At 41.2% G+C, this 72,089-nt stretch overlaps 1 protein-coding gene and 2 long non-coding RNA genes across 5 annotated transcripts; 2 read left to right on the plus strand and 1 right to left on the minus strand.

Annotated features, from left to right (window-relative positions):
* The first annotated feature begins 17,643 nt into the window (after positions 1-17,643).
* Positions 17,644-19,595, plus strand: LOC135171684 (uncharacterized). 2 transcript variants are annotated; one of them, XR_010300587.1, is made up of 4 exons: positions 17,644-17,706; positions 17,889-17,971; positions 18,228-18,348; positions 18,694-19,595. It is a non-coding gene; the product is annotated as an uncharacterized LOC135171684 (long non-coding RNA). The 2 variants fall into 2 exon arrangements; XR_010300586.1 differs by having other exon boundaries at positions 17,661-17,732.
* Positions 19,596-22,350: 2,755 nt separating this feature from the next.
* Positions 22,351-27,393, minus strand: LOC135171685 (uncharacterized). The gene is made up of 5 exons (XM_064138305.1): positions 26,686-27,393; positions 26,544-26,638; positions 26,353-26,501; positions 25,959-26,306; positions 22,351-25,907 (listed from the first exon to the last, which is right to left on the minus strand). The coding sequence occupies exons 1-5, from the start codon at positions 27,391-27,393 to the stop codon at positions 22,351-22,353; spliced, it is 4,857 nt and encodes a 1,618-aa protein (XP_063994375.1).
* A 14,575-nt stretch (positions 27,394-41,968) lies between these two features.
* LOC135171687 (uncharacterized) lies at positions 41,969-44,774 on the plus strand. Of its 2 annotated transcripts, none has more exons than XR_010300588.1 (6): positions 41,969-42,028; positions 42,633-42,697; positions 43,467-43,606; positions 43,789-43,871; positions 44,128-44,248; positions 44,594-44,774. It is a non-coding gene; the product is annotated as an uncharacterized LOC135171687 (long non-coding RNA). The 2 variants fall into 2 exon arrangements; XR_010300589.1 differs by having other exon boundaries at positions 41,991-42,028; positions 42,606-42,697.
* Positions 44,775-72,089: the final 27,315 nt, after the last annotated feature.

A 72,089-nucleotide genomic window follows, 5' to 3' on the forward strand; every position in this document is an offset into this window, starting at 1 on the left:
TTTTTCGTGAGCTGTGGTCGCGAAGAAAACGATGTTGCATCAGTTTCCTTGGTTATTCGACGTGCTGAAACCCAATATGATGCCAGATTTTGTCTAGGTGCAGCCAAAAAAAAGTGATTCCCACGATGTCGTAAAATCGCATATGTATAATCGACTTTTTCTCGAAGACAAATCGTTCACACGCAAACTTCGCGCATTGCACTCGTGCAGTTCGACGAGATGAAGCTATTGCACGCGGTTTCATCGGCCTACCACAATGTGTACTCAAGTTATATGCCATCATATCGGACAGGAATATCAACTTCTATGATTGAGTTTTTCGTGAGCTGTGGTCGCGAAGAAAAGGATGTTGCATTAGTTTTCTTGGTTATTCGACGTGCTGAAACCGAATATGATGCCAGATTTTGTCTAGGCGCAGCCAAAAAAAGTGATTCCCAGGATGTCGTAAAAACGCATATGTATAATCGACTTTTTCTCGAAGACAAATCGTTCACACGTAAACTTCGCGCATTGCACTCGTGTAGTTCGACGAGGAGAAGCTATTGCACGCGGTTTCATCGGCCTACGACAATGTGTACTCAAGTTATATGCCATCATATCGTACACGAATATCAACTTCTATGATTGAGTTTTTCGTGAGCTGTGGTCGCGAAGAAAACGATGTTGCATCAGTTTCCTTGGTTATTCGACGTGCTGAAACCCAATATGATGCCAGATTTTGTCTAGGTGCAGCCAAAAAAAAGTGATTCCCAGGTTGTCGTAAAAACGCATATGTATAATCGACTTTTTCTCGAAGACAAATCGTTCACACGCAAACTTCGCGCATTGCACTCGTGTAGTTCGAGGAGATGAAGCTATTGCACGCGGTTTCATCGGCCTACCACAATGTGTACTCAAGTTATATGCCATCATATCGGACACGAATATCAACTTCTATGATTGAGTTTTTCGTGAGCTGTGGTTGCGAAGAAAAGGATGTTGCATTAGTTTCCTTGGTTATTCGACGTGCTGAAACCGAATATGATGCCAGATTTTGTCTAGGTGCAGCCAAAAAAAAGTGATTCCCAGGATGTCGTAAAAACGCATATGTATAATCGACTTTTTCTCGAAGACAAATCGTTCACACGCAAACTTCGCACATTGCACTCGTGTAGTTCGACGAGACGAAGCTATTGCACGCGGTTTCATCGGCCTACCACAATGTGTACTCAAGTTATATGCCATCATATCGGACACGAATATCAACTTCTATGATTGAGTTTTTCGTGAGCTGTGGTCGCGAAGAAAAGGATGTTGCATCAGTTTCCTTGGTTATTCGACGTGCTGAAACCGAATATGATGCCAGATGTTGTCTAGGTGCAGCCAAAAAAAAGTGATTCCCACGATGTCGTAAAATCGCATATGTATAATCGACTTTTTCTCGAAGACAAATCGTTCACACGCAAACTTCGCGCATTGCACTCGTGCAGTTCGACGAGATGAAGCTATTGCACGCGGTTTCATCGGCCTACCACAATGTGTACTCAAGTTATATGCCATCATATCGGACAGGAATATCAACTTCTATGATTGAGTTTTTCGTGAGCTGTGGTCGCGAAGAAAAGGATGTTGCATTAGTTTTCTTGGTTATTCGACGTGCTGAAACCGAATATGATGCCAGATTTTGTCTAGGCGCAGCCAAAAAAAGTGATTCCCAGGATGTCGTAAAAACGCATATGTATAATCGACTTTTTCTCGAATACAAATCGTTCACACGTAAACTTCGCGCATTGCACTCGTGTAGTTCGACGAGGAGAAGCTATTGCACGCGGTTTCATCGGCCTACGACAATGTGTACTCAAGTTATATGCCATCATATCGGACACGAATATCAACTTCTATGATTGAGTTTTTCGTGAGCTGTGGTCGCGAAGAAAACGATGTTGCATCAGTTTCCTTGGTTATTCGACGTGCTGAAACCGAATATGATGCCAGATTTTGTCTAGGTGCAGCCAAAAAAAAGTGATTCCCACGATGTCGTAAAAACGCATATGTATAATCGACTTTTTCTCGAAGACAAATCGTTCACACGCAAACTTCGCACATTGCAGCGGTGTAGTTCGACGAGACGAAGCTATTGCACGCGGTTTCATCGGCCTACGACAATGTGTACTCAAGTTATATGCCATCATATCGTACACGAATATCAACTTCTATGATTGAGTTTTTCGTGAGCTGTGGTCGCGAAGAAAACGATGTTGCATCAGTTTCCTTGGTTATTCGACGTGCTGAAACCCAATATGATGCCAGATTTTGTCTAGGTGCAGCCAAAAAAAAGTGATTCCCAGGTTGTCGTAAAAACGCATATGTATAATCGACTTTTTCTCGAAGACAAATCGTTCACACGCAAACTTCGCACATTGCACTCGTGTAGTTCGACGAGACGAAGCTATTGCACGCGGTTTCATCGGCCTACCACAATGTGTACTCAAGTTATATGCCATCATATCGGACACGAATATCAACTTCTATGATTGAGTTTTTCGTGAGCTGTGGTCGCGAAGAAAAGGATGTTGCATCAGTTTCCTTGGTTATTCGACGTGCTGAAACCGAATATGATGCCAGATGTTGTCTAGGTGCAGCCAAAAAAAAGTGATTCCCACGATGTCGTAAAATCGCATATGTATAATCGACTTTTTCTCGAAGACAAATCGTTCACACGCAAACTTCGCGCATTGCACTCGTGTAGTTCGACGAGATGAAGCTATTGCACGCGGTTTCATCGGCCTACCACAATGTGTACTCAAGTTATATGCCATCATATCGGACAGGAATATCAACTTCTATGATTGAGTTTTTCGTGAGCTGTGGTCGCGAAGAAAAGGATGTTGCATTAGTTTCCTTGGTTATTCGACGTGCTGAAACCGAATATGATACCAGATTTTGTCTAGGCGCAGCCAAAAAAAGTGATTCCCAGGATGTCGTAAAAACGCATATGTATAATCGACTTTTTCTCGAAGACAAATCGTTCACACGCAAACTTCGCGCATTGCACTCGTGTAGTTCGACGATACGAAGCTATTGCACGCGGTTTCATCGGCCTACGACAATGTGTACTCAAGTTATATGCCAACATATCGGACACGAATATCAACTTCTATGATTGAGTTTTTCGTGAACTGTGGTCGCGAAGAAAACGATGTTGCATCAGTTTCCTTGGTTATTCGACCTGCTGAAACCGAATATGATGCCAGATGTTGTCTAGGTGCAGCCAAAAAAAAGTGATTCCCACGATGTCGTAAAATCGCATATGTATAATCGACTTTTTCTCGAAGACAAATCGTTCACACGCAAACTTCGCGCATTGCACTCGTGTAGTTCGACGAGATGAAGCTATTGCACGCGGTTTCATCGGCCTACCACAATGTGTACTCAAGTTATATGCCATCATATCGGACACGAATATCAACTTCTATGATTGAGTTTTTCGTGAGCTGTGGTTGCGAAGAAAAGGATGTTGCATCAGTTTCCTTGGTTATTCGACGTGCTGAAACCGAATATGATGCCAGATGTTGTCTAGGTGCAGCCAAAAAAAAGTGATTCCCACGATGTCGTAAAATCGCATATGTATAATCGACTTTTTCTCGAAGACAAATCGTTCACACGCAAACTTCGCGCATTGCACTCGTGTAGTTCGACGAGATGAAGCTATTGCACGCGGTTTCATCGGCCTACCACAATGTGTACTCAAGTTATATGCCATCATATCGGACAGGAATATCAACTTCTATGATTGAGTTTTTCGTGAGCTGTGGTCGCGAAGAAAAGGATGTTGCATTAGTTTTCTTGGTTATTCGACGTGCTGAAACCGAATATGATGCCAGATTTTGTCTAGGCGCAGCCAAAAAAAGTGATTCCCACGATGTCGTAAAAACGCATATGTATAATCGACTTTTTCTCGAAGACGAATCGTTGACACGCAAACTTCGCGCATTGCACTCGTGTAGTTCGACGAGACGAAGCTATTGCACGCGGTTTCATCGGCCTACGACAATGTGTACTCAAGTTATATGCCAGCATATCGGACACGAATATCAACTTCTATGATTGAGTTTTTCGTGAGCTGTGGTCGCGAAGAAAAGGATGTTGCATCAGTTTCCTTGGTTATTCGACGTGCTGAAACCGAATATGATGCCAGATTTTGTCTAGGTGCAGCCAAAAAAAAGTGATTCCCACGATGTCGTAAAAACGCATATGTATAATCGACTTTTTCTCGAAGACAAATCGTTCACACGCAAACTTCGCGCATTGCACTCGTGTAGTTCGAGGAGATGAAGCTATTGCACGCGGTTTCATCGGCCGACCACAATGTGTACTCAAGTTATATGCCATCATATCGGACACGAATATCAACTTCTATGATTGAGTTTTTCATGAGCTGTGGTCGCGAAGAAGACGATGTTGCATCAGTTTCCTTGGATATTCGACGTGCTGAAACCGAATATGATGCCAGATGTTGTCTAGGTGCAGCCAAAAAAAAGTGATTCCCACGATGTCGTAAAAACGCATATGTATAATCGACTTTTTCTCGAAGACAAATCGTTCACACGCAAACTTCGCGCATTGCACTCGTGTAGTTCGACGAGATGAAGCTATTGCACGCGGTTTCATCGGCCTACCACAATGTGTACTCAAGTTATATGCCATCATATCGGACAGGAATATCAACTTCTATGATTGAGTTTTTCGTGAGCTGTGGTCGCGAAGAAAAGGATGTTGCATTAGTTTCCTTGGTTATTCGACGTGCTGAAACCGAATATGATACCAGATTTTGTCTAGGCGCAGCCAAAAAAAGTGATTCCCAGGATGTCGTAAAAACGCATATGTATAATCGACTTTTTCTCGAAGACAAATCGTTCACACGCAAACTTCGCGCATTGCACTCGTGTAGTTCGACGATACGAAGCTATTGCACGCGGTTTCATCGGCCTACGACAATGTGTACTCAAGTTATATGCCAACATATCGGACACGAATATCAACTTCTATGATTGAGTTTTTCGTGAACTGTGGTCGCGAAGAAAACGATGTTGCATCAGTTTCCTTGGTTATTCGACCTGCTGAAACCGAATATGATGCCAGATGTTGTCTAGGTGCAGCCAAAAAAAAGTGATTCCCACGATGTCGTAAAATCGCATATGTATAATCGACTTTTTCTCGAAGACAAATCGTTCACACGCAAACTTCGCGCATTGCACTCGTGCAGTTCGACGAGATGAAGCTATTGCACGCGGTTTCATCGGCCTACCACAATGTGTACTCAAGTTATATGCCATCATATCGGACACGAATATCAACTTCTATGATTGAGTTTTTCGTGAGCTGTGGTTGCGAAGAAAAGGATGTTGCATCAGTTTCCTTGGTTATTCGACGTGCTGAAACCGAATATGATGCCAGATGTTGTCTAGGTGCAGCCAAAAAAAAGTGATTCCCACGATGTCGTAAAATCGCATATGTATAATCGACTTTTTCTCGAAGACAAATCGTTCACACGCAAACTTCGCGCATTGCACTCGTGTAGTTCGACGAGATGAAGCTATTGCACGCGGTTTCATCGGCCTACCACAATGTGTACTCAAGTTATATGCCATCATATCGGACAGGAATATCAACTTCTATGATTGAGTTTTTCGTGAGCTGTGGTCGCGAAGAAAAGGATGTTGCATTAGTTTTCTTGGTTATTCGACGTGCTGAAACCGAATATGATGCCAGATTTTGTCTAGGCGCAGCCAAAAAAAGTGATTCCCACGATGTCGTAAAAACGCATATGTATAATCGACTTTTTCTCGAAGACGAATCGTTCACACGCAAACTTCGCGCATTGCACTCGTGTAGTTCGACGAGACGAAGCTATTGCACGCGGTTTCATCGGCCTACGACAATGTGTACTCAAGTTATATGCCAGCATATCGGACACGAATATCAACTTCTATGATTGAGTTTTTCGTGAGCTGTGGTCGCGAAGAAAAGGATGTTGCATCAGTTTCCTTGGTTATTCGACGTGCTGAAACCGAATATGATGCCAGATTTTGTCTAGGTGCAGCCAAAAAAAAGTGATTCCCACGATGTCGTAAAAACGCATATGTATAATCGACTTTTTCTCGAAGACAAATCGTTCACACGCAAACTTCGCGCATTGCACTGGTGTAGTTCGACGATACGAAGCTATTGCACGCGGTTTCATCGGCCTACGACAATGTGTACTCAAGTTATATGCCAACATATCGGACACGAATATCAACTTCTATGATTGAGTTTTTCGTGAGCTGTGGTCGCGAAGAAAACGATGTTGCATCAGTTTCCTTGGTTATTCGACGTGCTGAAACCGAATATGATGCCAGATTTTGTCTAGGTGCAGCCAAAAAAAAGTGATTCCCAGGTTGTCGTAAAAACGCATATGTATAATCGACTTTTTCTCGAAGACAAATCGTTCACACGCAAACTTCGCGCATTGCACTCGTGTAGTTCGACGAGATGAAGCTATTGCACGCGGTTTCATCGGCATACGACAATGTGTACTCAAGTTATATGCCATCATATCGGACACGAATATCAACTTCTATGATTGAGTTTTTCGTGAGCTGTGGTCGCGAAGAAAACGATGTTGCATCAGTTTCCTTGGTTATTCGACGTGCTGAAACCGAATAGGATGCCAGATTTTGTCTAGGTGCAGCCAAAAAAAAGTGAATCCCAGGATGTCGTAAAAACGCATATGTGTAATCGACTTTTTCTCGAAGACCAATCGTTCACACGCAAACTTCGCGCATTGCACTCGTGTAGTTCGACGATACGAAGCTATTGCACGCGGGTTCATCGGCCTACGACAATGTGTACTCAAGTTATATGCCAACATATCGGACACGAATATCAACTTCTATGATTGAGTTTTTCGTGAGCTGTGGTCGCGAAGAAGACGATGGTGCATCAGTTTCCTTGGTTATTCGACGTGCTGAAACCGAATATGATGCCAGATGTTGTCTAGGTGCAGCCAAAAAAAAGTGATTCCCACGATGTCGTAAAATCGCATATGTATAATCGACTTTTTCTCGAAGACAAATCGTTCACACGAAAACTTCGCGCATTGCACTCGTGTAGTTCGACGAGATGAAGCTATTGCACGCGGTTTCATCGGCCTACCACAATGTGTACTCAAGTTATATGCCATCATATCGGACACGAATATCAACTTCTATGATTGAGTTTTTCGTGAGCTGTGGTCTCGAAGAAAAGGATGTTGCATTAGTTTCCTTGGTTATTCGACGTGCTGAAACCGAATATGATGCCAGATTTTGTCTAGGTGCAGCCAAAAAAAAGTGATTCCCACGATGTCGTAAAAACGCATATGTATAATCCACTTTTTCTCGAAAACAAATCGTTCACACGCAAACTTCGCGCATTGCACTCGTGTAGTTCGACGAGACGAAGCTATTGCACGCGGTTTCATCGGCCTACGACAATGTGTACTCAAGTTATATGCCATCATATCGGACACGAATATCAACTTCTATGATTGAGTTTTTCGTGAGCTGTGGTCGCGAAGAAAACGATGTTGCATCAGTTTCCTTGGTTATTCGACGTGCTGAAACCGAATATGATGCCAGATTTTGTCTAGGTGCAGCCAAAAAAAAGTGATTCCCAGGTTGTCGTAAAAACGCATGTGTATAATCGACTTCTTCTCGAAGACAAATAGTTCACACGCAAACTTCGCGCATTGCAGTCGTGTAGTTCGACGATACGAAGCTATTGCACGCGGTTTCATCGGCCTACGACAATGTGTACTCAAGTTATATGCCAACTATCGGACACGAATATCAACTTCTATGATTGAGTTTGTCGTGAGCTGTGGTCGCGAAGAAAACGATGTTGCATCAGTTTCCTTGGTTATTCGACGTGCTGAAACCGAATATGATGCCAGATTTTGTCTAGGTGCAGCCAAAAAAAAGTGATTCCCACGATGTCGTAAAAACGCATATGTATAATCGACTTTTTCTCGAAGACAAATCGTTCACACGCAAACTTCGCGCATTGCACTCGTGTAGTTCGACGGGACGAAGCTATTGCACGCGGTTTCATCGGCCTACGACAATGTGTACTCAAGTTATATGCCATCATATCGGACACGAATATCAACTTCTATGATTGAGTTTTTCGTGAGCTGTGGTCGCGAAGAAAAGGATGTTGCATCAGTTTCCTTGGTTATTCGACGTGCTGAAACCGAATATGATGCCAGATTTTGTCTAGGTGCAGCCAAAAAAAAGTGATTCCCACGATGTCGTAAAAACGCATATGTATAATCGACTTTTTCTCGAAGACAAATCGTTCACACGCAAACTTCGCACATTGCACTCGTGTAGTTCGACGAGACGAAGCTATTGCACGCGGTTTCATCGGCCTACGACAATGTGTACTCAAGTTATATGCCATCATATCGGACACGGATATCAACTTCTATGATTGAGTTTTTCGTGAGCTGTGGTCGCGATGAAAAGGATGTTGCATCAGTTTCCTTGGTTATTCGACGTGCTGAAACCGAATATGATGCCAGATTTTGTCTAGGTGCAGCCAAAAAAAAGTGATTCCCACGATGTCGTAAAAACGCATATGTATAATCGACTTTTTCTCGAAGACAAATCGTTCACACGCAAACTTCGCGCATTGCACTCGTGTAGTTCGACGATACGAAGCTATTGCACGCGGGTTCATCGGCCTACGACAATGTGTACTCAAGTTATATGCCAACATATCGGACACGAATATCAACTTCTATGATTGAGTTTTTCGTGAGCTGTGGTCGCGAAGAAGACGATGGTGCATCAGTTTCCTTGGTTATTCGACGTGCTGAAACCGAATATGATGCCAGATGTTGTCTAGGTGCAGCCAAAAAAAAGTGATTCCCACGATGTCGTAAAATCGCATATGTATAATCGACTTTTTCTCGAAGACAAATCGTTCACACGAAAACTTCGCGCATTGCACTCGTGTAGTTCGACGAGATGAAGCTATTGCACGCGGTTTCATCGGCCTACCACAATGTGTACTCAAGTTATATGCCATCATATCGGACACGAATATCAACTTCTATGATTGAGTTTTTCGTGAGCTGTGGTCTCGAAGAAAAGGATGTTGCATTAGTTTCCTTGGTTATTCGACGTGCTGAAACCGAATATGATGCCAGATTTTGTCTAGGTGCAGCCAAAAAAAAGTGATTCCCACGATGTCGTAAAAACGCATATGTATAATCCACTTTTTCTCGAAAACAAATCGTTCACACGCAAACTTCGCGCATTGCACTCGTGTAGTTCGACGAGACGAAGCTATTGCACGCGGTTTCATCGGCCTACGACAATGTGTACTCAAGTTATATGCCATCATATCGGACACGAATATCAACTTCTATGATTGAGTTTTTCGTGAGCTGTGGTCGCGAAGAAAACGATGTTGCATCAGTTTCCTTGGTTATTCGACGTGCTGAAACCGAATATGATGCCAGATTTTGTCTAGGTGCAGCCAAAAAAAAGTGATTCCCACGATGTCGTAAAAACGCATATGTATAATCGACTTTTTCTCGAAGACAAATCGTTCACACGCAAACTTCGCGCATTGCACTCGTGTAGTTCGACGGGACGAAGCTATTGCACGCGGTTTCATCGGCCTACGACAATGTGTACTCAAGTTATATGCCATCATATCGGACACGAATATCAACTTCTATGATTGAGTTTTTCGTGAGCTGTGGTCGCGAAGAAACGGATGTTGCATCAGTTTCCTTGGTTATTCGACGTGCTGAAACCGAATATGATGCCAGATTTTGTCTAGGTGCAGCCAAAAAAAAGTGATTCCCACGATGTCGTAAAAACGCATATGTATAATCGACTTTTTCTCGAAGACAAATCGTTCACACGCAAACTTCGCACATTGCACTCGTGTAGTTCGACGAGACGAAGCTATTGCACGCGGTTTCATCGGCCTACGACAATGTGTACTCAAGTTATATGCCATCATATCGGACACGGATATCAACTTCTATGATTGAGTTTTTCGTGAGCTGTGGTCGCGATGAAAAGGATGTTGCATCAGTTTCCTTGGTTATTCGACGTGCTGAAACCGAATATGATGCCAGATTTTGTCTAGGTGCAGCCAAAAAAAAGTGATTCCCACGATGTCGTAAAAACGCATATGAATAATCGACTTTTTCTCGAAGACAAATCGTTCACACGCAAACTTCGCGCATTGCACTCGTGTAGTTCGACGAGATGAAGCTATTGCACGCGGTTTCATCGGCATACGACAATGTGTACTCAAGTTATATGCCATCATATCGGACACGAATATCAACTTCTATGATTGAGTTTTTCGTGAGCTGTGGTCGCGAAGAAAACGATGTTGCATCAGTTTCCTTGGTTATTCGACGTGCTGAAACCGAATAGGATGCCAGATTTTGTCTAGGTGCAGCCAAAAAAAAGTGAATCCCAGGATGTCGTAAAAACGCATATGTGTAATCGACTTTTTCTCGAAGACCAATCGTTCACACGCAAACTTCGCGCATTGCACTCGTGTAGTTCGACGATACGAAGCTATTGCACGCGGGTTCATCGGCCTACGACAATGTGTACTCAAGTTATATGCCAACATATCGGACACGAATATCAACTTCTATGATTGAGTTTTTCGTGAGCTGTGGTCGCGAAGAAGACGATGGTGCATCAGTTTCCTTGGTTATTCGACGTGCTGAAACCGAATATGATGCCAGATGTTGTCTAGGTGCAGCCAAAAAAAAGTGATTCCCACGATGTCGTAAAATCGCATATGTATAATCGACTTTTTCTCGAAGACAAATCGTTCACACGAAAACTTCGCGCATTGCACTCGTGTAGTTCGACGAGATGAAGCTATTGCACGCGGTTTCATCGGCCTACCACAATGTGTACTCAAGTTATATGCCATCATATCGGACACGAATATCAACTTCTATGATTGAGTTTTTCGTGAGCTGTGGTCTCGAAGAAAAGGATGTTGCGTTAGTTTCCTTGGTTATTCGACGTGCTGAAACCGAATATGATGCCAGATTTTGTCTAGGTGCAGCCAAAAAAAAAGTGATTCCCAGGATGTCGTAAAAACGCATATGTATAATCGAATTTTTCTCGAAGACAAATCGATCACACGCAAACTTCGCGCATTGCACTCGTGTAGTTCGACGAGACGAAGCTATTGCACGCGGTTTCATCGGCCTACGACAATGTGTACTCAAGTTATATGCCATCATATCGTACACGAATATCAACTTCTATGATTGAGTTTTTCGTGAGCTGTGGTCGCGAAGAAAACGATGTTGCATCAGTTTCCTTGGTTATTCGACGTGCTGAAACCGAATATGATGCCAGATTTTGTCTAGGTGCAGCCAAAAAAAAGTGATTCCCAGGTTGTCGTAAAAACGCATATGTATAATCGACTTTTTCTCGAAGACAAATCGTTCACACGCAAACTTCGCGCATTGCACTCGTGTAGTTCGACGATACGAAGCTATTGCACGCGGTTTCATCGGCCTACGACAATGTGTACTCAAGTTATATGCCAACTATCGGACACGAATATCAACTTCTATGATTGAGTTTTTCGTGAGCTGTGGTCGCGAAGAAAACGATGTTGCATCAGTTTCCTTGGTTATTCGACGTGCTGAAACCGAATATGATGCCAGATTTTGTCTAGGTGCAGCCAAAAAAAAAGTGATTCCCAGGATGTCGTAAAAACGCATATGTATAATCGACTTTTTCTCGAAGACAAATCGTTCACACGCAAACTTCGCGCATTGCACTCGTGTAGTTCGAGGAGATGAAGCTATTGCACGCGGTTTCATCGGCCGACCACAATGTGTACTCAAGTTATATGCCATCATATCGGACACGAATATCAACTTCTATGATTGAGTTTTTCGTGAGCTGTGGTCGCGAAGAAGACGATGTTGCATCAGTTTCCTTGGTTATTCGACGTGCTGAAACCGAATATGATGCCAGATGTTGTCTAGGTGCAGCCAAAAAAAAGTGATTCCCACGATGTCGTAAAAACGCATATGTATAATCGACTTTTTCTCGAAGACAAATCGTTCACACGCAAACTTCGCGCATTGCACTCGTGTAGTTCGACGAGATGAAGCTGTTGCACGCGGTTTCATCGGCCTACCACAATGTGTACTCAAGTTATATGCCATCATATCGGACACGAATATCAACTTCTATGATTGAGTTTGTCGTGAGCTGTGGTCGCGAAGAAAACGATGTTGCATCAGTTTCCTTGGTTATTCGACGTGCTGAAACCGAATATGATGCCAGATTTTGTCTAGGTGCAGCCAAAAAAAAGTGATTCCCACGATGTCGTAAAAACGCATATGTATAATCGACTTTTTCTCGAAGACAAATCGTTCACACGCAAACTTCGCGCATTGCACTCGTGTAGTTCGACGGGACGAAGCTATTGCACGCGGTTTCATCGGCCTACGACAATGTGTACTCAAGTTATATGCCATCATATCGGACACGAATATCAACTTCTATGATTGAGTTTTTCGTGAGCTGTGGTCGCGAAGAAACGGATGTTGCATCAGTTTCCTTGGTTATTCGACGTGCTGAAACCGAATATGATGCCAGATTTTGTCTAGGTGCAGCCAAAAAAAAGTGATTCCCACGATGTCGTAAAAACGCATATGTATAATCGACTTTTTCTCGAAGACAAATCGTTCACACGCAAACTTCGCACATTGCACTCGTGTAGTTCGACGAGACGAAGCTATTGCACGCGGTTTCATCGGCCTACGACAATGTGTACTCAAGTTATATGCCATCATATCGGACACGGATATCAACTTCTATGATTGAGTTTTTCGTGAGCTGTGGTCGCGATGAAAAGGATGTTGCATCAGTTTCCTTGGTTATTCGACGTGCTGAAACCGAATATGATGCCAGATTTTGTCTAGGTGCAGCCAAAAAAAAGTGATTCCCACGATGTCGTAAAAACGCATATGTATAATCGACTTTTTCTCGAAGACAAATCGTTCACACGCAAACTTCGCGCATTGCACTCGTGTAGTTCGACGAGATGAAGCTATTGCACGCGGTTTCATCGGCATACGACAATGTGTACTCAAGTTATATGCCATCATATCGGACACGAATATCAACTTCTATGATTGAGTTTTTCGTGAGCTGTGGTCGCGAAGAAAACGATGTTGCATCAGTTTCCTTGGTTATTCGACGTGCTGAAACCGAATAGGATGCCAGATTTTGTCTAGGTGCAGCCAAAAAAAAGTGAATCCCAGGATGTCGTAAAAACGCATATGTGTAATCGACTTTTTCTCGAAGACCAATCGTTCACACGCAAACTTCGCGCATTGCACTCGTGTAGTTCGACGATACGAAGCTATTGCACGCGGGTTCATCGGCCTACGACAATGTGTACTCAAGTTATATGCCAACATATCGGACACGAATATCAACTTCTATGATTGAGTTTTTCGTGAGCTGTGGTCGCGAAGAAGACGATGGTGCATCAGTTTCCTTGGTTATTCGACGTGCTGAAACCGAATATGATGCCAGATGTTGTCTAGGTGCAGCCAAAAAAAAGTGATTCCCACGATGTCGTAAAATCGCATATGTATAATCGACTTTTTCTCGAAGACAAATCGTTCACACGAAAACTTCGCGCATTGCACTCGTGTAGTTCGACGAGATGAAGCTATTGCACGCGGTTTCATCGGCCTACCACAATGTGTACTCAAGTTATATGCCATCATATCGGACACGAATATCAACTTCTATGATTGAGTTTTTCGTGAGCTGTGGTCTCGAAGAAAAGGATGTTGCATTAGTTTCCTTGGTTATTCGACGTGCTGAAACCGAATATGATGCCAGATTTTGTCTAGGTGCAGCCAAAAAAAAAGTGATTCCCAGGATGTCGTAAAAACGCATATGTATAATCGAATTTTTCTCGAAGACAAATCGATCACACGCAAACTTCGCGCATTGCACTCGTGTAGTTCGACGAGACGAAGCTATTGCACGCGGTTTCATCGGCCTACGACAATGTGTACTCAAGTTATATGCCATCATATCGTACACGAATATCAACTTCTATGATTGAGTTTTTCGTGAGCTGTGGTCGCGAAGAAAACGATGTTGCATCAGTTTCCTTGGTTATTCGACGTGCTGAAACCGAATATGATGCCAGATTTTGTCTAGGTGCAGCCAAAAAAAAGTGATTCCCAGGTTGTCGTAAAAACGCATATGTATAATCGACTTTTTCTCGAAGACAAATCGTTCACACGCAAACTTCGCGCATTGCACTCGTGTAGTTCGACGATACGAAGCTATTGCACGCGGTTTCATCGGCCTACGACAATGTGTACTCAAGTTATATGCCAACTATCGGACACGAATATCAACTTCTATGATTGAGTTTTTCGTGAGCTGTGGTCGCGAAGAAAACGATGTTGCATCAGTTTCCTTGGTTATTCGACGTGCTGAAACCGAATATGATGCCAGATTTTGTCTAGGTGCAGCCAAAAAAAAAGTGATTCCCAGGATGTCGTAAAAACGCATATGTATAATCGACTTTTTCTCGAAGACAAATCGTTCACACGCAAACTTCGCGCATTGCACTCGTGTAGTTCGAGGAGATGAAGCTATTGCACGCGGTTTCATCGGCCGACCACAATGTGTACTCAAGTTATATGCCATCATATCGGACACGAATATCAACTTCTATGATTGAGTTTTTCGTGAGCTGTGGTCGCGAAGAAGACGATGTTGCATCAGTTTCCTTGGTTATTCGACGTGCTGAAACCGAATATAATGCCAGATGTTGTCTAGGTGCAGCCAAAAAAAAGTGATTCCCACGATGTCGTAAAAACGCATATGTATAATCGACTTTTTCTCGAAGACAAATCGTTCACACGCAAACTTCGCGCATTGCACTCGTGTAGTTCGACGAGATGAAGCTGTTGCACGCGGTTTCATCGGCCTACCACAATGTGTACTCAAGTTATATGCCATCATATCGGACACGAATATCAACTTCTATGATTGAGTTTTTCGTGAGCTGTGGGCGCGAAGAAAAGGATGTTGCATTAGTTTCCTTGGTCATTCGACGTGCTGAAACCGAATATGTGTTACGTATTCTCCGGAATTGTCAGAAAATAGGTGAAATTATTTCTTTGATAAGTGGAGAATCTAACTTGATCAATTGGGGCGGTATCTCTAGATCCGTCGGGAAGTCGAAAAAGCGATAATCGTCGAGCGGTAACCGACCATCACAAGACTTGCCGTTACTAGGCTGAAGGTAAGATCTGAAATATCGCGACCATAGGGTTTTATGGTGTTTTTGGAGAATCAATCGACCTCCAGGTTTTAGATGGAAATGTTTTCTTTTGACTTACCTATTTCGTTCGTAGCCGAGGTTCGTTGGGTCGACTTCAGCTTTATCTGTCCTGGAATATAGCCTATTGTCAGCAATAGATGATCGTCTGCTCCCGATGCGATGGTTTTAATTTAGATGCTGCTGATCCGTTGTGGCGAAAAAGATACGATTTAATGATTTGTTTTAAGGATTTCTCACGTCGGATGCAGAGCAAACTGACCATGACTCAATTGCAAGGATATTGCGAAACGTTGCGATAGTTCTCCTGGGATTCCAAATGGCAATAGCCCCATAAGAAGCCATTGGTTATCATTAGAAATCTCGGTAAAACTATCGAAACGCTTTTAACGAATATTTCTGCCTATCAAACCCACGATTAAAATTGCGTTCATTTTAGAAAGGGAAGTCGACAAGTCACTTCACAGAGCCTCAATGCAGGCATTGGAAATTGCCGAGGTTGCAACTCAAATGGAAACACAGATGGACTCTAAATTATTAAGGAAAACAGGTGAGATTTTTCGAACCCCCGGTGTAGGGAAGCGGTTCTCCAAATTACCCACAAACCGTAATAATTTTTATTCTCTTCATCGACAAACCGTTCAACACCATCTACAGCCGGGAGGACTGCAGATAATATTGAAAGAAAGTACGATGAAGATGAATTCGAGATGAGGTCACAATTAGGTTTCACTAAACTTCATTTCACGAAATTGGTGTAACTGAATTTATTTTACAAGTTTTGTGGATTTCTTCGTTACAAAATATTTAATCGGAAACAAATAAAGATATTATGATCAATTCGCGGAGTTCACAGTCAGTTCTCGCTGCACCGCGGAAATCTAATTGAATCGGTATGATTTATTGAATTTTTAATTGTTCAAATACTATGACGATTCTCAACTTCGGATAGAAAAATTGCCAAATTCGTAATGGGATTTTAATAGAGAAATCAGAGAAAGCCTGTTGGCTTATTACTTGTCTTTTTTTGAAATAATTGAATAGACTACTCCGAGGTTGGACGATTAACTGATTATTCCGAGGTCCGACGATTGACTAAACTGTCCGGTGTCTGACGATTAACTGGATTCTCCGGGTCTAACGATTGACTGAACTGTCCGGTGTCTGACGATTAACTGAACTGTCCGGTGTCTGACGATTAACTGACTGTCCGGTGTCTGACGATTAACTAACTGTCCGGTGTCTGACGATTAACTGCTGTAACTCTGCGAGTAATTTGAATTTGCTAACAGTTGTTCCGCCTTGCGCATGCGCGACAGGCCCATTTCTGGCTGCGGAGTATTTTCGCATCACTCGTGTGTGCTTCGCCGAATCGTTACAATATGTGAGGACACTATAATTATTATTCATTTTCCATTACATTAATTCCAGTTTTCCTTTTGATGCAGTGTTACATTTTAATTGTTGAAAACAATAATTAGTTTGTTGATCGTTTTCTTTTTGTATTCTTTTTTTTATACTTTTCTTGATGTGAGATTATTTCATTTGTAATTGTATTGTTTTCATTAACTTTAAATACGGTTCTGGAGTTTCCTATAATTCTTCCTCTTGGAGTGAACTCTGGAATTCGAAAGGTAAGACATAATTTTGGAGGCACTTTCCTCGTTGTCGCGGCTCTTCACCTGCCTCGGCATTGCAGGTTGATTTTTTTTCTAATTATTAAATTGTATTCGTGGGCTCCTTTTTGGTCCCGTTATTTTGTATTATTTGTATTATTTGTCGGGCTACATTCGTCCCGGTAATTGTTCATAGATAATTATTAGATTTAATCAACTAGCCATGTCAAGGTGACAAATACTGTTACGCCCCTCCTATGTTATATCTTATCTCTTTTATTCTTTGATTCGCTTTCTGCGGCCGAATTACAAAATTAGCCATCATCGTATTTATCCTTGTTGCAATTATTTTTGTCCCAGGTCTTAACTGCCTGAGTAAATTCATTTCATTTTATTTATTTATTTATCATTGAAATTTGCTTTGTGTTTGTTTGTTTCTATTCATTTAATTTATTTAATTTATTGAATTATTTTACATTGATTATTGGCATTATTTTGTGTTTTCCTTGAATTTGTATTAATGTATTTGAATTTGAAATTGATTATAGGTGTGTCCACTTGGTAGCGTAACAATCGCAGTGTAGACAGTGAGGTGGTTATCGCTCGCTCAACATTATGCGGACCAGCCATAATAGTATATTTGAATCTGCGAAGACTTGTTTCGACAGGTGGGGTTATGTTACCCATGGTGAGTACTATTTTACATTATTATTGGTAAGTGAAGTTATTTGTTTTCCTTGGGTTTATTTACTTAGGTGTACTTTCCATATTATTGTTATTTTATCATGCTGTTTTCTGTTTAGTGTGTATTTTGAAGATTTGATGTAATGATTAATAATTTTGTTTACTAGTATTCTTTTTTCCTTGCAGGTTATGTTGCATTGCATTCCAGTGGAGGACTTATTCTATTTCAAAAGTGGTATATTCGTTATAATTATATCTAATTCTATTTGGTGAGTTATTTTAGAGTCCTTAGTTTATATTTTTATCATTATTTAATAGTCTAATTTTTACATGTAGTTTACTGGAGCATTGAGAATATTTGCTTCACTAATTTTGCTATTCATCTGTCGTGGAATTCTTGATTATTCGTATATTCGATTCAGTGACATATTTTGGAATCTATTGAAAATATGTTCGATCCTTTTCCATGCTCGTTTAAAGTTTTTGGAATAATTGTGTGATATTCATTTGAATTGTGTTTTGCAGGTTTTCCTGGAAATCTTTGTGGACAGATTAAGGATTATGGAATATGCAAATCGTATAGTGTTCTTTGGAGATGCTGACAATTTTGGAAGTTGGATCTGTATGTTTTGCTATGTTTAATTGTGTAAGTGCATTGCAATATTTCTTATGTGAGTTTATTGAGTTGGAGTATTAATGTGTTGTTTTTCGGATCATTTCATTTCAGTTGCTTTGAATTTCAATATTTGATTGCTACATGTTATTTGTTATTTCTTCCTTGAATAATTTAAGGTTATAATAAATCGATTTTCAAGGGTTGCTAAGGCTCTAATTTATTGATTCTATTTGTTCATTTTAAATGTTATATTGAGATGTAGTGTTTCTTGGAATTGAAGTGTTCAGATAGTTCGAACTCTCTTGAATCTATATATGATAATCAGTGAAATTTATTGTTTTAATTTCCTAAATGTCAGTTTATTTTATTTTGCAGTTCTATGTATGGTGCTCAGGAGCTTCACATGGATGATTGGACAATTTTAGAAAAAGGGCAACGAGTATTTTGGAGTATTTAATCCTGTATTTTTAAAATGTAATTTATCGTCGAGTGAGCTGCACATATTTTTATTCTTTCAATTGTAGTATCGTAAATGCGTTTCTAGTTTAGTTTAGAGTAAGTTTATAGTAGGTTAGGATTAGGACAAATAGCAATTTGTCCATAAGTGCTGGAGTAGTTCGTTTATGATGGGTCCGAGGACTCAAGCATAGACGAGCAATCCAGATATATTGCGGGTCGGAAGACCCAGGTCAGAGACGACCATGGGGACTTCCCCATGAACGTCGCACACGAGGTGGTCACGTCGGCCCATGCCGCTGACGTCAGGGGGAAAAACCTTTCCCGTGCTGACCGTGTTGACCTCGGAGTGGGGGGCGACGTAGGGCACCCTGATAGACCCTTATGAGGAGGGAGAATATCAGAGTGTGGCGAGAGACCTTGAGGAGAAGGTCAGCGGGTAGAATCGAGCAATTCATAGTTAGAGTTCAGAGTTAGAGTTCAGAGTTAGAGTTTAAAGTCAGAGTCGACTTGAGTAGAGTAGGAGTTGAGTAGAGTTAGAATCATAGAATATTAGACGCTACTTTTTAAAGAATTGTAGTATACTTTTTAATAAACTGGAGTGTACCGTTTTCTTGTGAATAAATGTATTAGTGTAGAAGTGTCGTGTTTCAACTGAAAATCCTTTACCGATCCATCCCACACAATTTATCGTTGTTTTTTTTATTGAAATAAAGTTGGTTCATTCGATCATTACTTCTGTTTTGAGTTTCAACAATTAATTTCGGTCTTTTAAGATCATCATTCAATTGAAACGAATTTATCAAGCTGATTAAAACTTTGTAGAAGGATTTTTAAGATTTGGTTACGGAAATTGGTTCTTTTTCTTAGATATTTTGTTTTATTAAACTGTGGAAAATAATTGAAAATTAATACTACTCTGTCATGAACTAGTTTCATGAATCGTATAAATCATTCTTTTGATGATTGTCTCATAATTAAAGAAGAACACGTATGGATACGTGACATGCCCATAGTGGGATTAGTTGCTTTTGTCTGGAATCGACAAAAGCAACTGGAAAATACTATTCCAATTGGTTTTGCTTAATTTTTCTTTAAGATTCATTATATTCGTTTGAAACTTACGTTTTCATTATTTTAATGGATATTACTTGCAAATCTGTTTATTTTCTGTTCTAGTTTTTATTCATCATTTGGTTTGTATTGTGATAATCGAATTTTATCAAGGATCTATGTGTTGTAGCAATTAAAGGATGTTTCTTCCTTTCTATATTGTGTGTATCTGACAAGTACGGTAGCGTTTTCTGAACAAGTGGTAACTATATATATCTACATTTTTATTTTTGAATAAGATTATTAGCATAAAAATTCTTGTTTGATCTTATTTAAAATAGATATTTATTTATTATTTGTATTTATATAATTTTATACGGATCTTTTCATTAAATTGTATGCTGGCGTAAGGTATTAATTGTTTCAAAATCTTACAATAATAAAATTCTGTTTACTTCTTAGAAATATTCTTTTCTAGCGTAAAGAAATTTTCCTATATATATTATGTAGTATCAGTGTGCTTGTTAGGATTTATAGTTTAATTGTTTTCTTAATATTCATTTTTGCTAATATTATCTATTTCATAATTTTTATCTATATTTTATCCTTATAGCCTAAACAGGGGACCCTGCAGCTCGTCAGTTCTGCAGTATTCTATGACTCCAAACCCCAAGTAAGTGTAGTGTTTCTGTTGTAATTATTTCGCTTTCATATAACTTCCACTGTAGTGTTCTGTTTGGTTCGCATTGTGTTATGGATAATGTTTCATTCACTTTAAGGGTTTTCCTTTATTTGTTTTATTTTTTTTTTCGATTGGTTTTTACTTCACACCTACTTGTCGCTGTTGATGCTATACAGGGTGGCGATCAGGTAGGGGCGAACTCTAAACAGGCATGTTTTGGGGGTGATTCTGAGCAGAAAAGTCCTTTTCTACTTTTCGATCGGACTCACCCCTGCAGAGATATGGGGGTGAAAAGAACGGCCAATGGGGCGCGAGCATTGCGCGGCTCTCCGTCCGTGTGCCGCGGGTAAGCAGTGTGCGTGCTTCCCCTTCTCCTCGGGCGGAGAGAGACAGGGGGAAAGATATTTCATGACAATCCTTTCGGGGGGGGGGGGCGCTAGGATGATTAAAAACCGATTATTATTTACCTTAGTATTATTTATTAAAAGACAAGATTCTGAAAACCGCGGGCATCCCCCTTGGCGTTCCAAAGCTAATTGTTTTAATGTTAATTATCTCATTATGCAATAGCCCTACAGTGTTTTGTCAAAAGATCTTTTTTATTGTAAATTTAATTTACAACAAGAAAGGTCTCTTGACAAAATCCTGTAAAAGAGCCTATTATCGGGATAATTAATAATAAACAATCGCGGTCAAATTTCAGAGGGGATAGCTCGCGATTTTCGCGGAATCCGGAGCAATAACCGCGTTATCTTGATTATCACGTAAACAAATGGATTTACGGCCTTTTGTCACAAGACATTTTTTGCAGAGAATAAAATTATCTACAATAAATGTCTCCTGGTGGAATCCCGTAAATCCATTTGTTTATGTAATAATTGGATTGGAATTTTAAACAACAATCCGCGATTAATTATCAAACTAAGACATCTACGCGATTTTTCGATAAGATCATTAATATGTAATATTGGATTTCTCGGAAAAAAATGGGGAGCAATCGGGAATGCAATTTTACACATTAATTATCTTATCGAAAAATCGCGTAGATGTCTTAGTTTGATAATTAATCTCGGATTGTTGTTTAAATTTCAAATCCAATTATTACATAAACAAATGGATTTACGGGATTCCACCAGTAGACATTTATTGTAGAAAATTTTATTCTCTGCAAAAAATGTCTTGTGACAAAAGGCCGTAAATCCATTTGTTTACGTGATAATCAAGATAACGCGGTTATTGCTCCGGATTCCGCGAAAATCGCGAGCTATCCCCTCTGAAATTTGACCGCGATTGTTTATTATTAATTATCTCGATAATAGGCTCTTTTACAGGATTTTGTCAAGAGACCTTTCTTGTTGTAAATTAAATTTACAATAAAAAAGATCTGTTTAGTTGAGGAACGTTGTTTTGGGTGGTCGGGCGTCGGAAAAATTGGGATTGGTGTAGCAAGATGCAATTGAAGACACACGACACTAAGTTGTAAAAACTTCGTGGTTTTATTGTCACTAGTTGTAAAAAAACTATACAAATTGCACAATGTTCGTTGAGTTTCACCCGTGTGAAATCGTGGATCGTTGAGGTTCGAAATTTAGTTGAGAGACGTTGAATAATGCGAAAAGGTAGAATTACGTTGACCGGTACGTTGGAGATACGTTGTAAGACTGATTTGGGGGGGGTCTCAAGTTGGTGACCGAGACCGATGACCAGTGACCCGATGAACCCCGGAAGTATCCGAAATTCATCGATCACTTGTCGTTGAGTTGGGGGGCGTTTTTTAGCTATAGTTTAAACATCCCGCCCGCATTCATCAGGCGTGATGAATCCTCTGTTGATGGTAATCTCTAGTTGTCATCTTGTTGGTCTGCTGGTGTTGGGTCCGTTGGTAGCAAGCAAAGTTTTGCTATCGGTCTGGTGTATTGATGTCGTTGAACCCGAATGTTCTGTGTCGATGGTGATCCATCTGGATTCGTTGGGACTTCTGGTGTTGCTGTGAGCAGTTCTGCGACTCTCACTAGGCCATCAGCCCCTGGCCTTACCGCAATGACTCGCGCCAGTGGCCAACGTGCTGGAGGGAGATCATCATTGATCATCAGGACCATATCTCCCACCTTGATGTTGCGTTGCTGTTGATTCCACTTGTAGATGGAGTGGTAACGTTGAAGACACTCCCTGGACCATCTCGACCAGAATTGTTGTATTTTCTGGGTCACCAGATTCCATCGTGTGATTTTGTTGATATTTGTGTTGAGTTGAGATGGCTCCGGGAGTAGTTGAAGAGGTTCTCCGATGAGGAAATGCCCTGGTGTAAGAGCCTGAAGGTCATCTGGGTCATCTCTCATCGGAACAATAGGCCTTGAGTTGAGACAGGCCTCGATTTGTATCAGGATCGTGTTGAGCTCTTCGTATGTTAACGTTGTTGTTCCTAATACTCGTCGTAGATGATACTTCGTTGACTTTACAGCGGCCTCCCACTTGCCTCCGAAGTGAGGAGCATTTGGTGGGATGAATTTCCACTGGGTTCCGTTGGAAGCAAGAGCAGCTCTAATTTGTTGGTTATCTGGAGATTCTTGGTTGTATAGTCTGTTGAGTTCGTTGGCTGCTCCTTCGAATGTCGTTGCATTGTCACTATACCTGATAGCTGGAATGCCTCGCCTTCCAGTAAATCTTTTGTATGCTGCGATAAATGCATCCGTTGTTTGTCTGTTGACCAGTTCAAGGTGAACAGCTGAGGTTGTGAAACACACAAAAACAGCTATATGAACTGATGATGGTTGCGCGTTCGTTGGTCTCCACTTCAAGATTGGAAATGGCCCTGCATAGTCTACTCCAGTATGCAGGAATGCTCTTGAAGGCGTTGCCCTAGATGTTGGAAGTTGACCCATTAACTGTTGGGCTCGTGTTGCCCTGAATCTGGTGCAGATAGCACAGCGCAGAATTGATGCGTGCACTGACTTTCTGCCGCCAACGATCCAGTATCGTTGTCTGATATGAGCCATGGTGAGTTGAACTCCTCCGTGGAGTGTTTTCTGGTGAGCTTCGTTGATGATGAGCGTTGTCAGGCGAGATTGTCGTGGTAAGATAATTGGATGAGTCTCGTCTGGATCAAGCAATGAGTTCTTTAGTCGTCCACCAAGCCTGAGAATTCCTTGATCATCAATTCTCGGGGTGAGCTTGGCCAGTGGATGTTGGCGAGGTAGTTGAATATCTCTGTTCAGGTTCTGAAACACAGATTCAAAGTATTGGTGTTGTGTTACCTTAACCCAGAATGTCCTCGCTTCGTTGAGTTCTATCGTTGTTAATACTGATGAATCGGGCGTTGGTTGTCGTCGAAGTCGTTGGATGGCTCGATTCATCGTTGCGGTGACTTGTAATACTTTTGATAAAGTAGAATATCTGTTGAGGAACTCTGTCAGTGGATGCTGCCTAGCTTCAGCAGCTACTGGGTGAGCTGTTGCTGGTCTCTCTTCAAGAGAGACTTCCGTTGGAGCACTGGTTGTATTTTGTGGCCAGTCTGACGGCGGTTTTGCTAGCCAGTCAGGCCCTTTCCACCAAAGGTGATGTTCGTTGAGTTGGCTCGGTGAGATGCCACGTGAAGCGCAGTCAGCAGGGTTGTAAATCCCACCAACATGTCTCCATACGGCTGTTGGTAACTCTTCCTGGATTTTCGTTACTCTATTGTGAACGAATTCCTTCCATCTCGATGGATGGCTGTTGATCCATGCCAAAGTTACAGAAGAATCAGACCAAAGGTATGTCTCTCCGTTGATTTCCAATGTGCGTTGTGCCCAGCTGACAATTTTTGTTAGCAGAAGGGCCGCGGTTAGCTCCAGGCGTGGAATCGTCAGCTTTTTCAGGGGTGCAACTCTTGTTTTTGCACACACCAAGCTGATTGTTGGTGTTTCGTTGTCTCGTTGAACTCGTAGATAAACGACTGCTCCCATGGCAGCTGTTGATGCGTCGGCAAATCCATGTATTTGTACGTTGGTAGTCGTTGGAGATAGATTTAGCCATCTTGGGATGGACAGTTGATTTAGTTGCGTGAGTTCCTCCCTGAACTGTTTCCACCTTCGAACATAGTCGAGTGGAAGTTGATCATCCCAAGCGAGTTTAAGCAGCCATAGTTCTTGGATGAGTATTTTTCCTCGAACAATGACTGGTGCGATGAATCCAAGAGGATCGAAAATTTGAGCTATTTCCGATAGCAGTACCCTCTTGGTGAAGCTCGTTGAGTTGAATGTTCTCGATTTATATTGGAATAAATCTGTTGCTGGATGCCAGCACAATCCGAGCGTTTTGATGACTGCTTCCTCGAATTGCACTGTACCTGCCGGTCCCGTTGACAAGTTGAGCTGTTGGAGTATCTCTGGGCGATTACTGGTCCACTTTTGAAGTGGAAATCCGCCCGCCTGGCAGATCTGTTGAAGTTGAATTATCATTTCTTTGAATTCTCCCTCAGAGTCCGCTCCACCGTAAATGTCGTCGACATAACGGCCTTTAGTTAGCGGTAGCACTGCTGCAGGGAATCGTTGACCTTCATCGTTGACGAGTTGTTGAAGAACTCTCAAAGAGAGCCATGTAGAGCATTTCTGTCCATATGTGACCGTTGTTAGTTGATATGTCACAAGTTGTTGATTTTCGTCTATCCAAAGAATGCGTTGAAGATTCCAATCGTCAGGGTGTACGTTGATTTGTCGAAACATCTTAACGATGTCGGTGCCGAAGACGAGTCGATGTCGTCTTAACCATGTGAGTACATCCATTGCATCCACTTGGAGCTTTCCGCCCGCGTGGAGGATGTCGTTGAGTGAGATACCCGTTGATGTCTTGTTGGAGCCGTTGAAGACTACTCGAAGATTCGTGGTTAGCGAATCTTCCCTCAGAACCCCATGATGTGGCAGGTAGTAGTTTGTTGCTGGTTCTGATACTTGTTGTATACGTCGCATGTGATCAAGTGCTTCGTATTCGTTGATAAAGTCGTAGTAGAGTTTGCTGTAGTCAGGATTAGCGTTTAGTCTTCGTTTCACCGACTGGAGCTGACGAAGCGCTTTATTCCTCGATTCTCCGAGCGCTGCTGTTGATGTGCGAAGTGGCAATCGCACAATGTAGCGCCCAGACGTATCTCGTTGATGAGTGCGTTGAAAGTGTTCTTCACACTCTAATTCGTCTGGTGTGAGCTCGTTGGTTGGATTTGTTGAGATTGGTGGTTCTTCCTGGACCCAGAATCTTTGTAGAAGCTCCGTTAATTGTTCGTTGGAAGATTCCCTTGCCGCGGATAAGGAGGTCCTCGTTGAATACGTTGTGTTGCATAATGGACCGGATAAGATCCATCCGAATGTTGTTAGTTGGCCAACTAATTGATCATCGTTGGATTTTTCAATCCCGTTGCCGATGATTTTCCCTCAGTTGTCAGCTCCGATAATTATGTTGATAGGTCCAGGTGTTGAATAGCTCTCATCTGCCAGTTGAAGCTGCTGCAGTGATCCGATTGATGCAGATGAGCATGAGAACGTTGGTAACCGTGAGGTTAGCTTTTGCAGGATGTGGGCGTTGATCTCAACTTGTTGAAATGGCTGTTTCGTTGATTGGAGCGTGATTGCCACAATCCCTCTCGTTGAACATGCGTGTTTTCCACCAATTCCGATGAGTTCAATCGTTGAATGTCGTCGTTGTAGTTGAAGTTGATGCACCAGGCTTTCCGAAATAAATGAAAGCTCTGAGCCTTGATCGATGAGGATTCTGGCGATCGTGTAGAATCCGCTTTTGGAGAATGCCCTGGCTTTAGCCGTAGCCAAGAGCACTAGTCGCTGATCCGTTGATTTGTGGGAGAACTTAGTGTCCTCTACGTTGCTCGAATTCCGTTGAGTCGATTCTTCGACTTGACTCAGGGGGCGTAAATCCCCTGGCTAGTCGTTGAAGCTGTTGATTTCTCGTTGACTTTATTTGATTGTGTTGATGTTGAACGACCTGTTGAAAACGAGTGAGGATCAATGATCTGAGTGATGAATTAGAATTATAATAAATCAAACACTCAAACCTGATTCCGCACTCGTTGATGGTTGGTCTGGACCGCTGTTGATTGTCGATGTCCTCTCTCTGTCCTTTGGGTCCATGTGCAACAGCGTGTGGTGCCTGTGTTGACATTTCATGCAAGATTTGGTGCACTTGCATTTCGTCACCAGGTGTGTACCGAAGCAGTTATAACACAGTCGAGTTGTTGCCAGAAACTCTAGTTTTTTCTGCGCTGAGAGGCTGAGAAATGATGGGCACCTTCCAATGAAATGCTTGGCATTGCAATATGCACAGCAATCAGCAGGCTTAATATGTTGAGGCTCCTTTCGTTGAGCTGTTGCTTCGGCGGCATGATAAACGCGTACTCGAGGTGGTGATTTTCCACGTTGAATTTTCTCTTTTGGCCGTTGATGAACCGTTGGTTCGTGTTGATCATCTGGAGTCATGCCTCTTGCTGTTGACTCCAGGAAGTTGACTAAATCCTGCAGAGGTATGAAATTTGTTGATGTTCCCAGCCTCTGTTCCCACGTGGTGCGAGTATCAGCCTCCATTGATCGTTTGAGCAAATGAAAAACGAATTGCTCGCCCAAATCCTCTTTGGGAATCCCGGCGGTGCTGATCAGGTGGTCCACTGTCTCACGAGCAATGTGTGCGTTGGTTATCATGGCCTTGGCGTCTCCCTTAGCCATTGGCCGCAAGTTGAGCACCCTGTTGAAGAGGTGTCCGGCGATGAGACGTGGATTTTCATAATGCCGTTGAAGTTTGTCCCATGCCTTCTCGTAGTTGATGTCCGTAGCAGTGAAGGACGAGATCAACTCAGCTGGGGGTCCCTTAAGAGCCTCCTTCAGCCTCACCAACTTTTCTGCAGGCGACATGTCTGGTTTTCTCCCAACCAGATTCTAAAAAAGATCAGAAAACTCTTTCCACTGGGAAAATTTACCTTGAAATATTGGGAGATCAATTCTTTTCAGTTGAGTGGTCGTTGTTCTGCCCGCGGATAATTTCTCCTTCGTTGATATCTCCCCTTTGAGTTTCCAGATCCTCTTTAGCGTCTCACGTTTCAATTCTCCTGTCTTGAGGGGAACGTTCAGGGGAACGTTTCAATTCTCCTGTCTTGAGGAATGCCTTTCCCGTCATGTAGCTGTGATCAGCAGGTAGATTAGCAATCAATGCCTGTGATCGCTCAGCAAATTCAATCCAGGCGTCCTTTAAATACTCCTCATGGCCGTTGAGTTCCTCCAGCGTTGTATCTGAGGCTCTTAATTCCCTCAGTTCCTCATCAATTGCGTTGAATTCAAGTATTCTGTCTTCCAGAAACTCTAGTTGATTGGCGGTACCTGTTGAGAGCTGCGTTGGTGTACTTGAAGTTGATGGCATCGTTGAAATGTCGGACTTCCTCGTCTTGATAGTTGGAATGTTGACTGAAGGAAAAGTTTCCACTGCGGTTGCCCAGTCTTCATGCTCCTGTGTGGTTGGAGCTTGCCTCTCTGGAGGGTTGACGACGATTGGAGGTACGGGGTTGATCTCGACGTTGAGTTCAATGGGTTGGGTTGGCTCGTACTCTCTATCGTCTGCCATGTTGGTAACTGATAACTACGTTACCGACCGTTGAGCTTTACCGACCGCTGCGCTGTACCGATCGTTGAGTTGACGTTGAGTGGGGCGCGACCTCACTCGTGGAGCACAGTCCCAGTAAGTGGGGGACTACTGGCGAAGTTGAGCGAAGTGGGCCGAGCACTCACGAATGGTCACACACGCGGTCAGGGAAATTTGAGACCCGATGGAATGTAAACAAAGTTAACACAAAGGGTCGAGGGCAATAAATTCTTATTGTTCTCACGTTGGGATTATCGTTGGAATGTTCCAGAATATTCCACGGGCCGTTGATTTCACTATAGGACTTGGCGTCCTTTTTGGTTTTCCGCTGAATTTTCACCACACTTTCACAATTTTTTCACTGTTTTTTACCACACCATCCGGCTCGAAGGACCAATGTTTAGTTGAGGAACGTTGTTTTGGGTGGTCGGGCGTCGGAAAAATTGGGATTGGTGTAGCAAGATGCAATTGAAGACACACGACACTAAGTTGTAAAAACTTCGTGGTTTTATTGTCACTAGTTGTAAAAAAACTATACAAATTGCACAATGTTCGTTGAGTTTCACCCGTGTGAAATCGTGGATCGTTGAGGTTCGAAATTTAGTTGAGAGACGTTGAATAATGCGAAAAGGTAGAATTACGTTGACCGGTACGTTGGAGATACGTTGTAAGACTGATTTGGGGGGGGTCTCAAGTTGGTGACCGAGACCGATGACCAGTGACCCGATGAACCCCGGAAGTATCCGAAATTCATCGATCATTTGTCGTTGAGTTGGGGGGCGTTTTTTAGCTATAGTTTAAACAGATCTTTTGACAAAACACTGTAGGGCTATTGCATAATGAGATAATTAACATTAAAACAATTAGCTTTGGAACGCCAAGGGGGATGCCCGCGGTTTTCAGAATCTTGTCTTTTAATAAATAATACTAAGGTAAATAATAATCGGTTTTTAATCATCCTAGCGCCCCCCCCCCGAAAGGATTGTCATGAAATATCTTTCCTCCTGTCTCTCTCCGCCCGAGGAGAAGGGGAAGCACGCACACTGCTTACCCGCGGCACACGGACGGAGAGCCGCGCAATGCTCGCGCCCCATTGGCCGTTCTTTTCACCCCCATATCTCTGCAGGGGTGAGTCCGATCGAAAAGTAGAAAAGGACTTTTCTGCTCAGAATCACCCCCAAAACATGCCTGTTTAGAGTTCGCCCCTACCTGATCGCCACCCTGTATGCATCGAGCCAGACCCTGGGTTCCTCTTCGTCACCTATGTCGATGAGGGGTGGTCTAGGGGAAGGTATAGCAGTTGGCGCTGGATGAGGAGCTGCTGATGCTAGAGGCTGGTCTAGGTTGGTCACTGCTCCCTGCACATAATTTTCAAATCGTGTGTTGTGTCGTGCTCTGCGGGCGTAAAAATTGGTCAGGACTCGAATAGGTGGATACGATTGCCCTGGTGCTGGGGGATGTCGAGGTAGCATGTGCGGCTGTAAGGGGGATCGTCTTGGAGGCGGAGGCGTCCTGTGTGATGGTGCTGGTGGAGATCGGCTCCTGTCGTTTAGGTGATACCGCCTGTCATCGTGGGAACGATTTGGGTAGTCCGTTCGCCGAGGTCGATCTGTTCTGGATTCTTTCCAGTTTTTGCAGAATTCACATTTGCACGGGTTTTTTTCTGGATGGCCTCACTATGGCAATGGGTTTTTCTGGGGCACTCGTGGTTGCCAGTTGAGGTTGAAGGGGGAATGGCATTTTCGTTTCTTTTGCTAGTTTACCAGTCAATTGTTTGTTGTTATTTTACTTCACTAATTTGCTTTTTTTTTATTGCACCAATTTTGACACCAAGTTTTTATTATTTTCTTTTTCTTCGTTGTTTGTTTAATTGCGTTTTTGGTTTTTTTTTTTTTTTTGTAACAGATCTATATGGGAGCACAACCTGCTGTGAGTGAGGACTCTGATCGACTCACTCATTTGTAGGCGCTGTCACTGGATGCGGGGTGGATGTTTTGTGTACACGTGTGATAAGTCGCCAAGGTATTGGAAGTGGTAAGGGGATCTCTGTGAGGATGCAGTGCATTGAGTCAAAATCTGTTCTTGGGTTAGTCTCATTTTGCTGTTATATATTCTTAATTAATTTTTGTATATCCTAATTGTTCATCGGTTGCGACTATCGTACTTGTCCATTTATATACTTGTGTGGTATTTGTGCAGAAAAGATTTAGTGAGAATTCAGAACTAATTGTTCTCCATGCTTTTCAATATTAATTAGCATTTTTTGTTCTGGAGATTTTGAAATATTAGTATTACTCGATTGGTAGATATGATCATCTGATAGAGATAGTTTTAAAAAGTATGAATCTTCATTCCTGATTTTGTTTCTAATTCGGAAATCTTTACAATCAGCTTTATTGCCAATGCTCCAGTATCTATCTATCTATTTTTGTCGTTTTTTTTTTTTTTTTTTTTTGTTTTATTTTTAGTGAAAGCGGGAGAATATTATCTTATCATGCGCAATCCATTTCGTTCCTTTTTTGCCTATCGATATATTAATTATTAGTATTAGTACCTTACAGTGAATAGTTCTTATTGTACCATTATAATGTACATATAGATTATTATTACCATTATTTTGTTTTTATCGTAATATTTTTTTAATGGATTAGTGTAGTTTTGGGTGAAGATTATTTTCTTTGCGGAAATTGTTTTGTATTCGTACTATTTCCTTTCAAACATTTTAAATTGATATTAATTTCATAAATTACAGGATTTATCGCTGTTCTTGCGGCTGCAGATTCTAGAGGGAATTGAAGGACTCTATAGGTTCCTTCTGAGTGTACGATGGGGTCCTCGTTCTGCCAGGTTGCTTTTTGTCTTCGATGTCTTAAGTGCAGATTTTTCTTATATTGAAGGTGAAGTATATATCTAATGATGAATATGAGCAAGCAGTGCATTGATGTAAGTAAACTCGACTCATTATTCTGTTGTCGTATATAGATATATATTTTTCAAATAACTTCCATTGATAAGTTTACATATGTTTCGTTTAATTCGGTATTTTTAATTTTGAGTGATCTTAAGTGAGGTATTTTTAATAGTAGGATAATATGTATATTGAGACAGATTTTTTTTTTTTTTTTGTGAATACTTGAGAGAATACTTGACTTTCAGCTTTTATTGTGGTTTTTATATTTTGATTCTTGAAAATTTCCGATTTAATTTGTAATTTCTGTTTGTAGCTCTTCATGGAGAGTTCCGAGGAAGATCATGTGGAACCGCAGATTTCGCATCGTTTTTTCCATGAGGATTTTTGAATCTGTGGTACTTCGGTATGAGGATAACCTATGCATCGTGTTGTTCATCTGATCAGTAGCAGCTTGCATCTTGCTAATAGTCGTCTGCATGTGCCGAATCTTCTCGCAAATATCGGCCGATCGAGTGTTCATCGTAGATACTGTTGATGATGCTGATACTGATGCTGTTTGTTGTTGATGTTGATTCTGTTAATGATTTGTGAGGTCAATTGCCAGTTATTCAGGAGGGTAAATGGGACCAGGACAGTTGAAACATGCAAGATATTCAATTTTTTGTTTTATCCATATTTGATATCAGACATCAAGCAATCTATCTCGTTTAATTTGTCATTCAACACACTCAGTTTGGGTATGAAATGAAGCAGAAGCAGAGAAATTGGTTTTATAAATTTCTTAGCGTATTTCTAGCTTTAGAGAGCAATTCATGGTCAATAACGGCTTCTTTTGATGTTGTAGGTTCATTTATCACAACTGATACGGGTGGTTCTGAATCTGGAATTTTCCTGAATGATTTCATGGCAGTGTACATTGGTTCATTGTCCTGCTGAATGTTTATATTCTCTCTACGAGGTTTGCACAAAAGTAGATGAGTGATAGACACGCAACAAGCGCCTGCGAGCTGGAGACTCCAACCAAAGGCGTCATGTAAGGTAAAACCATGAATAATAAGATTTGTCAATCCAATTATTATTTGAATAATTGTGATAATCCCTATAACAATTGATACTGTATTTCCGAAAATTTTAAGGCTGTTCCAGGCTTTTTGAACTGCTGATTCTGTGATTTCTTCTAGCATTTCCCGATCTAATAGATGTCTCATCGATATTGATCCAGTGGGAAGTTGATTTCCACTGGCAGCACGTGCCATATTGCTAACTACTACAGGGGTTTCAGCTTTTGTTAATAGTCTGTCGCGGAGTTTCTCCATATCTTGTTCGTTATAAATTCCCGATGTTCCGAGATTTTGAAGCTTCTCATATTCCCAATCAATTGGTTTCAGGGGATTAAGAATCAACGGTGTAGGAGCTTTCATCAAGTCTGGGTTTAGTGTGTACCAGTTTTCGTCTAAAAAAAATACGGTGGGTATTGCTGAATGACAATCAATTGCTGTACCTTTCCTGATTAACATTCGTGAGATTCCATTTAAGAAATAGCTTTCATTATTATAAGACACGGGAATTTCGAGTGTGCATTCGTCCGTTTTCCGAATTTTGATAGGTACTGCTGTACATTTTATAATTGTGACTTGTTCGCCTGTAGGGATTGCATGATATCCAGGGCCTTTCATTAAATTATATGCAAACATATCTGGTGTAAGGGTTGCTAGGGCAAGAGAATTCATCAGTGTTGTTCTCTTAGTTTCACATTCATTAAGGCGGATGTGGTGGTACAATTTCTTGATCTGTTTACGTATATGATATTCGATATGTACAATTTTTGCATTGACATATTGAATGAGGTCGACATTTTCCGTTTCTATAATTCTATTAGTTGGGAATGTCGTTCCTATGACTGATTCTATTATGAAAAGTTTCGGTATTTCTGTTTGAATTAAAATATATCCGCATGTTGATACTCTTGCTCTCTGTTCTAGGGAGAAGGTGAAATCCTCGGTAGTGACAATATAAGTTGGAGGTTCATTAGCAGTAGCTTCAATTCTGGTTGCTGGGCCGCGGTATAGAGCGGTATATTCATCAAATTTGCAGTCCTTCTTCGGTTTTACTGACCAGAAGGCTTGAGTTCCTGTAGAATCCATGCACGATCCTGATAAGAAATCACATTTGGCTCCGGAGTTCAAGGCTACCTTATTGGTTTGAAGTTCAATTGTGGATGTATAGGAAGTGTAGAAAATTCTGACGAGAGCGTTGACGATAACGTCGTCCCATGTACCAAATGGATCACTATACTGAGTTCCTTTACAGCTACCTGTAGTAGATGTCCTACCAGCTAAAGTAATAGGTCTACTATTCAGTGCGTTTCTCACCAAATTATCGATGAATATGTTATGAGAAACTGCCAGCGAGTTGGAATGGTGAAGGCGTTCACATTCGTGTTGATCTAATTCGACGAAATATTCTCGATGATAATTTTGTACTATAGAGACGTGCGAAAACATTCCAGAATGATGGATTGTGCGTTCTATTTGTACTCTGCATTCGTTGATTTCGATGTGTTCGTATTTGTTTAATTGCATTAGCTCGATATTTATTGTAGTTGAGTTAGGATCCAAGAAGGGAACATTGCATTCTTCAACGTGTAATAAGGAGTAAGATGTAAGGTTTAGTGTAGACCCACTGCAGTCGTAGCCTATGAGTCCTTCAATAACCCTCAGATTTTCACATATAATGAGAAAAATTATTGTTGCTGCAACTCGTGCCATCCTAGAACAGTTGTCGGTGGCATTTTCTTTGTGTCGGGTAATTATGTATAAAGATTTATAACTAATCTTAATAACGAATTCTTCTACTAATCAATAACATTATAATCTATGTTTTGATATGAGCGATTTGCATTTGTGAGATTCTTAGTTTATTAAAATGGACCTTTTTCGTGGTTCCATTAACATCAATTATTGCATTATCATTTTCTAGAATTTCTAATACTTCAAATGGACCTTCATATTGGTCTCCCATTTTTCTTTTATTGGGTTCTTTTAATAAAAATACTCTGTTACCAACCCGAAAATTTTGAGGATTAGTTTTTCTCTCATAATATTGTTTTGATCGTAATTTAGCATTATGGAGGTTTTGACTGGCATGATGCTGAAGATCAGTTATGCGAGTAAAAAGCTCATGTAGGTAATCACCGTAAGTCGGATCGAGAGGTTCATTAATGGCTCTACTAGATGGTAATCTCGCCAATTTTCCAAACACCAGTTGGTAAGGCGTGTATCCAGTACCTTCATGTACACTAGTATTGTAAGCAAAAGATGCTAATTCACACAGCTCGTCCCAATCAGTGTGGACATTGGCGTATTGTTTCAAATATTCAGTAAGGACATGATGAGACCTCTCTAGTGATCCGTTGCTTTGAGGTCGATAGGTTGTCGTGTGATATTGTGTGATTCTAAATTTTTTTGCTATATTCTTCATGAGGCTTGATAGAAAATTGGAGCCTTGATCAGTAAGCATGGCTTTTGGCGCTCCAAAATAACAAATAAAATTTTTCACGATAGCTGTGGCTATTTCACTAGAGTTTCCACTTTTTATTGGAATGGCTAGAGAATATTTCGTTAAAAGGTCTTGAATTGTTAAGATATAAACGTTATTTTTTTGTGTTTTTTTGAGAGGACCGACCATGTCCATTGCAACTTTATCAAATGATGATTTTGGAGTATCCGTGATAATCATTGGTTGTTTAGTTTTGACTCTAACTAATTTCTTCAGTTGGCATTGACGACAGTTATGAATGAGGTTGATGACGTCTTGTCTCATATTTGGCCAATAATAATTTTGTCTAAGTCTATTGAAAGTTTTTGTTGTCCCTTTGTGACCATTAATGGCGCTGGCGTGATATTCTAACAATATTTCCTGTCTATCTTGTTCGTTTGGAATCGTTACTTCTTGAGTGCAAACGAATATTTTTATCCGTATTCCCATAAATGTGTTTATTAACATTTGTTCTACCGTATTCCACGGGATGTCGTCAAAAAATTCGGTTTTTGCTACACTAATCGATTGTAAATCTAAATCGATAATTGCATTATAAACTGATGCTATACCATCGTATATATTTTCTTCAATTATGGAATCAGATTCGCGAGTTTTTACGGGCACTATAAGAACATGTTTCTTTGCGTACGGTATAACTTTAACGCGTTCTAAAGTAATATTGTCTATTGGGAAATTGATTTTGTGTATTAATTCTGTTGCTCCATTATCACATGGTTCACCTCTAGTTGTTGTGAAAATTAAACAATTATCCTGACGTATACTTAAATTATCTCGACATTCAAGGACCTGTTCAGAAATTATTCGCGTATTAGGAGGATACCGTTCCTTCCTTCTTTCATTCAAGTTCTGAAAAGGGACCTTCGGTTGAGGAAAAATCTCGTCACTAGAAGCACTAGATTGGTCAGTCTGAGAATTAATTAATTGATCATTTTCCTGATTGTTTATGAAACGATTGTTACGCGGATTGGATTCAGTATTTTCTCGGATACCTGCAGATGTTGATGTTAAGAATTCATCCATAATATTGGAGAAATTATGGTAATTTAAAGCTCCGTTATCGAATAGATCGTCACCGATAAGTTCGATAGTGTCGTTAGATGATTCTATGCCTGACAAGGGATTCTGATTACGGCTAACGTCTGCATCATCTCTTTCCGTTACACTTGTGTTTGTTGAATTCATTGGGTTCTGATTACTGTTGTGTGAATCAAAAATATGATCTTTAATTATTTGACTCTCGCTGCTGAGTTGGCTACATCCGACATCTGATCGTGTCTGTTATCATTTGCTACGTCTTCGGATCCGTTCGCAGAGCTGACTTCAGACAGATCAGATGCATTCGCAGTTACTGTTTCTTTATTCGCAATCTCTGGACTTTTAGAATATGATACTATAATTTTGTCTACGTCGCTTCCGTTGCTAGAATCACTAGTTACTCTAATTTTCTTTTTTTGCCTATGTTTAGAATTCTTCTTTTTTCGTTTGAGGGGACCTGAAAAAATTGACTCGTCAGATGAAGAATCAGTGTTAATCATGAAAAGTCTCTTTATGTCGATTGTATGTATTTTATCTTGATTGGATTTTCCGTCATGGATCTGAGGAGGAATATTTCGTGACAGTGCATCGGCATTTGCATTAATGAGGCCTGGTTTATACACAATTCTATAATGAAAATCTTGCATATTGAGTCTCCATCTGACAATTCGTGAATTTGGGGAGGAAACCGAACCGAGCCATGTCAGGGGCCTATGGTCTGTGACTAGAGTGAATTTCCTACCATAAACATATGGACGAAAATGATTCGCGGCATAGACTATCGCAAGCATTTCTTTTTCTATGGTTGAGTAGTTTCGTTCAGCCTTATTTAGAAGTCTTGAAATATAAGCTATAGGGAGGTCCTTACCGATGTCTCCTTGGCTGAGAATCGCACCAATACCATATTTGCAGGCGTCAGTTGTAATGATAAACTCTTTAGTAAAATCTGGATATTGTAAAATGGGTGCTTTGCACAGAGAGTCTCTCAAACTGCAGAATGCTTCTGTTTCGTCCTCTGTCCAATTGAATTTGGTATCTTTTCTCAGGAGGTTAGTGAGTGGTTTCGAAATTTTCGCATAATTCGGAATGAATCTGCGGTAATAACCGGTGAGACCGAGAAATTGTCGAATATTCTTTTGTGTTGTGGGTCTAGGAAAATCTTTGACAGCAGTTAATTTTTTGGGGTCTGGACGGACTCCATCAAGTGAAATAACGTGTCCTAGATAAGTGAGTGTCTTCTTCAAGAAATGACACTTGTCGGGTTCTAATTGAAGGCCAGCTTTACGTAAACGTTCACTCATGCGGTTGAATTTTTCAACGTGTTCTGCGAGTGTCTGAGAATAAATGACAATATCATCCATATAGACAAATAATTCCTTTCCTTGCAATCCAAGCAAAACTTTGTCCATCATTCTTTGGAATGTCGGCGGGGCGTTTCGGAGGCCGAATGGCATTCGTGTGAATTCATAGTGAGCGAAGGGTGCTCGAAAAGCGGTCTTATGGATATCGTCGGGATGAATGGGTATTTGATGAAAACCACTGGCAAGATCAAAGCTCGAAAAGTAGCGAGCATTGCCAAGTTGGTCTAGAATTTCACAGATGTTGGGCAGAGGGTATGCGTCTCCGATTGTTTTGTCGTTCAGGGCACGATAATCGATTACCATTCTACATCTTTTGTTACCTTCAGAGTCGTCCTTTTTTGGAACAACCCAAAGTGGTGAAGAATAAGGAGATTCTGACGGGCGAATAATTCCTTTATTTAATAATTCCTCGCATTGTTTAATTATTTCTTCTCTGTGAACGGGAGGCAAGGGATATTGTTTCTTAGTAATTGGGAGATCATCTGTTGTGCTTATGTGGTGAAAAATAACATTTGTAGCTCCAAGGCTTTCTCCTTTTATTATAAAGAGGTCCTGATTGGATTCGATCATTGCATCAATAGTGGATTTTTCAGTTTCGGATAAGTGATCAAGATGAATGAGAGATTTGATTATATTTGCACGATCTGGGGTGAGGTTTTCTTGAGAAACTCTATTTATAGAGATAGGACTACTGGGTATACACGGGGCAAACCAATTAGGTTTTTGGCTGAGATAATTGAGTTTTTGGACATTTGAATCGGAATTTTCAGAGGGATAATTGTCTTCTGGGTAGTCAGGACTCTCCTGTGCATCCCCTTCCCTTTGACCTGTTAACCAACAACATTGTCCCATTTTAATGACTGGCGTGGTAATTCTCAGATCTTCGTTGCAATGGTTGATTGCTTTCACAAAAGCCTCTCCTTGTATATTTAATTCGGGACTTCCTATCAGAGAGATTTTGTCTGTAATGTAAAGATCGGGTATGAGACCTACATCGGGTGAATCTTTCGTTAATTTTACTACAAATGCACAAGAAGAATTTTTAGGAATTATTTGACAATCATCATAGGTTATTTCCATTATAATATCAGAAAAAGAGAACGTTCGGTGTTCATAGGATAGTGTGGCTTTGAATTCGTGAAAAAATTCGGCACCGATAATTCCGGCCTGTGCAATGGGAAAGTGATTGTTAACAACATGAAATTTTACCATATGGCTATGAATATTAACAGTGGCAGTTCCAATAGTACGAATGATATTATCAGTAATTCCTCGCAAATCGATTATTCCCTCGATGTTCATAGGGGCATGCAATTCAAGCGCTCCAATTTTAATTAAATTAACTTCTGCACCGCTATCAATCATCATAATAGTCGGCAGTTTTAATTGAAAAGAGTCAACTGTCACAGAAGCGATTCTCGTTGTTTTGATGCGCATGTGTGCAATACGTGCATATGGCGATTTTATTTCGGATTGGCTTTGGGGACTTTTGGGGAGTTTGACACGGGTGTGGACACCTGTAGGAATAGTAGATTCATTATGTGTTTCTATCTCATTAATGGAATGGTTTTTTGACGAAGTGGTTTCTATTAAATTGTTTGAACTTTTGTCTTTATTTTCCGTTCCCTGAGGGGGAAACCTTTTTGATTCTATAGGTATTTGACTATTTTCATCTTTGTTTAACTGTAATATTGTCTGTGCTGCAATGACAGAGCCGTCGCGTTGATTATTATCGTCCGGATCTGGATGACCGTTCAGCACCTCGTCATTACTTTTAATAAATTCTATATTTTTAGTTGATCGAAAGACTGAGTTATTGTTATAACCAAATCCTTTCCGCAAAGGAGAAGGTTTTTGTTCCCACAGAGCTCGAAGTTCCTCGTGTTGTTTTTGTATATTTAGTTCACGTTCACGTTTGATAGTAAGAATTTCATGTTCTGATAATTTTGATAAATATTTGGAATTATTGATTTCGTCGTCATTAGTTGCATTAGGAGTTGTGTGAGTCAATTGACAGAGATTTTCTGAGTGAGAGGAGTCGGGTACGGGGGAATTAATTTTGTTGTTAGATGATTTTGTTAATTGGTCGGATTCGTGGTTAGTGATTTGGAAGGCCCTGCCAAAGGTGTTTGTGAGGGATGTGAGATTATGAGATTGGACGACGGTGATCTGTTGGTTTGGCTCCCCGCAGGCCCGCCGATAATCTGATCGGGGAGATGCTCGTTTTTTGACTGAGATTCCTTTTGACGATTCATATAGGCTAATTTCCTGCAATTGGACAACGTGTGGCCTGGGATACGGCATAATTCACAAAATGAGCCAGGGATATATTGAGATTGAAAGTTCTCGAAATTTCTTGAAATTCCAACGTTATTTCCCGTATCTCGATCGTTCTCAGGATTATTATGAGTACGGATAGCGTAATTCTTTCCGTTGCTCCACTGGTAGCGATGATCGTAACGATTTTGATTTCTCGGATAGTTAATGCGATAACTGTTTTGATGAAAATTTCTTTGATCACTGGGATTTTGAAAGGTATTTCCACTCATCATTGGGGTCCCCTTATTGAGATTTCCATTCGATGGTTGAGGAGAGTTAACAGTATTAATGTTTGACTGCGTGGGCTCATTGTTATTTTTGCGTTGTTTTTTAAATCGAGTGAATCCCACAAAATTTTCGCGTTCGAAAAATCTGCCTGAATCTCGTTCGTGTATTTTATAGACTTCAATTGCATTTTTAAAAGTTTCTTCGAGGGTCGTATGAGGTTTGGCTAAACATTGAATACGCACAGAAGGAGGAAGACCATTGAGAAATGCTTGAATAGTATCTTTTTCAATTTTGAACTCCTCATCATCGGAAAGCAAACCACGATCGAGCTTTTCTGTATTGATGACATCAATGTACAAATTTTTGACTCTGTTAATATAATCAACAACATGCTCATGCGGTTTCTTAGTCACATCTTCAAGTGCAGCTTTAAATTGATTTGCAGTGCGATAGGGGTCAAAAAACTCACGCAATTTAGACTCAAGCTCCTGAGGTGGTTGATACTCCAAATTTTCTAACGTAGTGCGCGCACGACCTTCGAATTTTTGGCGAAGCAATGCTAAGAATGTCGGCATAGTTGCTCGATTCATCATTGAGCATACGCGGTTGCAAGCGCGCATGAATTGCGTCACGGTGATATTATAACCATCGAATCTTGGTACGTACGCGAGCGCATCTTTTACAGTGATTCTCAATCCAGTAGTTGAATTATGATTTTCAGGGATGACTGGATCGATTGGATTCTCTTTATGGGATTTAAGGTCTTCAATTTGTCTATGGATGTGGGAGAGTTGATCCAGTATGACATTAACTGTAGGGGAATTCGAATCATTCATATTGGGGGATTCAAACTCATTTACCGATGGCGCATCGCTTGTCTGTGTATTGTTTTCCCGCATTACTTTCATTGTTTCGTTTAATTCCTTTATCATCTGTGCTTGTTCTTCGATTAATTTCAATTTTTCAGATAGAAGGATATTCAGTTCACGAGCTTCTGATAAATCTTCATGTCTAAGAGGTTCTGAAGTGGTTGCCATTTTGAACGATTGTTTTTAATAGTTAGTTTAAAGTAGAATTGAAGTGACTCTAATGGAAACGGTGTGATCTTCGTCTGAATTAAATGATGATTTGGTATCTAAAATTCATGTTTAATAATTTTGAGGGTCTAACATTTTGGAATAAATTTTATTGATTTATGTCTTGATTCACATGAAAAGGAAATTTAGAATGCTGATTTTCATATTTTATTGGAGCCTCAAGCATGATTGATGTCGAAAATTAATATCGTAAGAGTGATAAGTGAATTGAGAGTGAGAAATTTATTCATTTTCGTCAAATCTTCATAACCGAACATGATTTGATTTTATTTCTGAAAGCTGGGAGTAGACATTTTCGTTTCGTTCTTTTAATATCATTGGCATAGACATAATTTCCATTTGAGGTAAAGTAGAGACAAGCATAATCGAACTCAGATACGAAGGTAAGAAAAAAAAAACCCCACACTTAGCACCAGAAAAAAAAAAAATTTTTTTTATTATTTATGTAGGGATAGTATAAGGAACCCTGATGTTATTTCTGTTACGTATTCTCCGGAATTGTCAGAAAATAGGTGGAATTATTTCTTTGATAAGTGGAGAATCTAACTTGATCAATTGGGGCGGTATCTCTAGATCCGTCGGGAAGTCGAAAAAGCGATAATCGTCGAGCGGTAACCGACCATCACAAGACTTGCCGTTACTAGGCTGAAGGTAAGATCTGAAATATCGCGACCATAGGGTTTTATGGTGTTTTTGGAGAATCAATCGACCTCCGGGTTTTAGATGGAAATGTTTTCTTTTGACTTACCTATTTCGTTCGTAGCCGAGGTTCGTTGGGTCGACTTCAGCTTTATCTGTCCTGGAATATAGCCTATTGTCAGCAATAGATGATCGTCTGCTCCCGATGCGATGGTTTTAATTTAGATGCTGCTGATCCGTTGTGGCGAAAAAGATACGATTTAATGATTTGTTTTAAGGATTTCTCACGTCGGATGCAGAGCAAACTGACCATGACTCAATTGCAAGGATATTGTGAAACGTTGCGATAGTTCTCCTGGGATTCCAAATGGCAATAGCCCCATAAGAAGCCATTGGTTATCATTAGAAATCTCGGTAAAACTATCGAAACGCTTTTAACGAATATTTCTGCCTATCAAACCCACGATTAAAATTGCGTTCATTTTAGAAAGGGAAGTCGACAAGTCACTTCACAGAGCCTCAATGCAGGCATTGGAAATTGCCGAGGTTGCAACTCAAATGGAAACACAGATGGACTCTAAATTATTAAGGAAAACAGGTGAGATTTTTCGAACCCCCGGTGTAGGGAAGCGGTTCTCCAAATTACCCACAAACCGTAATAATTTTTATTCTCTTCATCGACAAACCGTTCAACACCATCTCTAGCCGGGAGGACTGCAGATAATATTGAAAGAAAGGACGATGAAGATGAATTCGAGATGAGGTCACAATTAGGTTTCACTAAACTTCATTTCACGAAATTGGTGTAACTGAATTTATTTTACAAGTTTTGTTGATTTCTTCGTTACAAAATATTTAATCGGAAACAAATAAAGATATTATGATCAATTCGCGGAGTTCACAGTCAGTTCTCGCTGCACCGCGGAAATCTAATTGAATCGGTATGATTTATTGAATTTTTAATTGTTCAAATACTATGACGATTCTCAACTTCGGATAGAAAAATTGCCAAATTCGTAATGGGATTTTAATAGAGAAATCAGAGAAAGCCTGGTGGCTTATTACTTGTCTTTTTTTGAAATAATTGAATAGACTACTCCGAGGTTGGACGATTAACTGATTATTCCGAGGTCCGACGATTGACTAAACTGTCCGGTGTCTGACGATTAACTGGATTCTCCGGGTCTAACGATTGACTGAACTGTCCGGTGTCTGACGATTAACTGAACTGTCCGGTGTCTGACGATTAACTGACTGTCCGGTGTCTGACGATTAACTAACTGTCCGGTGTCTGACGATTAACTGCTGTAACTCTGCGAGTAATTTGAATTTGCTAACAGTTGTTCCGCCTTGCGCATGCGCGACAGGCCCATTTCTGGCTGCGGAGTATTTTCGCATCACTCGTGTGTGCTTCGCCGAATCGTTACAATATGTGAGGACACTATAATTATTATTCATTTTCCATTACATTAATTCCAGTTTTCCTTTTGATGCAGTGTTACATTTTAATTGTTGAAAACAATAATTAGTTTGTTGATCGTTTTCTTTTTGTTTATACTTTTCTTGATGTGAGATTATTTTATTTGTAATTGTATTGTTTTCATTAACTTTAAATACGGTTCTGGAGTCTCCTATAATTCTTCCTCTTGGAGTGAACTCTGGAATTCGAAAGGTAAGACATAATTTTGGAGGCACTTTCCTCGTTGTCGCGGCTCTTCACCTGCCTCGGCATTGCAGGTTGATTTTTTTCTAATTATTAAATTGTATTCGTGGGCTCCTTTTTGGTCCCGTTATTTTGTATTATTTGTATTATTTGTCGGGCTACGCTCGTCCCGGTAATTGTTCATAGATAATTATTAGATTTAATCAACTAGCCATGTCAAGGTGACAAATACTGTTACGCCCCTCCTATGTTATATCTTATCTCTTTTATTCTTTGATTCGCTTTCTGCGGCCGAATTACAAAATTAGCCATCATCGTATTTATCCTTGTTGCAATTATTTTTGTCCCAGGTCTTAACTGCCTGAGTAAATTCATTTCATTTTATTTATTTATTTATCATTGAAATTTGCTTTGTGTTTGTTTGTTTCTATTCATTTAATTTATTTAATTTATTGAATTATTTTACATTGATTATTGGCATTATTTTGTGTTTTCCTTGAATTTGTATTAATGTATTTGAATTTGAAATTGATTATAGGTGTGTCCACTTGGTAGCGTAACAATCGCAGTGTAGACAGTGAGGTGGTTGTCGCTCGCTCAACATTATGCGGACCAGCCATAATAGTATATTTGAATCTGCGAAGAATTGTTTCGACAGGTGGGGTTATGTTACCCATGGTGAGTACTATTTTACATTATTATTGATAAGTGAAGTTATTTGTTTTCCTTGGGTTTATTTACTTAGGTGTACTTTCCATATTATTGTTATTTTATCATGCTGTTTTCTGTTTAGTGTGTAGTTTGAAGATTTGATGTAATGATTAATAATTTTGTTTACTAATATTCTTTTTTCCTTGCAGGTTATGTTGCATTGCATTCCAGTGGAGGACTTATTCTATTTCAAAAGTGGTATATTCGTTATAATTATATCTAATTCTATTTGGTGAGTTATTTTAGAGTCCTTAGTTTATATTTATATAATTATTTAATAGTCTAATTTTTATATGTAGTTTACTGGAGCATTGAGAATATTTGCTTCACTAATTTTGCTATTCATCTGTCGTGGAATTCTTGATTATTCGTATATTCGATTCAGTGACATATTTTGGAATCTATTGAAAATATGTTCGATCCGTTTCCATGCTCGTTTAAAGTTTTTGGAATAATTGTGTGATATTTATTTGAATTGTGTTTTGCAGGTTTTCCTGGAAATCTTTGTGGACAGATTAAGGATTATGGAATATGCAAATCGTATAGTGTTCTTTGGAGATGCGGACAATTTTGGAAGTTGGATCTGTATGTTTTGCTATGTTTAATTGTGTAAGTGCATTGCAATATTTCTTATGTGAGTTTATTGAGTTGGAGTATTAATGTGTTGTTTTTCGGATCATTTCATTTCAGTTGCTTTCAATTTCAATATTTGATTGCTACATGTTATTTGTTATTTCTTCCTTGAATAATTTAAGGTTATAATAAATCGATTTTCAAGGGTTGCTAAGGCTCTAATTTATTGATTCTATTTGTTCATTTTAAATGTTATATTGAGATGTAGTGTTTCTTGGAATTGAAGTGTTCAGATAGTTCGAACTCTCTTGAATCTATATATGATAATCAGTGAAATTTAGTGTTTTAATTTCCTAAATGTCAGTTTATTTTATTTTGCAGTTCTATGTATGGTGCTCAGGAGCTTCACATGGATGATTGGACAATTTTAGAAAAAGGGCAACGAGTATTTTGGAGTATTTAATCCTGTATTTTTAAAATGTAATTTATCGTCGAGTGAGCTGCACATATTTTTATTCTTTCAATTTATCGTTGTTTTTTTTATTGAAATAAAGTTGGTTCATTCGATCATTACTTCTGTTTTGAGTTTCAACAATTAATTTCGGTCTTTTAAGATCATTATTCAATTGAAACGAATTTATCAAGCTGATTAAAACTTTGTAGAAGGATTTTTAAGATTTGGTTACGGAAATTTGTTCTTTTTCTTAGATATATTGTTTTATTAAACTGTGGAAAATAATTGAAAATTAATACTACTCTGTCATGAACTAGTTTCATAAATCGTATAAATCATTCTTTTGATGATTGTCTCATAATTAAAGAAGAACACGTATGGATACGTGACATATGATGCCAGATTTTGTCTAGGTGCAGCCAAAAAAAAGTGATTCCCACGATGTCGTAAAATCGCATATGTATAATCGACTTTTTCTCGAAGACAAATCGTTCACACGCAAACTTCGCGCATTGCACTCGTGTAGTTCGACGAGATGAAGCTATTGCACGCGGTTTCATCGGCCTACGACAATGTGTACTCAAGTTATATGCCATCATATCGTACACGAATATCAACTTCTATGATTGAGTTTTTCGTGAGCTGTGGTCGCGAAGAAAACGATGTTGCATCAGTTTCCTTGGTTATTCGACGTGCTGAAACCGAATATGATGCCAGATTTTGTCTAGGTGCAGCCAAAAAAAAGTGATTCCCACGATGTCGTAAAATCGCATATGTATAATCGACTTTTTCTCGAAGACAAATCGTTCACACGCAAACTTCGCGCATTGCACTCGTGCAGTTCGACGAGATGAAGCTATTGCACGCGGTTTCATCGGCCTACCACAATGTGTACTCAAGTTATATGCCATCATATCGGACAGGAATATCAACTTCTATGATTGAGTTTTTCGTGAGCTGTGGTCGCGAAGAAAAGGATGTTGCATTAGTTTTCTTGGTTATTCGACGTGCTGAAACCGAATATGATGCCAGATTTTGTCTAGGCGCAGCCAAAAAAAGTGATTCCCAGGATGTCGTAAAAACGCATATGTATAATCGACTTTTTCTCGAAGACAAATCGTTCACACGCAAACTTCGCGCATTGCAGCGGTGTAGTTCGACGAGACGAAGCTATTGCACGCGGTTTCATCGGCCTACGACAATGTGTACTCAAGTTATATGCCATCATATCGTACACGAATATCAACTTCTATGATTGAGTTTTTCGTGAGCTGTGGTCGCGAAGAAAACGATGTTGCATCAGTTTCCTTGGTTATTCGACGTGCTGAAACCGAATATGATGCCAGATATTGTCTAGGTGCAGCCAAAAAAAAGTGATTCCCACGATGTCGTAAAATCGCATATGTATAATCGACTTTTTCTCGAAGACAAATCGTTCACACGCAAACTTCGCGCATTGCACTCGTGTAGTTCGACGAGATGAAGCTATTGCACGCGGTTTCATCGGCCTACCACAATGTGTACTCAAGTTATATGCCATCATATCGGACACGAATATCAACTTCTATGATTGAGTTTTTCGTGAGCTGTGGTCGCGAAGAAAAGGATGTTGCATCAGTTTCCTTGGTTATTCGACGTGCTGAAACCGAATATGATGCCAGATGTTGTCTAGGTGCAGCCAAAAAAAAGTGATTCCCACGATGTCGTAAAATCGCATATGTATAATCGACTTTTTCTCGAAGACAAATCGTTCACACGCAAACTTCGCGCATTGCTCTCGTGTAGTTCGACGAGATGAAGCTATTGCACGCGGTTTCATCGGCCTACCACAATGTGTACTCAAGTTATATGCCATCATATCGGACAGGAATATCAACTTCTATGATTGAGTTTTTCGTGAGCTGTGGTCGCGAAGAAAAGGATGTTGCATTAGTTTCCTTGGTTATTCGACGTGCTGAAACCGAATATGATGCCAGATTTTGTCTAGGCGCAGCCAAAAAAAGTGATTCCCAGGATGTCGTAAAAACGCATATGTATAATCGACTTTTTCTCGAAGACAAATCGTTCACACGTAAACTTCGCGCATTGCACTCGTGTAGTTCGACGAGACGAAGCTATTGCAAGCGGTTTCATCGGCCTACGACAATGTGTACTCAAGTTATATGCCATCATATCGTACACGAATATCAACTTCTATGATTGAGTTTTTCGTGAGCTGTGGTCGCGAAGAAAACGATGTTGCATCAGTTTCCTTGGTTATTCGACGTGCTGAAACCCAATATGATGCCAGATTTTGTCTAGGTGCAGCCAAAAAAAAGTGATTCCCAGGTTGTCGTAAAAACGCATATGTATAATCGACTTTTTCTCGAAGACAAATCGTTCACACTCAAACTTCGCGCATTGCACTCGTGTAGTTCGAGGAGATGAAGCTATTGCACGCGGTTTCATCGGCCTACCACAATGTGTACTCATGTTATATGCCATCATATCGGACACGAATATCAACTTCTATGATTGAGTTTTTCGTGAGCTGTGGTTGCGAAGAAAAGGATGTTGCATTAGTTTCCTTGGTTATTCGACGTGCTGAAACCGAATATGATACCAGATTTTGTCTAGGTGCAGCCAAAAAAAAGTGATTCCCAGGATGTCGTAAAAACGCATATGTATAATCGACTTTTTCTCGAAGACAAATCGTTCACACGCAAACTTCGCACATTGCACTCGTGTAGTTCGACGAGACGAAGCTATTGCACGCGGTTTCATCGGCCTACGACAATGTGTACTCAAGTTATATGCCATCATATCGGACACGAATATCAACTTCTATGATTGAGTTTTTCGTGAGCTGTGGTCGCGAAGAAAAGGATGTTGCATCAGTTTCCTTGGTTATTCTACGTGCTGAAACCGAATATGATGCCAGATTTTGTCTAGGTGCAGCCAAAAAAAAGTGATTCCCACGACGTCGTAAAAACGCATATGTATAATCGACTTTTTCTCGAAGACAAATCGTTCACACGCAAACTTCGCGCATTGCAGCGGTGTAGTTCGACGAGACGAAGCTATTGCACGCGGTTTCATCGGCCTACGACAATGTGTACTCAAGTTATATGCCATCATATCGTACACGAATATCAACTTCTATGATTGAGTTTTTCGTGAGCTGTGGTCCCGAAGAAAACGATGTTGCATCAGGTTCCTTGGTTATTCGACGTGCTGAAACCGAATAGGATGCCAGATTTTGTCTAGGTGCAGCCAAAAAAAAGTGAATCCCAGGATGTCGTAAAAACGCATATGTATAATCGACTTTTTCTTGAAGACAAATCGTTCACACGCAAACTTCGCGCATGGCACTCGTGTAGTTCGACGATACGAAGCTATTGCACGCGGTTTCATCGGCCTACGACAATGTGTACTCAAGTTATATGCCAACATATCGGACACGAATATCAACTTCTATCATTGAGTTTTTCGTGAGCTGTGGTCGCGAAGAAAACGATGTTGCATCAGTTTCCTTGGTTATTCGACGTGCTGAAACCGAATATGATGCCAGATGTTGTCTAGGTGCAGCCAAAAAAAAGTGATTCCCACGATGTCGTAAAATCGCATATGTATAATCGACTTTTTCTCGAAGACAAATCGTTCACACGCAAACTTCGCGCATTGCACTCGTGTAGTTCGACAAGATGAAGCTATTGCACGCGGTTTCATCGGCCTACCACAATGTGTACTCAAGTTATATGCCATCATATCGGACACGAATATCAACTTCTATGATTGAGTTTTTCGTGAGCTGTGGTCGCGAAGAAAAGGATGTTGCATCAGTTTCCTTGGTTATTCGACGTGCTGAAACCGAATATGATGCCAGATGTTGTCTAGGTGCAGCCAAAAAAAAGTGATTCCCACGATGTCGTAAAATCGCATATGTATAATCGACTTTTTCTCGAAGACAAATCGTTCACACGCAAACTTCGCGCATTGCACTCGTGCAGTTCGACGAGATGAAGCTATTGCACGCGGTTTCATCGGCCTACCACAATGTGTACTCAAGTTATATGCCATCATATCGGACAGGAATATCAACTTCTATGATTGAGTTTTTCGTGAGCTGTGGTCGCGAAGAAAAGGATGTTGCATTAGTTTTCTTGGTTATTCGACGTGCTGAAACCGAATATGATGCCAGATTTTGTCTAGGCGCAGCCAAAAAAAGTGATTCCCAGGATGTCGTAAAAACGCATATGTATAATCGACTTTTTCTCGAAGACAAATCGTTCACACGTAAACTTCGCGCATTGCACTCATATAGTTCGACGAGGAGAAGCTATTGCACGCGGTTTCATCGGCCTACGACAATGTGTACTCAAGTTATATGCCATCATATCGGACACGAATATCAACTTCTATGATTGAGTTTTTCGTGAGCTGTGGTCGCGAAGAAAACGATGTTGCATCAGTTTCCTTGGTTATTCGACGTGCTGAAACCGAATATGATGCCAGATTTTGTCTAGGTGCAGCCAAAAAAAAGTGATTCCCACGATGTCGTAAAAACGCATATGTATAATCGACTTTTTCTCGAAGACAAATCGTTCACACGCAAACTTCGCACATTGCAGCGGTGTAGTTCGACGAGACGAAGCTATTGCACGCGGTTTCATCGGCCTACGACAATGTGTACTCAAGTTATATGCCATCATATCGTACACGAATATCAACTTCTATGATTGAGTTTTTCGTGAGCTGTGGTCGCGAAGAAAACGATGTTGCATCAGTTTCCTTGGTTATTCGACGTGCTGAAACCCAATATGATGCCAGATTTTGTCTAGGTGCAGCCAAAAAAAAGTGATTCCCAGGTTGTCGTAAAAACGCATATGTATAATCGACTTTTTCTCGAAGACAAATCGTTCACACGCAAACTTCGCGCATTGCACTCGTGTAGTTCGAGGAGATGAAGCTATTGCACGCGGTTTCATCGGCCTACCACAATGTGTACTCAAGTTATATGCCATCATATCGGACACGAATATCAACTTCTATGATTGAGTTTTTCGTGAGCTGTGGTTGCGAAGAAAAGGATGTTGCATTAGTTTCCTTGGTTATTCGACGTGCTGAAACCGAATATGATGCCAGATTTTGTCTAGGTGCAGCCAAAAAAAGTGATTCCCACGATGTCGTAAAAACGCATATGTATAATCGACTTTTTCTCGAAGACAAATCGTTCACACGCAAACTTCGCACATTGCACTCGTGTAGTTCGACGAGACGAAGCTATTGCACGCGGTTTCATCGGCCTACCACAATGTGTACTCAAGTTATATGCCATCATATCGGACACGAATATCAACTTCTATGATTGAGTTTTTCGTGAGCTGTGGTCGCGAAGAAAAGGATGTTGCATTAGTTTCCTTGGTTATTCGACGTGCTGAAACCGAATATGATACCAGATTTTGTCTAGGCGCAGCCAAAAAAAGTGATTCCCAGGATGTCGTAAAAACGCATATGTATAATCGACTTTTTCTCGAAGACAAATCGTTCACACGCAAACTTCGCGCATTGCACTCGTGTAGTTCGACGATACGAAGCTATTGCACGCGGTTTCATCGGCCTACGACAATGTGTACTCAAGTTATATGCCAACATATCGGACACGAATATCAACTTCTATGATTGAGTTTTTCGTGAACTGTGGTCGCGAAGAAAACGATGTTGCATCAGTTTCCTTGGTTATTCGACCTGCTGAAACCGAATATGATGCCAGATGTTGTCTAGGTGCAGCCAAAAAAAAGTGATTCCCACGATGTCGTAAAATCGCATATGTATAATCGACTTTTTCTCGAAGACAAATCGTTCACACGCAAACTTCGCGCATTGCACTCGTGCAGTTCGACGAGATGAAGCTATTGCACGCGGTTTCATCGGCCTACCACAATGTGTACTCAAGTTATATGCCATCATATCGGACAGGAATATCAACTTCTATGATTGAGTTTTTCGTGAGCTGTGGTCGCGAAGAAAAGGATGTTGCATTAGTTTTCTTGGTTATTCGACGTGCTGAAACCGAATATGATGCCAGATTTTGTCTAGGCGCAGCCAAAAAAAGTGATTCCCAGGATGTCGTAAAAACGCATATGTATAATCGACTTTTTCTCGAAGACAAATCGTTCACACGTAAACTTCGCGCATTGCACTCGTGTAGTTCGACGAGGAGAAGCTATTGCACGCGGTTTCATCGGCCTACGACAATGTGTACTCAAGTTATATGCCATCATATCGGACACGAATATCAACTTCTATGATTGAGTTTTTCGTGAGCTGTGGTCGCGAAGAAAACGATGTTGCATCAGTTTCCTTGGTTATTCGACGTGCTGAAACCGAATATGATGCCAGATTTTGTCTAGGTGCAGCCAAAAAAAAGTGATTCCCACGATGTCGTAAAAACGCATATGTATAATCGACTTTTTCTCGAAGACAAATCGTTCACACGCAAACTTCGCACATTGCAGCGGTGTAGTTCGACGAGACGAAGCTATTGCACGCGGTTTCATCGGCCTACGACAATGTGTACTCAAGTTATATGCCATCATATCGTACACGAATATCAACTTCTATGATTGAGTTTTTCGTGAGCTGTGGTCGCGAAGAAAACGATGTTGCATCAGTTTCCTTGGTTATTCGACGTGCTGAAACCCAATATGATGCCAGATTTTGTCTAGGTGCAGCCAAAAAAAAGTGATTCCCAGGTTGTCGTAAAAACGCATATGTATAATCGACTTTTTCTCGAAGACAAATCGTTCACACGCAAACTTCGCGCATTGCACTCGTGTAGTTCGAGGAGATGAAGCTATTGCACGCGGTTTCATCGGCCTACCACAATGTGTACTCAAGTTATATGCCATCATATCGGACACGAATATCAACTTCTATGATTGAGTTTTTCGTGAGCTGTGGTTGCGAAGAAAAGGATGTTGCATTAGTTTCCTTGGTTATTCGACGTGCTGAAACCGAATATGATGCCAGATTTTGTCTAGGTGCAGCCAAAAAAAAGTGATTCCCACGATGTCGTAAAAACGCATATGTATAATCGACTTTTTCTCGAAGACAAATCGTTCACACGCAAACTTCGCACATTGCACTCGTGTAGTTCGACGAGACGAAGCTATTGCACGCGGTTTCATCGGCCTACCACAATGTGTACTCAAGTTATATGCCATCATATCGGACACGAATATCAACTTCTATGATTGAGTTTTTCGTGAGCTGTGGTCGCGAAGAAAAGGATGTTGCATCAGTTTCCTTGGTTATTCGACGTGCTGAAACCGAATATGATGCCAGATGTTGTCTAGGTGCAGCCAAAAAAAAGTGATTCCCACGATGTCGTAAAATCGCATATGTATAATCGACTTTTTCTCGAAGACAAATCGTTCACACGCAAACTTCGCGCATTGCACTCGTGTAGTTCGACGAGATGAAGCTATTGCACGCGGTTTCATCGGCCTACCACAATGTGTACTCAAGTTATATGCCATCATATCGGACAGGAATATCAACTTCTATGATTGAGTTTTTCGTGAGCTGTGGTCGCGAAGAAAAGGATGTTGCATTAGTTTCCTTGGTTATTCGACGTGCTGAAACCGAATATGATACCAGATTTTGTCTAGGCGCAGCCAAAAAAAGTGATTCCCAGGATGTCGTAAAAACGCATATGTATAATCGACTTTTTCTCGAAGACAAATCGTTCACACGCAAACTTCGCGCATTGCACTCGTGTAGTTCGACGATACGAAGATATTGCACGCGGTTTCATCGGCCTACGACAATGTGTACTCAAGTTATATGCCAACATATCGGACACGAATATCAACTTCTATGATTGAGTTTTTCGTGAACTGTGGTCGCGAAGAAAACGATGTTGCATCAGTTTCCTTGGTTATTCGACCTGCTGAAACCGAATATGATGCCAGATGTTGTCTAGGTGCAGCCAAAAAAAAGTGATTCCCACGATGTCGTAAAATCGCATATGTATAATCGACTTTTTCTCGAAGACAAATCGTTCACACGCAAACTTCGCGCATTGCACTCGTGCAGTTCGACGAGATGAAGCTATTGCACGCGGTTTCATCGGCCTACCACAATGTGTACTCAAGTTATATGCCATCATATCGGACAGGAATATCAACTTCTATGATTGAGTTTTTCGTGAGCTGTGGTCGCGAAGAAAAGGATGTTGCATCAGTTTCCTTGGTTATTCGACGTGCTGAAACCGAATATGATGCCAGATGTTGTCTAGGTGCAGCCAAAAAAAAGTGATTCCCACGATGTCGTAAAATCGCATATGTATAATCGACTTTTTCTCGAAGACAAATCGTTCACACGCAAACTTCGCGCATTGCACTCGTGTAGTTCGACGAGATGAAGCTATTGCACGCGGTTTCATCGGCCTACCACAATGTGTACTCAAGTTATATGCCATCATATCGGACAGGAATATCAACTTCTATGATTGAGTTTTTCGTGAGCTGTGGTCGCGAAGAAAAGGATGTTGCATTAGTTTCCTTGGTTATTCGACGTGCTGAAACCGAATATGATACCAGATTTTGTCTAGGCGCAGCCAAAAAAAGTGATTCCCAGGATGTCGTAAAAACGCATATGTATAATCGACTTTTTCTCGAACACAAATCGTTCACACGCAAACTTCGCGCATTGCACTCGTGTAGTTCGACGATACGAAGCTATTGCACGCGGTTTCATCGGCCTACGACAATGTGTACTCAAGTTATATGCCAACATATCGGACACGAATATCAACTTCTATGATTGAGTTTTTCGTGAACTGTGGTCGCGAAGAAAACGATGTTGCATCAGTTTCCTTGGTTATTCGACCTGCTGAAACCGAATATGATGCCAGATGTTGTCTAGGTGCAGCCAAAAAAAAGTGATTCCCACGATGTCGTAAAATCGCATATGTATAATCGACTTTTTCTCGAAGACAAATCGTTCACACGCAAACTTCGCGCATTGCACTCGTGTAGTTCGACGATACGAAGCTATTGCACGCGGTTTCATCGGCCTACGACAATGTGTACTCAAGTTATATGCCAACATATCGGACACGAATATCAACTTCTATGATTGAGTTTTTCGTGAACTGTGGTCGCGAAGAAAACGATGTTGCATCAGTTTCCTTGGTTATTCGACCTGCTGAAACCGAATATGATGCCAGATGTTGTCTAGGTGCAGCCAAAAAAAAGTGATTCCCACGATGTCGTAAAATCGCATATGTATAATCGACTTTTTCTCGAAGACAAATCGTTCACACGCAAACTTCGCGCATTGCACTCGTGCAGTTCGACGAGATGAAGCTATTGCACGCGGTTTCATCGGCCTACCACAATGTGTACTCAAGTTATATGCCATCATATCGGACAGGAATATCAACTTCTATGATTGAGTTTTTCGTGAGCTGTGGTCGCGAAGAAAAGGATGTTGCATTAGTTTTCTTGGTTATTCGACGTGCTGAAACCGAATATGATGCCAGATTTTGTCTAGGCGCAGCCAAAAAAAGTGATTCCCAGGATGTCGTAAAAACGCATATGTATAATCGACTTTTTCTCGAAGACAAATCGTTCACACGTAAACTTCGCGCATTGCACTCGTGTAGTTCGACGAGGAGAAGCTATTGCACGCGGTTTCATCGGCCTACGACAATGTGTACTCAAGTTATATGCCATCATATCGGACACGAATATCAACTTCTATGATTGAGTTTTTCGTGAGCTGTGGTCGCGAAGAAAACGATGTTGCATCAGTTTCCTTGGTTATTCGACGTGCTGAAACCGAATATGATGCCAGATTTTGTCTAGGTGCAGCCAAAAAAAAGTGATTCCCACGATGTCGTAAAAACGCATATGTATAATCGACTTTTTCTCGAAGACAAATCGTTCACACGCAAACTTCGCACATTGCAGCGGTGTAGTTCGACGAGACGAAGCTATTGCACGCGGTTTCATCGGCCTACGACAATGTGTACTCAAGTTATATGCCATCATATCGTACACGAATATCAACTTCTATGATTGAGTTTTTCGTGAGCTGTGGTCGCGAAGAAAACGATGTTGCATCAGTTTCCTTGGTTATTCGACGTGCTGAAACCCAATATGATGGCAGATTTTGTCTAGGTGCAGCCAAAAAAAAGTGATTCCCAGGTTGTCGTAAAAACGCATATGTATAATCGACTTTTTCTCGAAGACAAATCGTTCACACGCAAACTTCGCGCACTGCACTCGTGTAGTTCGAGGAGATGAAGCTATTGCACGCGGTTTCATCGGCCTACCACAATGTGTACTCAAGTTATATGCCATCATATCGGACACGAATATCAACTTCTATGATTGAGTTTTTCGTGAGCTGTGGTTGCGAAGAAAAGGATGTTGCATTAGTTTCCTTGGTTATTCGACGTGCTGAAACCGAATATGATGCCAGATTTTGTCTAGGTGCAGCCAAAAAAAAGTGATTCCCAGGATGTCGTAAAAACGCATATGTATAATCGACTTTTTCTCGAAGACAAATCGTTCACACGCAAACTTCGCACATTGCACTCGTGTAGTTCGACGAGACGAAGCTATTGCACGCGGTTTCATCGGCCTACCACAATGTGTACTCAAGTTATATGCCATCATATCGGACACGAATATCAACTTCTATGATTGAGTTTTTCGTGAGCTGTGGTCGCGAAGAAAAGGATGTTGCATCAGTTTCCTTGGTTATTCGACGTGCTGAAACCGAATATGATGCCAGATGTTGTCTAGGTGCAGCCAAAAAAAAGTGATTCCCACGATGTCGTAAAATCGCATATGTATAATCGACTTTTTCTCGAAGACAAATCGTTCACACGCAAACTTCGCGCATTGCACTCGTGTAGTTCGACGAGATGAAGCTATTGCACGCGGTTTCATCGGCCTACCACAATGTGTACTCAAGTTATATGCCATCATATCGGACAGGAATATCAACTTCTATGATTGAGTTTTTCGTGAGCTGTGGTCGCGAAGAAAAGGATGTTGCATTAGTTTCCTTGGTTATTCGACGTGCTGAAACCGAATATGATACCAGATTTTGTCTAGGCGCAGCCAAAAAAAGTGATTCCCAGGATGTCGTAAAAACGCATATGTATAATCGACTTTTTCTCGAAGACAAATCGTTCACACGCAAACTTCGCGCATTGCACTCGTGTAGTTCGACGATACGAAGCTATTGCACGCGGTTTCATCGGCCTACGACAATGTGTACTCAAGTTATATGCCAACATATCGGACACGAATATCAACTTCTATCATTGAGTTTTTCGTGAGCTGTGGTCGCGAAGAAAACGATGTTGCATCAGTTTCCTTGGTTATTCGACGTGCTGAAACCGAATATGATGCCAGATGTTGTCTAGGTGCAGCCAAAAAAAAGTGATTCCCACGATGTCGTAAAATCGCATATGTATAATCGACTTTTTCTCGAAGACAAATCGTTCACACGCAAACTTCGCGCATTGCACTCGTGTAGTTCGACAAGATGAAGCTATTGCACGCGGTTTCATCGGCCTACCACAATGTGTACTCAAGTTATATGCCATCATATCGGACACGAATATCAACTTCTATGATTGAGTTTTTCGTGAGCTGTGGTCGCGAAGAAAAGGATGTTGCATCAGTTTCCTTGGTTATTCGACGTGCTGAAACCGAATATGATGCCAGATGTTGTCTAGGTGCAGCCAAAAAAAAGTGATTCCCACGATGTCGTAAAATCGCATATGTATAATCGACTTTTTCTCGAAGACAAATCGTTCACACGCAAACTTCGCGCATTGCACTCGTGCAGTTCGACGAGATGAAGCTATTGCACGCGGTTTCATCGGCCTACCACAATGTGTACTCAAGTTATATGCCATCATATCGGACAGGAATATCAACTTCTATGATTGAGTTTTTCGTGAGCTGTGGTCGCGAAGAAAAGGATGTTGCATTAGTTTTCTTGGTTATTCGACGTGCTGAAACCGAATATGATGCCAGATTTTGTCTAGGCGCAGCCAAAAAAAGTGATTCCCAGGATGTCGTAAAAACGCATATGTATAATCGACTTTTTCTCGAAGACAAATCGTTCACACGTAAACTTCGCGCATTGCACTCATGTAGTTCGACGAGGAGAAGCTATTGCACGCGGTTTCATCGGCCTACGACAATGTGTACTCAAGTTATATGCCATCATATCGGACACGAATATCAACTTCTATGATTGAGTTTTTCGTGAGCTGTGGTCGCGAAGAAAACGATGTTGCATCAGTTTCCTTGGTTATTCGACGTGCTGAAACCGAATATGATGCCAGATTTTGTCTAGGTGCAGCCAAAAAAAAGTGATTCCCACGATGTCGTAAAAACGCATATGTATAATCGACTTTTTCTCGAAGACAAATCGTTCACACGCAAACTTCGCACATTGCAGCGGTGTAGTTCGACGAGACGAAGCTATTGCACGCGGTTTCATCGGCCTACGACAATGTGTACTCAAGTTATATGCCATCATATCGTACACGAATATCAACTTCTATGATTGAGTTTTTCGTGAGCTGTGGTCGCGAAGAAAACGATGTTGCATCAGTTTCCTTGGTTATTCGACGTGCTGAAACCCAATATGATGCCAGATTTTGTCTAGGTGCAGCCAAAAAAAAGTGATTCCCAGGTTGTCGTAAAAACGCATATGTATAATCGACTTTTTCTCGAAGACAAATCGTTCACACGCAAACTTCGCGCATTGCACTCGTGTAGTTCGAGGAGATGAAGCTATTGCACGCGGTTTCATCGGCCTACCACAATGTGTACTCAAGTTATATGCCATCATATCGGACACGAATATCAACTTCTATGATTGAGTTTTTCGTGAGCTGTGGTTGCGAAGAAAAGGATGTTGCATTAGTTTCCTTGGTTATTCGACGTGCTGAAACCGAATATGATGCCAGATTTTGTCTAGGTGCAGCCAAAAAAAAGTGATTCCCACGATGTCGTAAAAACGCATATGTATAATCGACTTTTTCTCGAAGACAAATCGTTCACACGCAAACTTCGCACATTGCACTCGTGTAGTTCGACGAGACGAAGCTATTGCACGCGGTTTCATCGGCCTACCACAATGTGTACTCAAGTTATATGCCATCATATCGGACACGAATATCAACTTCTATGATTGAGTTTTTCGTGAGCTGTGGTCGCGAAGAAAAGGATGTTGCATCAGTTTCCTTGGTTATTCGACGTGCTGAAACCGAATATGATGCCAGATGTTGTCTAGGTGCAGCCAAAAAAAAGTGATTCCCACGATGTCGTAAAATCGCATATGTATAATCGACTTTTTCTCGAAGACAAATCGTTCACACGCAAACTTCGCGCATTGCACTCGTGTAGTTCGACGAGATGAAGCTATTGCACGCGGTTTCATCGGCCTACCACAATGTGTACTCAAGTTATATGCCATCATATCGGACAGGAATATCAACTTCTATGATTGAGTTTTTCGTGAGCTGTGGTCGCGAAGAAAAGGATGTTGCATTAGTTTCCTTGGTTATTCGACGTGCTGAAACCGAATATGATACCAGATTTTGTCTAGGCGCAGCCAAAAAAAGTGATTCCCAGGATGTCGTAAAAACGCATATGTATAATCGACTTTTTCTCGAAGACAAATCGTTCACACGCAAACTTCGCGCATTGCACTCGTGTAGTTCGACGATACGAAGCTATTGCACGCGGTTTCATCGGCCTACGACAATGTGTACTCAAGTTATATGCCAACATATCGGACACGAATATCAACTTCTATGATTGAGTTTTTCGTGAACTGTGGTCGCGAAGAAAACGATGTTGCATCAGTTTCCTTGGTTATTCGACCTGCTGAAACCGAATATGATGCCAGATGTTGTCTAGGTGCAGCCAAAAAAAAGTGATTCCCACGATGTCGTAAAATCGCATATGTATAATCGACTTTTTCTCGAAGACAAATCGTTCACACGCAAACTTCGCGCATTGCACTCGTGCAGTTCGACGAGATGAAGCTATTGCACGCGGTTTCATCGGCCTACCACAATGTGTACTCAAGTTATATGCCATCATATCGGACAGGAATATCAACTTCTATGATTGAGTTTTTCGTGAGCTGTGGTCGCGAAGAAAAGGATGTTGCATTAGTTTTCTTGGTTATTCGACGTGCTGAAACCGAATATGATGCCAGATTTTGTCTAGGCGCAGCCAAAAAAAGTGATTCCCAGGATGTCGTAAAAACGCATATGTATAATCGACTTTTTCTCGAAGACAAATCGTTCACACGTAAACTTCGCGCATTGCACTCGTGTAGTTCGACGAGGAGAAGCTATTGCACGCGGTTTCATCGGCCTACGACAATGTGTACTCAAGTTATATGCCATCATATCGGACACGAATATCAACTTCTATGATTGAGTTTTTCGTGAGCTGTGGTCGCGAAGAAAACGATGTTGCATCAGTTTCCTTGGTTATTCGACGTGCTGAAACCGAATATGATGCCAGATTTTGTCTAGGTGCAGCCAAAAAAAAGTGATTCCCACGATGTCGTAAAAACGCATATGTATAATCGACTTTTTCTCGAAGACAAATCGTTCACACGCAAACTTCGCACATTGCAGCGGTGTAGTTCGACGAGACGAAGCTATTGCACGCGGTTTCATCGGCCTACGACAATGTGTACTCAAGTTATATGCCATCATATCGTACACGAATATCAACTTCTATGATTGAGTTTTTCGTGAGCTGTGGTCGCGAAGAAAACGATGTTGCATCAGTTTCCTTGGTTATTCGACGTGCTGAAACCCAATATGATGCCAGATTTTGTCTAGGTGCAGCCAAAAAAAAGTGATTCCCAGGTTGTCGTAAAAACGCATATGTATAATCGACTTTTTCTCGAAGACAAATCGTTCACACGCAAACTTCGCGCATTGCACTCGTGTAGTTCGAGGAGATGAAGCTATTGCACGCGGTTTCATCGGCCTACCACAATGTGTACTCAAGTTATATGCCATCATATCGGACACGAATATCAACTTCTATGATTGAGTTTTTCGTGAGCTGTGGTTGCGAAGAAAAGGATGTTGCATTAGTTTCCTTGGTTATTCGACGTGCTGAAACCGAATATGATGCCAGATTTTGTCTAGGTGCAGCCAAAAAAAAGTGATTCCCACGATGTCGTAAAAACGCATATGTATAATCGACTTTTTCTCGAAGACAAATCGTTCACACGCAAACTTCGCACATTGCACTCGTGTAGTTCGACGAGACGAAGCTATTGCACGCGGTTTCATCGGCCTACCACAATGTGTACTCAAGTTATATGCCATCATATCGGACACGAATATCAACTTCTATGATTGAGTTTTTCGTGAGCTGTGGTCGCGAAGAAAAGGATGTTGCATCAGTTTCCTTGGTTATTCGACGTGCTGAAACCGAATATGATGCCAGATGTTGTCTAGGTGCAGCCAAAAAAAAGTGATTCCCACGATGTCGTAAAATCGCATATGTATAATCGACTTTTTCTCGAAGACAAATCGTTCACACGCAAACTTCGCGCATTGCACTCGTGTAGTTCGACGAGATGAAGCTATTGCACGCGGTTTCATCGGCCTACCACAATGTGTACTCAAGTTATATGCCATCATATCGGACAGGAATATCAACTTCTATGATTGAGTTTTTCGTGAGCTGTGGTCGCGAAGAAAAGGATGTTGCATTAGTTTCCTTGGTTATTCGACGTGCTGAAACCGAATATGATACCAGATTTTGTCTAGGCGCAGCCAAAAAAAGTGATTCCCAGGATGTCGTAAAAACGCATATGTATAATCGACTTTTTCTCGAAGACAAATCGTTCACACGCAAACTTCGCGCATTGCACTCGTGTAGTTCGACGATACGAAGCTATTGCACGCGGTTTCATCGGCCTACGACAATGTGTACTCAAGTTATATGCCAACATATCGGACACGAATATCAACTTCTATGATTGAGTTTTTCGTGAACTGTGGTCGCGAAGAAAACGATGTTGCATCAGTTTCCTTGGTTATTCGACCTGCTGAAACCGAATATGATGCCAGATGTTGTCTAGGTGCAGCCAAAAAAAAGTGATTCCCACGATGTCGTAAAATCGCATATGTATAATCGACTTTTTCTCGAAGACAAATCGTTCACACGCAAACTTCGCGCATTGCACTCGTGCAGTTCGACGAGATGAAGCTATTGCACGCGGTTTCATCGGCCTACCACAATGTGTACTCAAGTTATATGCCATCATATCGGACAGGAATATCAACTTCTATGATTGAGTTTTTCGTGAGCTGTGGTCGCGAAGAAAAGGATGTTGCATTAGTTTTCTTGGTTATTCGACGTGCTGAAACCGAATATGATGCCAGATTTTGTCTAGGCGCAGCCAAAAAAAGTGATTCCCAGGATGTCGTAAAAACGCATATGTATAATCGACTTTTTCTCGAAGACAAATCGTTCACACGTAAACTTCGCGCATTGCACTCGTGTAGTTCGACGAGGAGAAGCTATTGCACGCGGTTTCATCGGCCTACGACAATGTGTACTCAAGTTATATGCCATCATATCGGACACGAATATCAACTTCTATGATTGAGTTTTTCGTGAGCTGTGGTCGCGAAGAAAACGATGTTGCATCAGTTTCCTTGGTTATTCGACGTGCTGAAACCGAATATGATGCCAGATTTTGTCTAGGTGCAGCCAAAAAAAAGTGATTCCCACGATGTCGTAAAAACGCATATGTATAATCGACTTTTTCTCGAAGACAAATCGTTCACACGCAAACTTCGCACATTGCAGCGGTGTAGTTCGACGAGACGAAGCTATTGCACGCGGTTTCATCGGCCTACGACAATGTGTACTCAAGTTATATGCCATCATATCGTACACGAATATCAACTTCTATGATTGAGTTTTTCGTGAGCTGTGGTCGCGAAGAAAACGATGTTGCATCAGTTTCCTTGGTTATTCGACGTGCTGAAACCCAATATGATGGCAGATTTTGTCTAGGTGCAGCCAAAAAAAAGTGATTCCCAGGTTGTCGTAAAAACGCATATGTATAATCGACTTTTTCTCGAAGACAAATCGTTCACACGCAAACTTCGCGCACTGCACTCGTGTAGTTCGAGGAGATGAAGCTATTGCACGCGGTTTCATCGGCCTACCACAATGTGTACTCAAGTTATATGCCATCATATCGGACACGAATATCAACTTCTATGATTGAGTTTTTCGTGAGCTGTGGTTGCGAAGAAAAGGATGTTGCATTAGTTTCCTTGGTTATTCGACGTGCTGAAACCGAATATGATGCCAGATTTTGTCTAGGTGCAGCCAAAAAAAAGTGATTCCCAGGATGTCGTAAAAACGCATATGTATAATCGACTTTTTCTCGAAGACAAATCGTTCACACGCAAACTTCGCACATTGCACTCGTGTAGTTCGACGAGACGAAGCTATTGCACGCGGTTTCATCGGCCTACCACAATGTGTACTCAAGTTATATGCCATCATATCGGACACGAATATCAACTTCTATGATTGAGTTTTTCGTGAGCTGTGGTCGCGAAGAAAAGGATGTTGCATCAGTTTCCTTGGTTATTCGACGTGCTGAAACCGAATATGATGCCAGATGTTGTCTAGGTGCAGCCAAAAAAAAGTGATTCCCACGATGTCGTAAAATCGCATATGTATAATCGACTTTTTCTCGAAGACAAATCGTTCACACGCAAACTTCGCGCATTGCACTCGTGTAGTTCGACGAGATGAAGCTATTGCACGCGGTTTCATCGGCCTACCACAATGTGTACTCAAGTTATATGCCATCATATCGGACAGGAATATCAACTTCTATGATTGAGTTTTTCGTGAGCTGTGGTCGCGAAGAAAAGGATGTTGCATTAGTTTCCTTGGTTATTCGACGTGCTGAAACCGAATATGATACCAGATTTTGTCTAGGCGCAGCCAAAAAAAGTGATTCCCAGGATGTCGTAAAAACGCATATGTATAATCGACTTTTTCTCGAAGACAAATCGTTCACACGCAAACTTCGCGCATTGCACTCGTGTAGTTCGACGATACGAAGCTATTGCACGCGGTTTCATCGGCCTACGACAATGTGTACTCAAGTTATATGCCAACATATCGGACACGAATATCAACTTCTATCATTGAGTTTTTCGTGAGCTGTGGTCGCGAAGAAAACGATGTTGCATCAGTTTCCTTGGTTATTCGACGTGCTGAAACCGAATATGATGCCAGATGTTGTCTAGGTGCAGCCAAAAAAAAGTGATTCCCACGATGTCGTAAAATCGCATATGTATAATCGACTTTTTCTCGAAGACAAATCGTTCACACGCAAACTTCGCGCATTGCACTCGTGTAGTTCGACAAGATGAAGCTATTGCACGCGGTTTCATCGGCCTACCACAATGTGTACTCAAGTTATATGCCATCATATCGGACACGAATATCAACTTCTATGATTGAGTTTTTCGTGAGCTGTGGTCGCGAAGAAAAGGATGTTGCATCAGTTTCCTTGGTTATTCGACGTGCTGAAACCGAATATGATGCCAGATGTTGTCTAGGTGCAGCCAAAAAAAAGTGATTCCCACGATGTCGTAAAATCGCATATGTATAATCGACTTTTTCTCGAAGACAAATCGTTCACACGCAAACTTCGCGCATTGCACTCGTGCAGTTCGACGAGATGAAGCTATTGCACGCGGTTTCATCGGCCTACCACAATGTGTACTCAAGTTATATGCCATCATATCGGACAGGAATATCAACTTCTATGATTGAGTTTTTCGTGAGCTGTGGTCGCGAAGAAAAGGATGTTGCATTAGTTTTCTTGGTTATTCGACGTGCTGAAACCGAATATGATGCCAGATTTTGTCTAGGCGCAGCCAAAAAAAGTGATTCCCAGGATGTCGTAAAAACGCATATGTATAATCGACTTTTTCTCGAAGACAAATCGTTCACACGTAAACTTCGCGCATTGCACTCATGTAGTTCGACGAGGAGAAGCTATTGCACGCGGTTTCATCGGCCTACGACAATGTGTACTCAAGTTATATGCCATCATATCGGACACGAATATCAACTTCTATGATTGAGTTTTTCGTGAGCTGTGGTCGCGAAGAAAACGATGTTGCATCAGTTTCCTTGGTTATTCGACGTGCTGAAACCGAATATGATGCCAGATTTTGTCTAGGTGCAGCCAAAAAAAAGTGATTCCCACGATGTCGTAAAAACGCATATGTATAATCGACTTTTTCTCGAAGACAAATCGTTCACACGCAAACTTCGCACATTGCAGCGGTGTAGTTCGACGAGACGAAGCTATTGCACGCGGTTTCATCGGCCTACGACAATGTGTACTCAAGTTATATGCCATCATATCGTACACGAATATCAACTTCTATGATTGAGTTTTTCGTGATCTGTGGTCGCGAAGAAAACGATGTTGCATCAGTTTCCTTGGTTATTCGACGTGCTGAAACCCAATATGATGCCAGATTTTGTCTAGGTGCAGCCAAAAAAAAGTGATTCCCAGGTTGTCGTAAAAACGCATATGTATAATCGACTTTTTCTCGAAGACAAATCGTTCACACGCAAACTTCGCGCATTGCACTCGTGTAGTTCGAGGAGATGAAGCTATTGCACGCGGTTTCATCGGCCTACCACAATGTGTACTCAAGTTATATGCCATCATATCGGACACGAATATCAACTTCTATGATTGAGTTTTTCGTGAGCTGTGGTTGCGAAGAAAAGGATGTTGCATTAGTTTCCTTGGTTATTCGACGTGCTGAAACCGAATATGATGCCAGATTTTGTCTAGGTGTAGCCAAAAAAAAGTGATTCCCACGATGTCGTAAAAACGCATATGTATAATCGACTTTTTCTCGAAGACAAATCGTTCACACGCAAACTTCGCACATTGCACTCGTGTAGTTCGACGAGACGAAGCTATTGCACGCGGTTTCATCGGCCTACCACAATGTGTACTCAAGTTATATGCCATCATATCGGACACGAATATCAACTTCTATGATTGAGTTTTTCGTGAGCTGTGGTCGCGAAGAAAAGGATGTTGCATCAGTTTCCTTGGTTATTCGACGTGCTGAAACCGAATATGATGCCAGATGTTGTCTAGGTGCAGCCAAAAAAAAGTGATTCCCACGATGTCGTAAAATCGCATATGTATAATCGACTTTTTCTCGAAGACAAATCGTTCACACGCAAACTTCGCGCATTGCACTCGTGTAGTTCGACGAGATGAAGCTATTGCACGCGGTTTCATCGGCCTACCACAATGTGTACTCAAGTTATATGCCATCATATCGGACAGGAATATCAACTTCTATGATTGAGTTTTTCGTGAGCTGTGGTCGCGAAGAAAAGGATGTTGCATTAGTTTCCTTGGTTATTCGACGTGCTGAAACCGAATATGATACCAGATTTTGTCTAGGCGCAGCCAAAAAAAGTGATTCCCAGGATGTCGTAAAAACGCATATGTATAATCGACTTTTTCTCGAAGACAAATCGTTCACACGCAAACTTCGCGCATTGCACTCGTGTAGTTCGACGATACGAAGCTATTGCACGCGGTTTCATCGGCCTACGACAATGTGTACTCAAGTTATATGCCAACATATCGGACACGAATATCAACTTCTATGATTGAGTTTTTCGTGAACTGTGGTCGCGAAGAAAACGATGTTGCATCAGTTTCCTTGGTTATTCGACCTGCTGAAACCGAATATGATGCCAGATGTTGTCTAGGTGCAGCCAAAAAAAAGTGATTCCCACGATGTCGTAAAATCGCATATGTATAATCGACTTTTTCTCGAAGACAAATCGTTCACACGCAAACTTCGCGCATTGCACTCGTGCAGTTCGACGAGATGAAGCTATTGCACGCGGTTTCATCGGCCTACCACAATGTGTACTCAAGTTATATGCCATCATATCGGACAGGAATATCAACTTCTATGATTGAGTTTTTCGTGAGCTGTGGTCGCGAAGAAAAGGATGTTGCATTAGTTTTCTTGGTTATTCGACGTGCTGAAACCGAATATGATGCCAGATTTTGTCTAGGCGCAGCCAAAAAAAGTGATTCCCAGGATGTCGTAAAAACGCATATGTATAATCGACTTTTTCTCGAAGACAAATCGTTCACACGTAAACTTCGCGCATTGCACTCGTGTAGTTCGACGAGGAGAAGCTATTGCACGCGGTTTCATCGGCCTACGACAATGTGTACTCAAGTTATATGCCATCATATCGGACACGAATATCAACTTCTATGATTGAGTTTTTCGTGAGCTGTGGTCGCGAAGAAAACGATGTTGCATCAGTTTCCTTGGTTATTCGACGTGCTGAAACCGAATATGATGCCAGATTTTGTCTAGGTGCAGCCAAAAAAAAGTGATTCCCACGATGTCGTAAAAACGCATATGTATAATCGACTTTTTCTCGAAGACAAATCGTTCACACGCAAACTTCGCACATTGCAGCGGTGTAGTTCGACGAGACGAAGCTATTGCACGCGGTTTCATCGGCCTACGACAATGTGTACTCAAGTTATATGCCATCATATCGTACACGAATATCAACTTCTATGATTGAGTTTTTCGTGAGCTGTGGTCGCGAAGAAAACGATGTTGCATCAGTTTCCTTGGTTATTCGACGTGCTGAAACCCAATATGATGCCAGATTTTGTCTAGGTGCAGCCAAAAAAAAGTGATTCCCAGGTTGTCGTAAAAACGCATATGTATAATCGACTTTTTCTCGAAGACAAATCGTTCACACGCAAACTTCGCGCATTGCACTCGTGTAGTTCGAGGAGATGAAGCTATTGCACGCGGTTTCATCGGCCTACCACAATGTGTACTCAAGTTATATGCCATCATATCGGACACGAATATCAACTTCTATGATTGAGTTTTTCGTGAGCTGTGGTTGCGAAGAAAAGGATGTTGCATTAGTTTCCTTGGTTATTCGACGTGCTGAAACCGAATATGATGCCAGATTTTGTCTAGGTGCAGCCAAAAAAAAGTGATTCCCACGATGTCGTAAAAACGCATATGTATAATCGACTTTTTCTCGAAGACAAATCGTTCACACGCAAACTTCGCACATTGCACTCGTGTAGTTCGACGAGACGAAGCTATTGCACGCGGTTTCATCGGCCTACCACAATGTGTACTCAAGTTATATGCCATCATATCGGACACGAATATCAACTTCTATGATTGAGTTTTTCGTGAGCTGTGGTCGCGAAGAAAAGGATGTTGCATCAGTTTCCTTGGTTATTCGACGTGCTGAAACCGAATATGATGCCAGATGTTGTCTAGGTGCAGCCAAAAAAAAGTGATTCCCACGATGTCGTAAAATCGCATATGTATAATCGACTTTTTCTCGAAGACAAATCGTTCACACGCAAACTTCGCGCATTGCACTCGTGTAGTTCGACGAGATGAAGCTATTGCACGCGGTTTCATCGGCCTACCACAATGTGTACTCAAGTTATATGCCATCATATCGGACAGGAATATCAACTTCTATGATTGAGTTTTTCGTGAGCTGTGGTCGCGAAGAAAAGGATGTTGCATTAGTTTCCTTGGTTATTCGACGTGCTGAAACCGAATATGATACCAGATTTTGTCTAGGCGCAGCCAAAAAAAGTGATTCCCAGGATGTCGTAAAAACGCATATGTATAATCGACTTTTTCTCGAAGACAAATCGTTCACACGCAAACTTCGCGCATTGCACTCGTGTAGTTCGACGATACGAAGCTATTGCACGCGGTTTCATCGGCCTACGACAATGTGTACTCAAGTTATATGCCATCATATCGGACACGAATATCAACTTCTATGATTGAGTTTTTCGTGAGCTGTGGTCGCGAAGAAAACGATGTTGCATCAGTTTCCTTGGTTATTCGACGTGCTGAAACCGAATATGATGCCAGATTTTGTCTAGGTGCAGCCAAAAAAAAGTGATTCCCACGATGTCGTAAAAACGCATATGTATAATCGACTTTTTCTCGAAGACAAATCGTTCACACGCAAACTTCGCACATTGCAGCGGTGTAGTTCGACGAGACGAAGCTATTGCACGCGGTTTCATCGGCCTACGACAATGTGTACTCAAGTTATATGCCATCATATCGTACACGAATATCAACTTCTATGATTGAGTTTTTCGTGAGCTGTGGTCGCGAAGAAAACGATGTTGCATCAGTTTCCTTGGTTATTCGACGTGCTGAAACCCAATATGATGGCAGATTTTGTCTAGGTGCAGCCAAAAAAAAGTGATTCCCAGGTTGTCGTAAAAACGCATATGTATAATCGACTTTTTCTCGAAGACAAATCGTTCACACGCAAACTTCGCGCACTGCACTCGTGTAGTTCGAGGAGATGAAGCTATTGCACGCGGTTTCATCGGCCTACCACAATGTGTACTCAAGTTATATGCCATCATATCGGACACGAATATCAACTTCTATGATTGAGTTTTTCGTGAGCTGTGGTTGCGAAGAAAAGGATGTTGCATTAGTTTCCTTGGTTATTCGACGTGCTGAAACCGAATATGATGCCAGATTTTGTCTAGGTGCAGCCAAAAAAAAGTGATTCCCAGGATGTCGTAAAAACGCATATGTATAATCGACTTTTTCTCGAAGACAAATCGTTCACACGCAAACTTCGCACATTGCACTCGTGTAGTTCGACGAGACGAAGCTATTGCACGCGGTTTCATCGGCCTACCACAATGTGTACTCAAGTTATATGCCATCATATCGGACACGAATATCAACTTCTATGATTGAGTTTTTCGTGAGCTGTGGTCGCGAAGAAAAGGATGTTGCATCAGTTTCCTTGGTTATTCGACGTGCTGAAACCGAATATGATGCCAGATGTTGTCTAGGTGCAGCCAAAAAAAAGTGATTCCCACGATGTCGTAAAATCGCATATGTATAATCGACTTTTTCTCGAAGACAAATCGTTCACACGCAAACTTCGCGCATTGCACTCGTGTAGTTCGACGAGATGAAGCTATTGCACGCGGTTTCATCGGCCTACCACAATGTGTACTCAAGTTATATGCCATCATATCGGACAGGAATATCAACTTCTATGATTGAGTTTTTCGTGAGCTGTGGTCGCGAAGAAAAGGATGTTGCATTAGTTTCCTTGGTTATTCGACGTGCTGAAACCGAATATGATACCAGATTTTGTCTAGGCGCAGCCAAAAAAAGTGATTCCCAGGATGTCGTAAAAACGCATATGTATAATCGACTTTTTCTCGAAGACAAATCGTTCACACGCAAACTTCGCGCATTGCACTCGTGTAGTTCGACGATACGAAGCTATTGCACGCGGTTTCATCGGCCTACGACAATGTGTACTCAAGTTATATGCCAACATATCGGACACGAATATCAACTTCTATGATTGAGTTTTTCGTGAACTGTGGTCGCGAAGAAAACGATGTTGCATCAGTTTCCTTGGTTATTCGACCTGCTGAAACCGAATATGATGCCAGATGTTGTCTAGGTGCAGCCAAAAAAAAGTGATTCCCACGATATCGTAAAATCGCATATGTATAATCGACTTTTTCTCGAAGACAAATCGTTCACACGCAAACTTCGCGCATTGCACTCGTGTAGTTCGACGATACGAAGCTATTGCACGCGGTTTCATCGGCCTACGACAATGTGTACTCAAGTTATATGCCAACATATCGGACACGAATATCAACTTCTATGATTGAGTTTTTCGTGAACTGTGGTCGCGAAGAAAACGATGTTGCATCAGTTTCCTTGGTTATTCGACCTGCTGAAACCGAATATGATGCCAGATGTTGTCTAGGTGCAGCCAAAAAAAAGTGATTCCCACGATGTCGTAAAATCGCATATGTATAATCGACTTTTTCTCGAAGACAAATCGTTCACACGCAAACTTCGCGCATTGCACTCGTGCAGTTCGACGAGATGAAGCTATTGCACGCGGTTTCATCGGCCTACCACAATGTGTACTCAAGTTATATGCCATCATATCGGACAGGAATATCAACTTCTATGATTGAGTTTTTCGTGAGCTGTGGTCGCGAAGAAAAGGATGTTGCATTAGTTTTCTTGGTTATTCGACGTGCTGAAACCGAATATGATGCCAGATTTTGTCTAGGCGCAGCCAAAAAAAGTGATTCCCAGGATGTCGTAAAAACGCATATGTATAATCGACTTTTTCTCGAAGACAAATCGTTCACACGTAAACTTCGCGCATTGCACTCGTGTAGTTCGACGAGGAGAAGCTATTGCACGCGGTTTCATCGGCCTACGACAATGTGTACTCAAGTTATATGCCATCATATCGGACACGAATATCAACTTCTATGATTGAGTTTTTCGTGAGCTGTGGTCGCGAAGAAAACGATGTTGCATCAGTTTCCTTGGTTATTCGACGTGCTGAAACCGAATATGATGCCAGATTTTGTCTAGGTGCAGCCAAAAAAAAGTGATTCCCACGATGTCGTAAAAACGCATATGTATAATCGACTTTTTCTCGAAGACAAATCGTTCACACGCAAACTTCGCACATTGCAGCGGTGTAGTTCGACGAGACGAAGCTATTGCACGCGGTTTCATCGGCCTACGACAATGTGTACTCAAGTTATATGCCATCATATCGTACACGAATATCAACTTCTATGATTGAGTTTTTCGTGAGCTGTGGTCGCGAAGAAAACGATGTTGCATCAGTTTCCTTGGTTATTCGACGTGCTGAAACCCAATATGATGGCAGATTTTGTCTAGGTGCAGCCAAAAAAAAGTGATTCCCAGGTTGTCGTAAAAACGCATATGTATAATCGACTTTTTCTCGAAGACAAATCGTTCACACGCAAACTTCGCGCACTGCACTCGTGTAGTTCGAGGAGATGAAGCTATTGCACGCGGTTTCATCGGCCTACCACAATGTGTACTCAAGTTATATGCCATCATATCGGACACGAATATCAACTTCTATGATTGAGTTTTTCGTGAGCTGTGGTTGCGAAGAAAAGGATGTTGCATTAGTTTCCTTGGTTATTCGACGTGCTGAAACCGAATATGATGCCAGATTTTGTCTAGGTGCAGCCAAAAAAAAGTGATTCCCAGGATGTCGTAAAAACGCATATGTATAATCGACTTTTTCTCGAAGACAAATCGTTCACACGCAAACTTCGCACATTGCACTCGTGTAGTTCGACGAGACGAAGCTATTGCACGCGGTTTCATCGGCCTACCACAATGTGTACTCAAGTTATATGCCATCATATCGGACACGAATATCAACTTCTATGATTGAGTTTTTCGTGAGCTGTGGTCGCGAAGAAAAGGATGTTGCATCAGTTTCCTTGGTTATTCGACGTGCTGAAACCGAATATGATGCCAGATGTTGTCTAGGTGCAGCCAAAAAAAAGTGATTCCCACGATGTCGTAAAATCGCATATGTATAATCGACTTTTTCTCGAAGACAAATCGTTCACACGCAAACTTCGCGCATTGCACTCGTGTAGTTCGACGAGATGAAGCTATTGCACGCGGTTTCATCGGCCTACCACAATGTGTACTCAAGTTATATGCCATCATATCGGACAGGAATATCAACTTCTATGATTGAGTTTTTCGTGAGCTGTGGTCGCGAAGAAAAGGATGTTGCATTAGTTTCCTTGGTTATTCGACGTGCTGAAACCGAATATGATACCAGATTTTGTCTAGGCGCAGCCAAAAAAAGTGATTCCCAGGATGTCGTAAAAACGCATATGTATAATCGACTTTTTCTCGAAGACAAATCGTTCACACGCAAACTTCGCGCATTGCACTCGTGTAGTTCGACGATACGAAGCTATTGCACGCGGTTTCATCGGCCTACGACAATGTGTACTCAAGTTATATGCCAACATATCGGACACGAATATCAACTTCTATGATTGAGTTTTTCGTGAACTGTGGTCGCGAAGAAAACGATGTTGCATCAGTTTCCTTGGTTATTCGACCTGCTGAAACCGAATATGATGCCAGATGTTGTCTAGGTGCAGCCAAAAAAAAGTGATTCCCACGATGTCGTAAAATCGCATATGTATAATCGACTTTTTCTCGAAGACAAATCGTTCACACGCAAACTTCGCGCATTGCACTCGTGTAGTTCGACGAGATGAAGCTATTGCACGCGGTTTCATCGGCCTACCACAATGTGTACTCAAGTTATATGCCATCATATCGGACACGAATATCAACTTCTATGATTGAGTTTTTCGTGAGCTGTGGTCGCGAAGAAAAGGATGTTGCAT

This window comes from Diachasmimorpha longicaudata, unplaced genomic scaffold (assembly GCF_034640455.1).
Source record: "Diachasmimorpha longicaudata isolate KC_UGA_2023 unplaced genomic scaffold, iyDiaLong2 ctg00000082.1, whole genome shotgun sequence".
Lineage (NCBI taxonomy): Eukaryota > Metazoa > Arthropoda > Insecta > Hymenoptera > Braconidae > Diachasmimorpha > Diachasmimorpha longicaudata.

Bases quoted from the DNA above. Each gene is read 5' to 3' on its own strand.
- LOC135171685 (XM_064138305.1), bottom strand. From the start codon at position 27,393: ATGTCGCCTGCAGAAAAGTTGGTGAGGCTGAAGGAGGCTCTTAAGGGA. The intron at 26,639-26,685 runs GTGACGAAATGC...ATGTCAACACAG, and splicing joins ACTGCTTCGGTACACACCTG to GCACCACACGCTGTTGCACA. The intron at 26,502-26,543 runs GTTTGAGTGTTT...TTCATCACTCAG, and splicing joins ATCAACGAGTGCGGAATCAG to ATCATTGATCCTCACTCGTT.